Genomic DNA, 67715 nt, shown 5'->3' on the forward strand with positions numbered 1-67715 from the left:
CAAGGGTGGCGGGTTCAAACCCGGCCCCGGCTGAACTGCAACCAAAAAATAGCTGGGCGTTGTGGCGGGCACCTGTAGTCCAAGCTGCTCGGGAGGCTGAGGCAAGAGAATCACTTAAGCCCAGGAGTTGGAGGTTGCTGTGAGCTGTGTGATGCCATGGCACTCTACCAAGGGCCATAAAGTGAAACTCTGTCTCTACAAAAAAGAAAAAAAGAAATCTCACACATAATTATACATTTCAGAATAGATTTCTACCAGTGCAGAAGATTATTGTGACAATGAATCAAGGCAGAAGAATTGGCCCCTTCAGGAAATTATTAAAAACCTCTGAAATCTGAATGCCTTACTAGACTCCATATAAAGTACATGCCCAAAGACAGTTTTATGGTAATTAAATAAAGAACAAGATTCTGTGTTTTCACTCAATTCTTCACATTGGACCAGTGCTATAAGCCCCGAGGATGACTGCATTGTTGGCTTAACAAATATTACCTCTCTAACATATAAATCCCAGAGAATTTTGTTTGTTGTTATAAAGGCAAAGGGAACACCCCAAGCAAAGCATTCTAGGAGATATCAAGTTGGAGAAGGTCTGATGAATATGGCTTCTCAAGTTTCCCCAGTGTCTCCCAAATATGTACTGAAGTTGGTGTGATAGTGTTCTGCCCAGCAGGAAGAGTTCCTGGTAGTCTGTAGGAAACCCTGAGTAGAGATTTACTGGGCCTCTTATGTCCACAAACTTTGCATCCTAGAACTCCAGCATAATACCTAGGTTCTAGGGACAATCTAGACCACAAGTTAGATGATAATAACCAGGGAGCTAGCTGGGTGATACTTCTTCCCCTCCCTGCCTAACTTTCCCACCTGTATTTCCTGCACCTCCAAACAAACAATTTGCAAGTGAGTCCTGTCTCAGCCATTTCCTCGGAAAGAATCCAGTCTGAGGCGCCGTCTTAATTATGACACCCACACTTAAATTATCAAAGCCTAAAATTAATCAATATTTTCACCCTCTCTCTGAACAATACAAGGACCCTAGAAAACTTTTAACTATTTACTCCAGTCCCAACTTAAATTCTATTGTTATTTTAAGATTCTTCTATTTTCAAGATCCATAAGGAATTGTTATTATTGCTTGAAATTATTTATTATCTAGTATTTACTAGATTTACCCAAATGTTTACCTCTTTCTGTTCGTCCATTTTTGTTTTCCTTTTTTTTTTGAGACAGAGTCTCAAGCTGTCACCCTGGGTAGAGTGCCGTGGCATCACACCTCACAGCAACCTCCAACTCTTGGGCTCAAGTGATTCTCCTGCCTCCACCTCCCAAGTAGCTGGGACTACAGATGCCTGCCACAACGCCCGGCTATTCTTTTTTGCAGTTTCTGGCCGGGGCTGGGTTTGAACCCGCTACCTCCGGCATATGGGGCCAGCGCCTTACCCCTTTGAGCCACAGGTGCCGCCCGCCTGGCTATTTTTTGGTTGCAGCCATCATTGTTGTTGGGGGGCTCAGGCTGGATTCAAACCCGCCAACTCAGGGGTATGTGGCTGGCGACTTAGCCGCTTGAGCCACAGGCGCCGAGCCGGTTTTTTTTTTTTTTTTACTTTAAAAATTGCTATTTGTGGGCGGCGCCTGTGGCTCAGTCAGTAGGGCGCCGGCCCCATGTACCAAGGGTGGCGGGTTCGAGCCCGGCCCCGGCCAAACTGCAACCAAGAAATAGCCGGGCGCTGTGGCGGGCGCCTGTGGTCCCAGCTACTTGGGAGGCTGAGGCAGGAGAATCGCTTAAGCCCAGGAGTTGGAGGTTGCTGTGAGCTGTGTGAGGCCATGGCACTCTACCAAGGGCCATAAAGTGAGACTCTGTCTCTACAAAAAAAAAAAAAATAAATAAAATAAAATAAAAATTGCTATTTGTGGCGGCGCCTGTGGCTCAACGGAGTAAGGCGCCAGCCCCATATGCCGGAGGTGGCGGGTTCAAACCCAGCCCTGGCCAAAAACAAAAAAAAAGAAAGAAATAAACGTTAATAAAAATTGCTATTTGTGGGGCAGCGCCTGTGGCTCAAGGAGCCAACCCCCACCCCCCCCAAAAGTTGCTATTTTAGGCTCAGTGCCTGTAACTCAGTGGTTAGGTACCAGACACATACATTAAGGCTGGCGGGTTTGAACCCAGCCCAGGCCTGCTAAACAATAATGACAACTACAACAAAAAAATAGGCAGGCGTTGTGGTGGGCGCCTGTAAGTCCCAGCTACTTGGGAGGCTGAGGCAAGAGAATTGCTTAAGCCCAAGAGTTGGAGGTTACTGTGAGCTGTGACACCACTGCTCTCTACCAAGGGCAACATAGTGAGACTTTGTCTCAAAAAATAAATAGATAAATAAATAATTTTTTTTTTTTTTACTTAGAAATGAAATCATTTATCTCAAAGTCATGTTGCTTACCATGGGAGTATGTGTGTTGGGAGCTGGTGAGTGTGGGCTCCTAGGACAGGCAGGGGATGAGGGAAAACTCCACAGAAAAGGGGTGCCTTCTCCAGGAAAAGCTGGGTGGGCACTGGGGTGGGATGGGAATCACCGCCGCTCCAGCACTGACACAAACTTGCGGATGTCCTGGGCAAGCAGCTCTGGCTCCTCAAAGGCCGCGAAGTGGCCCCCACAGGCCATGAAGGAATAGGAGATGAGTTTCGGGTACTTGAACTTCAGCCACCTTTTTTTTTTTTTTTGTAGAGACAGAGTCTCACTGTACCGCCCTTGGGTAGAGTGCCGTGGCGTCACACGGCTCATAGCAACCTCCAACTCTCGGGCCCACGCAATTCTCTTGCCCCAGCCTCCCGAGCAGCTGGGACTACAGGCGCGCGCCACAATGCCCGGCTATTTTTCTGTTGCAGTTTGGCCGGGGCTGGGTCCGAACCCGCCACCCTTGGCATATGGGGCCGGCGCCCTACTCACTGAGCCACAGGCGCCGCCCGAACTTCAGCTACTTTTTAGGCACATGCACTAACTCAGAAGGGAAGGCAGCAAAGCCAGTGGGCACGTGGACTTTCATGCGCTCATGCTTTTGGGCCATCAAGCCCTGTCCCATGTTCTCCTTGTAGAAGCGCTGGGAGGAGACGATGGTACCTGTTGTCCAGTAGAGCATGACATTGGTCATCAGATCTTCCAGGGAGTACTTCCTTTCCAGGCCTCCATCCTCCAGGTTCTGGAATTCCGAATTGGTCCAGGTGGAAAACTTCTCTAGAATATAGGCAGCCAGCCCCACGGGAGAGTCATTCAGAGCACAGCCCACAGTGTCCGGCTTAGTGCTCTGGATATGCAGGTAGCCGCTCTCCCTCATTATGTTGTACAAAAACTTCTCCTTGAAGGGGTACATCAGCTCCATGTCCCTCTTGGAGTAGCCAAAAAGTCCCCCAAAACGCCGTCCCAGGAGAATAGTCAGGGTGAAGAAATTTCTTAAGATCAAAGCCATGTTCAAGTGCAGGCCTTTCACGTGTCTGGGAACCAGCTGGGCCATGTTGGTGCAGATCAGGGAGCCCCAGTCACCACCTTGGATATAGAATTCCTGGAAGCCCAGCCGCAGCATCAGCTTATAAAAGATACTGGCAGTGGCCACTGAATCAAACCCCTTCTTGGAGGATGCCTCTGAGAAGCTGTAGCCAGGAATGGAAGGGCAGATGACTTCACAAATGTGCTCATCACTCAGGCCGTGGTTCTTGGGGTCAGTCAGGAATGGGATAATCTTATAGAACTCGTAGAAAGAGCCAGGCCAACCATGCACCATCAGCAAGGGCTTCAGGCTGCAGCTGGAGGGCAGCTGGGGGGGCTTCACAAGGATGAAGTGGATGTCTAGCCCTTCAATCTTAGTCTTGAAGTGGGGGTATCTGTTGAGAATATCCACCTGCTTCTTCCAGTCAAATTCATTCCGCCAGTAGGAGATGATCTTCTTCAGATAGTTGGTGTTGAAACCGTACTGGAAGTGGCTGTCCTCCAAAGGTGGAGTTAGACGGAACTTACCAATTCTCTGGTGTAAGTCAATGATCTCCTCATCCGATGTTTCTACCTTGAAAGGGCGGATGCTCTCATCTTCCCTGGCTGTGGGTTTCGTACCCGGCCCCCACCACCCATCTTCAAGGGGCAAAGTTTCTTCCTTGTCCTGGGAGATGAACCAGTAGATGACAAAGCCCAGCACTGAGGAGAGGAAAATTTCCAGCCACATGGCTCGGTCTCGGCTCACAGCTCCGGAGGCCCTGGCCGTTCCAGCGGGCGTGGATGCAGCTGGGAGAGTCCTGCTGCGGGCGCCTCCTTGGCTGTCTGCGGCCGCCGGGACGCTGTCCCCGCCATAAATAAAAATTTAAAAAAATAAAAATTGCTATTTGACAAAAGCCTTTTAAGTTTAATAAAGAAATGGCAATGATATATACAAAAGGCACCAAAAAATGTATACACAATTTAAGAAAGGCAAAAGCTATATTAAAATTGTAATACTCAATATATACTGATGTTTGTTATCTTGTATATTGTCTTGTATCTTTTAACTGCAGAAGTAAAACACGGCTTTTTGTGTCTGAGCTTCACTGAGCTTCTTAATTATATATATTTCTTTCATCAGTTTAGGAATCTTACAGCCATCATCTCTTCAAAATATTGCCTCTGCTCTATTCCACCTCTTCTTCTGGCACTCCAATTACACTCATGCTAGATCTTCTTTTTCTTTTTGTATTTATTTTTATTTTATTACCCTCAGTAGAGTGCCATGGTGTCACACTGCTCACAGCAACCTCCAACTCCTGGGCCTAGGCGATTCTCTTGCCTCAGCCTCCAGAGTAGATGGGACTATAGGCGCCCGCCCATAATGCCTGGCTATCTTTTTGTTGCAGTTTGGCTGGGGCCGGGTTTGAACCTGCCACCCTTGGTATATGGGGCTGGCGCCCTATCCACTGAGTTACAGGCGCTGCCCTGGACCTTCTTTTTCTATCTAGCCTCCTGCCACTTAAACTTTCCATACCTATGTCTTTCCAGGTATTTTATATACTTTTTTCACGTTTACCTTTTAGTTCACTAGTTCTGTCTTCAGCTGTTTATAATCTCCTGTTAAATCTGTGTGGATTTTTGAACGTAGTTGAAATTAAAATTCAATTAAAATGGCAACTGAATTAAAACTTTCCTTATGGCTCGACGCCTGTGGCTCAAGCAGCTAAGGCTTCGGCCACATCCACCTGAGCTGGTGGGTTCAAATCCCGCCCGGGCCCACCAAACAACAATGACGGCTGCAACCAAAAAACAGCCAGGTGTTGTAGCGGGCGCCTGTAGTCCCAGCTACTTGGGAGGCGGAGGCAGGAGAATCGCTTAAGCCAGCAGTTCTCAACCTGTGGGTTGCGACCCATAGGTTGAGAACCACTGGTTAAGCCCAACAGTTGGAGGTTGCTGTGAGCTGTGACACCACAGCACTCTACCCAGGGCGACAGCTTGAGACTCTATTTAAAAAAAAAAAAAATTAAACTGCTTGATTATTCTTTACACTTTCTTTGTTTCTGCACATTTGCACATTTTTTTCTTGAGACACTCTGCCACCCTTGGTAGAGTCATAGCTCACAGCAACCTCAAACTCTGGGGCTCTAGTGATCCTCTTGCCTCACCCTCCCAACTAGTTGGGACTACAGGCGCCTGCCACAGTGCCCAACTATTTTTAGAGACAGGGGCTGGTCTGGACCTCCTGAGCTCTGGCAATCCACTGACCTCAGCTTCCCAGAGTACTAGGATTACAGATGTAAGCCACTGCACCCAGCCTCTGCACATATTTTCAACTTTATCTTTTATTACCCTAACCATATTAAACATAGGTATTTTATAATCTGTCTGATAATTTCATTATCTGAAATGTATTATGGTGGTCACTGCTGGCTTGCTCTCATGATACCTCATGATTTTGCTTAACTGCTTTTTAAAAAATTTTTACCCTCCCCTCCCCACTTAACTGCCTTTTATTTTATTTTTTTTTTTTTTGTGGTTTTTGGCCGGGGCTGGGTTTGAACCCACCACCTCCGGCATATGGTACTGGCGCCCTACTCCTTGAGCCACAGGCACCGCCCTTAACTGCTGTTTTTAATCAAAGAGTGTCTTCTTACCCTTGGGATTGCATTTATGGGAAACTACAAGGCCTGGGAAGAAGGCGGGCACTTGCAGAGAGAAAAGGGTGGGTATTTTAGTTCCTTCAGGTTGCTATAGCAAAATGCTTTTTTTTTTTTTTTTTTTTTCTTGAGACAAGGTCTTACTCTATGGCCTGGGCTAGAGAGAGCGGTGGCATCATTATAGCTCACTGCAACCTCATGGGCTCAAGTGATTCTCCTGCCTCAGCCTCCCAAGAAGTAAAGACTACAGGTATGCACCATTACCCCTGGCTAATTTTTCTATTTTTTTTTTTTGTAGGAAAAAAACAGAAAAATTTGTTTTACTCTTGCTCATGCTGGTCTGAAACCGCTGAGCTCAATGATCTCCCACCACAACCTCCCAGAGTGCTAGGGTTGCAGGTGTGAACTGCCACACCTGGCCCAAAATACTCTTAGACTGGGTAATTTATAAACAATAGAAATTTACTGCTCGGGCGGCGCCTGTGGCTCAGTCGGTAAGGCGCCGGCCCCATATACCGAGGGTGGCAGGTTCAAACCCAGCCCCGGCTGAACTGCAACCAAAAAATAGCTGGGCGTTGTGGTGGGCGCCTATAGTCCCAGCTACTCAGGAGGCTGAGGCAAGAGAATCGCTTAAGCCCAGGAGTTGGAGGTTGCTGTGAGCTGTTTGATGCCATGGCACTCTACCGAGGGCCATAAAGTGAGACTCTGTCTCTACAAAAAAAAAAAAAAAAGAAATTTACTGCTCACATTTCTAGAGGCTGGAAAGTCCAAGACCAAGATGCCAGCAGATTTAGTGTCTGGTGAGGGTCTCTTCCTCATAGATGGAACCTTCCTGCTGTGTCATCACATGTCTGAAGGGGCAAACAGGTGCCCTTTTATTGGGGCACTAATCTCCTTCACAAGGGCAGAGCTCTCATAACCTAATCACTTCCTAAAGGCCCCAACTCTGTTGGTTCTCAACAAGTGAATTTTGAGGAGACATCAACCTTCAGACTATAGCAGTGGGTACCTTGAGAATTTGTGTTTGCTTCTAGCAGGCACCTGAGGGAGTTACCCATTGAACTGGGTAACATCCTATACTGAAGGTTTCTTGGCCCACTCTGTGAATTTCAGCTCCAGTGAAAGCAGTTTCTTATTCTAAGTTTTCAGCATCTATCCCTCACACAATCTTAATTTAGCCTCCAAATTTGAAACTGTTGGTTTTCTTTGCAGTCTCTAAAAAACAGTTAATTGGCCAGGCGCGGTGACTCATGCCTGTAATCCCAGCACCCTGGGAGACCAGGGCAGATGGACTGCCTGACTCAAGAGTTCAAGACCAGCCTGAGCCAGAGTGAGAACCCATCTCTAAAAAACAGCTGGGCCAACGTTGTGGTGGGAGTCTGTCATCCCAGCTACTTGGGAGGCTGAGGCAAGAGAATCGCTTGAGCCCAAGAGTTTGAGGTTGCTGTGAGCTATGAGGCCACAGCAGTCTACCGAGGGTGACAAAGTGAGACTCTGTCTCAAAAAAAAAAAAAAAATTCCCCCCCATTAGTATTCTATACTTCTTCAAGTATTCTGGCAAAAGAATCAAATCATATCCAAGGGAGAAAGGCTGGACTCAGAACTTTTCAACTGCAATATTCAAGGACTAGGACCCAATGGAGCAACAAGTTGAAAGCTGTGAAAGAGTTAGTGTCTGTGGTAGGGTGAAAAAATGGTCCCCAAAATATACCCATATCCTCACCCCTGAACCCACGTTACCTTATTCAGAAAAAGGATCTTTGCTGAGGTGATTAGAGATCTTGAGATGAGATTATCTTGGACTACCTACCCAGGTAAACCACAAATGCAACACAAGTTCCTTATGAGAGAGGCAGAGGGGATAATGCAGACAGAAAAGAGAAGTTACTTTTGAGCAATGCATCCACAAACTAAGGAATGCCTGCAGCTACCAGAGCTGGAAGACACAAGGAATGGATTCTCCCTTACAGCCTCCAGAGTAAGTCCTGCCAACACTTAGATTTCAGCCTAGTCACAGTGAGTTTAAAATTCTGCCCTCCAGAACTATGAAAGAATAAAGTTCTGTTATTTTAAGTCACTATGTTTGTGGTAATTTATTTACAGCAGCAATAGAAAACTAATACAATAATCTGAGAATATCATACCTAATCGAGTGACTATTTAATCACAATCATATGTTAATTGAAGTCATGGGCATAAATTAGACCAATTAGAGTTCACGACGTAAGAGTGTGCTACTCAAGTCATTGCACTGGGTAACAGCACATTGGTTTCACCAGGACTTCACGAGAAATGTAAAGAATGCCTGGCTTATTGTACCCTCAATGAATCCCCAATAAAAAACAACAACAACAACAACAACAAAAAGATCAAAACGTTCACTTAATACAGATGTATTTTATTGTTTGTATTAATGGATTATAACTCAATAAAACTTATTGGTACTAAGAAATAAAAACAAAAAAAAAATAAAACAAAAAAAAAGAATGCCTCTCAGTATTGGCCAACTATTTACCCACTGATTCTAGTCTTTGGTCACTAAGGTTGCCCCCAGACCAAGACTGTGCTGGTATATAGGCTGAGTGGGTTCCTATGGTGTCAGAGAAGGCCTGGGTAGAAAGTGCAAAGACACACAGCAGGTGCCTGAGATGCAGCTCTTTAAGTATGCTGTAGGTAAAGATGGGCTGAGAGAATCAGTTAAGACACCAACTCCTGCACCCCTCAGATCTATTCAGGCAACACATGGAGTCTACTCTGTCAAGATTCTTCAAGGTGAAGGCTGGTTATGACTTCCACAAAAGCCTCAACACAGGCAGCGCCTGTGGCTCAAAGGAATAGGGCCCCGGCCCCATATACCAGAGGTGAGGGGTTCAAACCCAGTCCCGGCCAAAAACTGCAAAAAAAAAAAAAAGCTTCAACACAAGGTTAGTAGAACAAAGATGGTTCTGACTGCTGCACTTGTCCCACAGTTCCAACAGGTATTCATCATTGTCCCTCCTCCACAGCCTCACCCTCAGCCAGGATTCCAGCAGGCCTACACGGCATGCCATCCCTTCATCTCTGGGGGCTCAGAGCCCTTAGCTGCCTCACCCTTAGCGGGCTGTGGCTGCTGAAAATGTGTTTTTGCTGTTATTACATGGCATGGAAGCACCCAGACTGACAAAAGTGAATCCTCTAGGTGGTCCTCTAAGACCAACTCCTGTTTGCCCCACTGGCCAGCAGCAACCCTACTTTCTTATGATAATCGGGCTCAATTTTACCTTCCTTTTTTGCCTATTATTGGTCCACCAGTATGTGCTCAGAGTGACTTGGTGGTGTTTGCAGATTCAGGTTCAGTGGAGGTGTCCTTCCCTGCACCAGTGGAAGTCCCCTCATGGAAGTGTTCTCCACCTGGGACCAGGCTTTAATTCAGCAGATTCTAAGGTTGTGGAAACAGAATATACAAATTCTACATGTGAGTCGTGGGAATGATGTGTGAGAAGTGACAAATCCCAACCCTTAGGTTCCCAACACCATACGTTGGGTTTTGATTCAGTGTGCATATCCCAACTACTCAGGATACTGTCCTAGAGTGAGGGTCTTAGCTAAGCCTTTAAGACAGCAGTTCTCAACCCATGGTCATTCCCTTTGTAACAATGAAAATACATCGCAGTATTAGGAAGGTTGAGAACCACTGCTTTAAGAGGTCATTCTATCTTTCTGTTTGAAGGCTGTTTGTGGATAATGCAAGATACTAGAAAAGCAGTGGTTCCCATTACAATCCATGCACTGCCATATCTCCTTTACAGTGCCTTGACACAATTTTATACATGACCCCATGTTGGTAAACTGAGATTCTTTTTTTTTTTTCTCGAGACAGAGCCTCAAGCTGTCACCCTGGTAGAGTGCAGTGGCGTCACAGCTCACAGCAACCTCCAACTCCTGGGCTCAAGCGATTCTCCTGCCTCCGCCTCCCAAGTAGCTGGGACTACAGGCGCCTGCCACAACGCCTGGCTATTTTTTACTTGCAGCCGTCATTGCTGTTTGGCGGGCCTGGGCTGGATTCAAACCTGCCAGCTCAGGTGTATGTGGCTGGCGCCTTAGCCGCTTGAGCTACAGGTGCTGAGCAGTAAACTGAGATTCTTGAAGCTCCTGGATTATAATGCTAGCCTGAGACACTGTGGATAAAGAGGGAAAACCCATATCCAGAGCAGGTGTCAATTTCAGTGAGGATGAATCAATGCCCTCTCCTGGGTAGAAAAGATCAGCTATAATCAAGTTGCCACTAAGTGACTAGTCTGTGTCCTTTTTGGATGGTACCATAGCAGGGGCTCAGCTGCAGACAGCAGCAGTAACAATTAAATAGGCCTTGATAAGAGAGGGTCGGTGTACTGGTGGACATAACCTGCACTGTGGCTACCATGTTTCCTCCACTCATGGGCCCACTATCCAAGTTCAGTGGCAGCCAAGGACAGATCTGGCTGCAAACATCCTGTCCACCTGTCTTTTTATTCAGTGATTCCTCTGCATTGTTTTTTTTTTTTTTTTTTTTTTTTGTAGAGACAGAGTTTCACTTCATGGCCCTAGGTAGAGTGCCATGGCATCACACAGCTCACAGAACCTCCAACTCCTGGGCTTAAGTGATTCTCCTGCCTCAGCCTCCCAAGTAGCTGGGACTACAGGCGCCTGCCACAACACCGGCTATTTTTTTTTTTTTTTGTAGAGACAGAGTCTCACTTTATGGCCGGTGGTAGAGTGCCATGGCATCATACAGCTCACAGCAACCTCCAGCTCCTGGGCTTAAGCGATTCTCTTGCCTCAGCCTCCCGAGTAGCTGGGACTACAGGCGCCCGTCACAACGCCCGGCTATTTTTTTGTTGCAGTTTGGCTGGGGGGGTTTGAACCCGCCACCCTCGGCATATGGGGCCGGCGCCCTACTCACTGAGCCACAGGCGCCGCCCAACACCGGCTATTTTTTTGTTGTTGTTGCAGTTTGGCCGGGGCCAGGTTTGAACCTGCCACCCTCGGTACATGGGGCCGGCACCTTACCGACTGAGCCACAGGTGCCGCCCTGCATTCAGTTTTAACAAAAAGCACAAACACACATTTTGTAACCACTCCCATAGATATCTTCTTCCTCAGACGTCCTTGCCTCTAATCTTCCCCCTTTGCTCTTTACAGGTCCCTGACCAACCATCAGGACATCTATCACATCCTAGAAGTATATATGCATTTCTGCCTTAAGCCACTGCTTCATCCCCTCCCTCCATACAAAGTGAATGTCCAAGTGTGTTGTTTGAAGCTCTGCCTTATGGAGAAGTTCCCCCTCACTGCTGTCTATTAGAGCCACCCTGAGTGGGACTATAGCACAGCAGCAGATCATTTTCAGCACATATCAACATATCTGACCCATCTGTGAACCAGACCTGTATTTTTTTTCCTGTCTTCTAAGAGATCACGGTACAAAAAGGTAGAAGTTGGCCATAGCCAACTCATCCTGTAAATGACTGTGGCCCTCTAGAAAAGTTTGGGTCCATCTTGGAGAATACCTTTTTCATAGCACAATGACTTGCTACTGACTTTTGACTGATTCACTTGGTGGTTGTGATAATAGCCAGCACAGGACAGACAGATTCTGTCACATAATCACATACACAGTCTTCTTGGGTCTGGTGCCAAAGACTGTTTTCACTTGGTGAGTTCTCTGCTACAGAAGGGATGGTCATCTTGCCCCAGCTGCAACTTTCCTGTTGGGGTTTGCCAGAGGTGCCACACAGGGTCCTTATGTACCAGAAATAAACCCACCCCTCATCCACTGGTTCTGCTAAGTGGCAGGATAGGCTGTCCTTCAATCCAGATCTTCAGCAGAGCCCTTTTTCCTCTGAGCCCCACTCAAAACTGGCAGTTCTCTAAGTTACTCAATAAATGGGTCAGAACAGTATTCCCAAATGTAGTACATACTGATTCCAAAACCCAGAAGTGCTTCAGGTGCTATGCCTCCTTCTTTGTTAGGGATGCAGGATCCAATAGTTGGTCCTCACTTTAGAGATGATGTCTTGGCTTGCCCTAGAATAGTCCATCCCTAAAAATGTCACAGATATGGCAGGCTCCAGAACTTCTGAGGGTTTATCTCTCATCATCCTTGCCATGCATTGTCTTACCACTGGGTGCCCCATAAACTTCTTGGTCCTCTTTTTGATGATCTTGGGCTTCACAAGCAGTTTGAGGGTGGCCATGATGCTGAATAGTAGATGGTGCCACCTCAGGCAGCCCTGAGGAAGAGAACTGTAGGATTCTTCTTGAAAGCAACCAAGCCTATCAACAGGCTGAGTCTCAGAACCCGCTCTGTGTAAATACAGAGTGAGAGATCATGATCTTCCACTGCAGGAACTGACATTAACCTGATGATTACCAATTAATTCTTGATGTATTTCTCATTATCCAGATAAAACATTCTGATGCCCCTCTATTTACCCCCCAAAATACAATAGTTTGACAGGTACTGTCACAGACTCCTGTGGGTCAAGTCTTCCTGGCTGCCATGTCAGGCGGGAGCAGAAGCAGATATGCAGCAGCTGAGTGCACTCTGGCCAGGAGACACTGATGTAGCCCTGGGAGGTGTCTGCTTCAAGATTTGAGCCTTCACGTGCTCCTGGGATTGAGTCTGTAATAGGTTCTAGGTCTGGAGGCAAGGAGGGGTAGCAGAGGAGGGCATAAAGACCTTAATTTCCTGAAGGGCAACAAAACCTTCAACATTCAGAGGTGCACTTCTACTGGCAGTCTCGGCGGTGACTGGGGGGTTAGCGCGCCTGGAGTCATCGGAATTGTCCCAAGGGCGCCCCGCACCCCCACCCTCTGTGTCTCTCATACACACTCTCTCCTCGGGGCCGCCCCCTCAGGATAGCCCCACGCGCCGGGTGCTGCCCGCCCGCTAGACCACCCCGGGGGCAGGGAAGGGAGGGAAGGAGCACTTTCGTCGGACCTGCTGCAGCCGCCGCCCGCGCTGCTCCCACCGCTCCCCGACCACGTCGAAGGTCGGTCTTCTCTCACCTGCGCCTTCCCACGCCACTTGCCCTGGAGCGCTAGCTCACTCCACTACCGCTGTCTGCCAACTAGCGCCGCGGAAGAAGGCCGCCTGGTCCACGTGATACGCCATTCTGATGCACGCCCGCCGCTCACGACGCTTCTGATTGGTCCATCCATGTTCTTGATTCCGGGCCACCGTCTAAATAGCGGCTAATCTTTCGAGCGGCCCCGCCCAAAGGGAGCATCAGAGCCCGCTACAAAGAGGCAGGCCACTGGCTGTAGCCCCGAACAGGGGCTGGACGCGACGGAGACCCGCTGGATTCGGCCTTCCGAAAGAGCCCCGGAAACAGGGTCACGGACAGAGCCGAGCACTGCCGGGAAGAGCCGATTAGAGCCGGAGAGACCCGAGTATAACCGGAGAAGCGAAGACCGGCCGGAAGGAGAGCCGAGTGCGGCCGGAAGGAGCCGAGCCTGTCCGAAGGAGGCGGAGCGCGGCTGGGCGTTGGGCCTACCGAGCCCGCGCCATGGCGGCGGAGGGGACTGATGTGGCCGGAGGCGGGGCTGTTGGTGGCCGCCTGGCCAAGGACCTCTTGCGGCAATCTAACAGCCTAGACGCGGTCCCGAACCGGCGGCGCTTCTCGTCGCTGTCGCGTGACGCCGAGCACCGAGCCTACCAGTGGTGCCGAGAGTACTTGGGCGGGGCCTGGCGCCGACTGCACCCGGAGGAGCTGAGGGTTTACCCCGTGAGGTGGGAGGTCAGGGGTCAGCCTCTCTGGTGCGTGGGTTGAGGTCAGGGGTCGCGGTCATCCCCGGGGCCCTCCAGACACTCCAAATTTTTGCAAACCCCAAGTGCCCGCTCCTGGGGCAGGGCAGGGGCGGTTCTGAGGCTGGCCTAGCCGGGAGGGGACCCGGAGCCGACCCGGGCTGAGTACACCTGCTGTGCGTCTGCAGCGGAGGCCTCAGTAACCTGCTCTTCCGCTGCTCGCTCCCGGACCACCTGCCTAGCGTTGGCGAGGAGCCCCGGGAGGTCCTGCTACGGCTGTATGGGGCCATCCTGCAGGTGAGGAGGGAGGGAAGCCTCAGCGGCCAGTGGCTTTAAGACCTGTCACTTAAGTAGTATTGTCCCTAATGCGCATTTGAAAACACTGAAGCTCATGATCTGAGTAACCCCGAAGCCTCTAGGCAATAGAACCAGAGTCCTAGCTATGGTGGGAGGAGAAAGTAGATCCTCTTCTGTGTGCTAGTGCCACTTTGCCTTGGGCCCCTCCTGATTGGGCCCCTTTGCTGGCCATCTTCCTTCAGGGCGTGGACTCTCTGGTCCTCGAAAGCGTGATGTTTGCCATCCTTGCAGAGCGGTCACTGGGGCCCCAGCTCTACGGAGTTTTTCCGGAGGGCCGGCTAGAACAGTACATCCCAGTACGAGCCAAGCCCTGCCCGCTCCTCCCCAAGGCACCTGCCCCCAGCCCCTCCCTACCCCCAGTGTCCGCCTTCACATCCCTCACCCCAGGTAGGGAATTCTCCCCTAAACCCTGACCTCCCCCACTCCGCCACTCCCCCTCCTGCCCCAGCCCCCTCACCACTCTGATAGGTTCCTGGGTGCAGAGCCGGCCATTGAAAACTCAAGAGCTTCGAGAGCCGATGTTGTCAGCAGCTATTGCTACGAAGATGGCCCAGTTCCATGGCATGGAGATGCCTTTCACCAAGGAGCCCCACTGGTTGTTTGGGACCATGGAGCGGTGAGTCAGGGGCCTCCTCAGGGCTCCTGCACATTTGAGCTGAACCCTTGTTCTAGCAGTTACCACATTGGTCTGTAACTGGACATGTCTGTGGCTCTGTCTAGTTCTTCAGTTGAATATATTAGGTATCCCAGTAACTGTCATGGGCTCTCATAAAGCAAACTTTGAAACACTTGCCAGAAGAGTCATACAGTGACAGAAAAATGGGTGATATAGTCTGGTCTGAGGGGTAGATAAGTGAGGGGAAAGACAGCAGAGTGAGCACATCCTATTCTTTGGGCTTCAGGTACCTACAGCAGATACAGGACCTGCCCCCAACTGGTCCTCCCCAGATGAATCTACTGGAGGTGTACAGCCTGAAGGAGGAGATGGGCAACCTCAGGTGAGGGCAGGCAGGATAACAGTGAGGGGGGGGGCAGAATAGTGCAGGAGGTGGCACCAGGTACCTAGCAGTCTCCCACCTGATATTTGTTAAGGGCTGGGTCAGGGCCTGGCCTGCCAGGGTAGCTCTGACACTCCTCTAGTCACTCTTACTCAGGATCACATTCCTCCAAACCTCTGCAGGAAGTTACTGGACTCTACTCCATCACCAGTGGTGTTCTGCCACAATGACATCCAGGAAGGTAGGAGAAGGCATCTGAGACTCCCAGCCCAAGGTGGAGGTGCCAGAGAGCCCAGGAGTGACCACAACCCCACCCCCTTCTCCCAGGGAACATCTTGCTGCTCTCAGAGCCAGAAAGTGCTGACAGCCTCATGCTGGTGGACTTTGAGTACAGCAGTTACAACTATAGGTGAGGGTGGGAAGATGGCTTCCCATAGATATGTTCCTATAGGGCCATTGGAAAACAGACCAAGCCTTCATCTCTGTGTCTCAGCTGCCCAGGGTAGTTGGGGACTAAATGCCCACCTTGTTCCTGTAGGGGCTTTGACATTGGAAACCATTTTTGTGAGTGGGTTTATGATTATACACATGAGGAATGGCCTTTCTATAAAGCCAGGCCCGAAGACTACCCCACACAAGGACAGCAGGTATGTGAGCCAGAGGCTGGGGAGGAGGACCTATCCTGTGAGGGGGGAGGAGGTGAAATATGGAAGTGATGGCTTAAAAGAGTGTTAACTGGAAAATGCTCCATAGTTTTCCCAGTTCCTGACTCTTGTCCACTGATCTTAGCTTCATTTTATTCGCCATTACCTGGCAGAGGTAAAGAAAGGTGAGACTCTCCTCTCCCAAGATGAGCAGAGAAGACTAGAAGAGGATTTGCTAGCAGAGGTCAATCGGTGAGGAAGGAGGGGCAAGGTGGAGGTATGGCAGGGCACAGAGGAAAAGGGGATTAAGGGGGCGGTGCCTGTGGCTCAGCGGGTAGGGCACCGGTCCCATATGCCGGAGGTGGCGGGTTCAAACCCAGCTCTGGCCAAATTAAAAAAAAAAAAAGAAAAGGGGATTAAGGAAAAGGTAATCATGGCTGGGTGTGGTGGTTTAGGCCTATAATCCTAGGGCTCTGGGGGGCCAAGGCGGGTAGATGCCTGAGTTCAGAGGTTCAAGACCAGCCTGAGCCAGAGTGAGACCCCATCTCTACCAAAAAAAAGTCAGGCGTTGTGGCAGGCACCTGTAGTCCCAGCTACTTGGGAGGCTAAGGGAAAAAGAATCGCTGAAGGAAGAAAAGAAAAAAAAAGAAAAAAACTTCAAACTAAGACAATTGAAAGCCAGTTGAAAGCAAAATTCAAAAAAAAAACGAAAAAGTAATCAGACTTTGCCAGCTGCAGGTAAGGATCCAGCACAGAGAGGGACAGAGGTGAAGATGAGGTCTGGGGCTGGCAGAGAGAAACAGTCTGAGAGCAGGAGGGGTCAGGGTGATGTAGGGGTTAAGACAGTGGGAAGCAGTTACAGCTTTGGGGATTGACCAGCCTAAATGAGGGGAGCCAAGCAGTGCCAAATGTATTTTTGAATGCCTCTACTTTTCCTGCCCCACCCCCAGATACGCTCTGGCATCCCATTTCTTCTGGGGTCTGTGGTCTGTCCTCCAGGCATCCATGTCCACTATAGAATTTGGTTACATGGTAAGTAACTCAGGGGTGAGTGCTAGCTGGGACATGGGGAGCAGTGGGGCCACATGTCTTCCAGGAAATGTAGATAGTACCAGATGACTGTGGCTATTGGATGCTGGTCTCAAGACTTTTCACCACTGTGCAATGTGGATTTCCTTCCCCAGGAGTATGCCCAGTCTCGGTTCCAGTTCTACTTCCAACAGAAGGGACAGCTGACCAGCTTCCACCACCCCTCATCCTGACTTTCCACCTCCCAGTCCTTGGACTTCTCCCAGAGTCTCCAGGGCAGGACCTTGGAGAGAGAGGCAAAGAGCTGAAGGCCCTGGGCACCTGGGCTGAGGCCCCCAGTGAGACTGGGTTGAGGAGGCTGACCTCTCGCAGAGTTTGAGCAGGTCCTGTGGCAGGCAGACAGCCCCCTGTACTGTGTATCTCAGCACAATAAACATGCTTCTTCCTTCACACCCTTCTCCTGGCCCTGCTCAGAAGCAGCAGAAAGTACCAAATGAGGAGTGCACAGACGAGTGACCAGTGCCATGTTGAGTACTCTGGACTTGAAGTGGTTGAGGGTACATGCTGCATGCTAGCTGCATGCAGCTGTCTGTCTCCTCTCTCCTGACTCCAGCTTATAAGTAGTAAATTCTAGGAGGACTTGAGGAGGATTGCAGAGAGGTGAGGGCACCAAGAGGGCCCTGGAGTGGGGCTGCCAGCTGGGAGCATCAGAGATCTGGGAAAAACTGACATTGGTGACCTTTCCCCTACTTTCAGCTATTTTTAGCTCTAATGCCACCACCCTCACGTGAGTTCCTTTGTGGCCGCCCCCAGGCTCCCAAGCCTTTGAGCAGCCTTCAGTGTGCAAAAACCTCACGGCTCCCCATTCCCGCTGTGAGGGGCGGTTCTGGTTCCCGCCCCACATCTGTTTTCTCAACCCCAATTTGGGAGTGGGTGTCAGGTTCCGAGTGAGGGCGGAGCGGGGGGTGGCCAGGCCTGAAGGACGTGAGGACACAGGCCAGAGTGGCCGGCCCCACACAGACAGGAGCGAACCTAGGCTGTGAGTAGGGGCCAGCGAAGGGGTGGCCTGAGGCCGTGGCCCGCGAGCGGATGACGGCGCCGGGGTACCTCGTGGTTGGGCTGGGGATCGCCCGAACCCCGCCTCTGTCCAGGCAGATTCTGCTACCGGGCGTCTCTTCCCCGCCCGCTCCCTCGCTGACGCCCCCGCCCCGAGGCTGCCCTTGGGGCTCCCGGGACTGTCTAGGCCGGCCGGGGCCTACAGCGCGAGGATTCGGACGCGTTTGGCGGCGGTTGGCGTAGCGGGTCGTGGGTCCGCGGGGTGGGTCCGGGGCGGCGGGGCGGGGCCGGCTGAGCGCGCCCCGCGCACCCTCCTGCCCCCCAGGTGCCGACCAACCCCCAGGATGGCGGAAGCGCACCAGGCCGTGGCCTTCCAGTTCACTGTGACCCCGGAGGGGGTCGACTTCCGGCTCAGTCGGGAGGCCCTGAAACACATCTACCTATCCGGGATCAACTCCTGGAAGAAACGTCTGATTCGCATCAAGGTGCGCGCAGGTGGTTCTTCCGGTCGCTCTCTCCCAGCAGGTGCAGAACAGAGTTCTTAGAGCCATGGCAGAGCCCAGGTGTCAGCTGTTACCCTACTGTTAGGGTCCTTCACCGCCGCCTCGGTTGGCAGCTCTGCACAGCACAAACACTAGCACTGCAGACGCCAGAGGGTTCTCAGGGCGAGCTGGGCCACAGCGAACTGCAGATGTGAAGGTGTGGGAAAGTAAGAGGGGCACAGAAGGCGGATGAAGGAGAAAACCTTCAAGCAACGACAGGAAACCTTCCCCAGGACTTCCCAGGTGTCTGCTTATCTCACACCTTCCTCCTCCATAAGGGTACCTGTTTCTGCCCACAGAATGGCATCCTTAGGGGTGTGTACCCCGGCAGCCCCACCAGCTGGCTGGTCGTCGTCATGACAACAGTGGGGTCCTCCTACTGCAGCATGGACATCTCCTTGGGGCTAGTTGGTTGCATCCAGAGATGCCTCCCTCGGGGGTAAGAAGTGGCTGGAAGGGCACAGGTGTCATGAGGGAGGGCTGGACCCAGCTCCCAAGGCCAAGGTTCCTGAGCTGGGCAGATACAGAAAAGTAGCCTTACTCACAAGGGCAGCCCTCTAGGACCCCCGTGGTGGTCTCAGACCCTGTGTCCAGGGAGTTTCTTCCCTTTGGTGCCTCTGCTGAGAGTTCACAGGCATCAACTATGGAGTCAGAATTCCCCCAAAGCTGGCCTCGAGACAACCCTCTGCAGCTCTCTCCCCTTCTTCAATAGGTGTGGCCCCTACCAGACCCTCCAGACCCGAGCACTTCTCAGCATGGTCATCTTCTCCACGGGGGTTTGGGTGACAGGCATCTTCTTCTTTCGCCAAACCCTGAAGCTACTGCTTTCCTACCACGGGTGGATGTTTGAGATGCATGGCCAGACCAGCCACTTCACCAAGATCTGGGTTGTGAGCAGAAGCCAGTGGAGGATTTGGGCATCTGCTTTGAGATCCTAGGGGCCTTCTTTGGAGTTCTGAGCTGGGGTGGGGAGAGGTAGACAGGGCACTGGTGCCCGGCATGTGGGTTTGTCCAATAGGGGCCAAAGCAGTTCTGAAGGTCTTGAGTATTTGCTTGTTTCCATTGTTTCTACTGGCTTCTACCCCAGCACTCTGCTCTGTACCTCCAGATCTGTGTCCGCCTTCTATGCAGCCGACGACCCATGCTCTACAGTTTTCAGACATCTCTGCCCAAGCTTCCCTTGCCCAGTGTGGCAGCCACAATTCGTCGGGTGAGAGCTTGGTTCGAGCATTGCAGTATACAGGGGAGCCTGGATTTTTTCCACACATAGGGATTGTGCCATGTAAAGAGTGGGTTTGAGAGTAACGGGACTTTGTGGGGAGGGAAAGTTGAGAAGAAGATTAAGACAGAAGTAGCCATTGCTTTCTGATCCCCATGATGACAATAACTTGGCTGGACAGTACTTAGAATCTGTGCGGCCTTTGTTGGATGATGAGGAATACTATCGCATGGAGATACTGGCCAAAGAATTCCAGGACAAGACTGCCCCCCGGCTGCAGAAATACCTGATACTCAAGTCATGGTGGGCAACTAACTATGTAAGTTTGCCCTCCTTAGCTCATTGTCACCACCTGCGTCCTGGCTGCCCCTTCCCAGCTCTGATCTCCTACCCACCCGTAGGTGAGTGACTGGTGGGAAGAGTACATCTACCTTCGAGGCAGAAGCCCTCTCATGGTGAACAGCAACTATTATGTCATGGTGAGAACTAGAGCCCCACAGGGCCCCCCTGTGTGTGTGTAGCTCTGCCCAGCTCCAGTGCAAAGGAGCTAGAGAACAGGCCAGAGCCTGGTGGCAGTTTCCATGGGCCAGTGGGCATTGTGGAGCGAGGCCTGAAGCAGAGGGAAGAGTGAGGGGAACTCCTGGAAGAGCAGTTCAGAAGCAGCTTAGAGGAAATGGGGATCCTGAGGATGAGGAAAATTATAGAGATCCCACAGCCTGTCACCACCTCTCTGAATACAGGCTATGTCACCTCCATCCTTGGTTTCCTTCCTGGCCTCTTGGCCACAGGTTCTAGCTGTCCTGACACCATTACTAGGGAACGTTCTATTTTTTTTTTTTTTTTTTGTAGAGACAGAGTCTCACTTTATCGCCCTCAGTAGAGTTCCATCACAGCAACCTCCAACTCCTAGGCTTAGGTGATTCTCTTGCCTCAGCCTCCTGAGTAGCTGGGACCACAGGCGCCTACCACAACGCCTGGCTATTTTTTTGTTGTTGTTGCAGTTTGGCTGGGGCTGGGTTCAAACCCGCCACCCTCGGTATAAGGGGCTGGTGCCCTACCCACTGAGCCACAGGCGCCGCCCACTAGTAAAATTTTATAAAACATACCTTTGTGGAGCCAGACCACAGGGTGAAAGCCAGCCTCTTCCCTGAGAATTCACAAAGCCACTTACTGCCTCTTCCCCATGGGGTTTGCCTCCCCATTTCTCTGAGCCTCCACCACCCAATCTTCTACTTGCACAACATGTCCCTTCTTCTCATTGTCCAGGTGTGCTGGCAGGAATGTTCCCACAAGCTGTTCTTCCAGAAACTTGTACACAACTTGCCCATACCAGAAGTTTTATTATTTATTTCTTTACTTATTTATTTATTTTTGAGACAGAATCTGAACTCTGTTGCTCTGTGTAGAGTGCTATGGCATCGTCATAGCTCATAGCAACCTCAAACTCTTGGGCTCAATTGATCCTCTTGCCTGAGATTTTCTATTTTTAGTAGAGACAGGGTCTCATTCTTATTTATGCTGGTCTCAAACTCCTGAGTTAAAGCAATCCACCTGCCTTGGCCGCCCAGAATGCTAGGATTACAGGAATTAGCCACTGTGCCCAGCCCATACCAGAGGTTTTAAATGATCTATTAGTGGTACAACTCCTTTCTCAAAGCAAAATAAGTAAAACTTGAACAAGTAGGATACAGAAGGTTCGAAGCCCGTAGTTCAGTGGTTAGGGAGCCGGCCACATATACCAGGGCTAGCTGGTTTGAACCTGGCCCGGGCCTGCTAAATAACAATACAACTACAACAAAAAAACAGCTGGGCATTGTGGTGGGCACCTGTAGTCACAGCTACTTGAGAGGCTGAGGCAAGAGAATTGCTTAAGCCCAAGAGTCTGAGGTTGCTGTGATCTGTGACGCCACGGCACTCTACCAATAGTAACATAGTGAGACTCTGTCTCAAAAAAAAGTTATAGAAAAGCAGCTCAGTCCAAAGTTGGAGCAGAGTATTAATGCAATCAGTTGTGCATTTCTGGAAGTTTGCCCTGACAGTGTATGCAGGATATACTGGAGAAGGAGACAAGACACCCAGGTTCCTGGATAAGTTGGTCATCGGGCCGGAAAAACCTAGGTGACCCCCTCACCACCACCACCAGAGGCACCCGTTCTGCAGGCTCCGCTTTTTCTGTAGGACCTGGTGCTGGTCAGGAACACAGATGTGCAGGCAGCCCGCCTGGGAAACATTGTCCACGCCATGATCATGTATCGCCGCAAACTGGACCGTGAAGAGATCAAGCCAGTGAGTCGCGTCAGGGTTGAGGGTGGGACAGGAGAGACTGGGTCTGAGCTATGCTGGGCCTTCCTGCAGGTTATGGCGCTAGGCATTGTGCCCATGTGCTCCTACCAGATGGAGAGGATGTTCAATACCACGCGGATCCCAGGCAAGGAGACAGGTACCCGGCCACAGCCAGGCACCCAAGACCAAGCCCCTTCTTCTCCGCCATGGCCCACAGTGGCTAGGTGGCCCACTGCCTGCCCAGCTTCTCAGGGTGGTAAAACTATGAAAAGTAGTCCATTAGCCAAGTGTAGTGCCTTACAGCTGTAATCCTACCACTCTGGGAGGTCGAGGCGGGTTCAAGACCAGCCTGAGCAAATGGGAGACCCTGTCTCTAAAAAATAGCTGGGCATTGTGGTGGGCATCTATAGTTCCAGCTACTCAGGAGTCTGAGAAAGAGAATTGCTTAAGCCCAAGAGTTTGAAGTTGCTGTGAGCTATGACACAATGGCACTCTACCAAGGGCAACAAAATGAGACTCTGTCTCAAAAGAAAAGAAAAAAGGCTGGGCACGGTGGCTCATGCCTGTAATCCTAGCACTCTGGGAGGCCAAGCTGGGCAGATTGCCTGAGCTCACAAGTTGGAGACCAGCCTGAGCAAGAACGAGACCCCTGCCTCTAAAAATAACTGGGCATCCTGGTGGGCGCCTGTAACCCCAGCTTCTCGGGAGGCAGAGGTAAGAGAATCATTTGAGTCTAGGAGTCTGAGGTTGCTGTGAGCTGTGATGCCACAGCACTCTACCAGGCACAATAAAGTGAGACTCTTTCTCAAAATAAATAAATAAATAAATAAAAATAAAAGTAGTCTATCTATGACAGATACTAGACATCTGTTACCTGTAAGCCTAATGGTGGTACAGGGACTCCAAGTGGCCCAGAACAGAGCCTCTCCCCTGGAGGGGCTTACTGTGCCAGGAGAAAGGTTGTCCTGTGAGTATAGAGCAGCAGGAGGGGTCCTGCATGTATCTGAGGAGGACCATGGACCCCATCCATGGAGCCTGCAGAACAAGAGGGGAGTTCACCCTGGGCAGCAGAGGCAGCGTCTTCCCTGTTTCCAGCTCTGTGTCCTTAGGTAGTTTGCATGACAACCTGGTGCCATGGTCTCTTCTCATGTGAAATTCCTTCTAGGATTGTTGTTGGAAGCCCCAGCACAGGGCCTGGTTTTTTAGATGTGTGGATCCTGTCCCCAGGGAAGGAGCCTAGGGCTCAGCAGGCTTGGTAGGGGCCACCTAGGGTCCAGTATGAGGGGGGTGGGTCCTTCAAGAGCATAGTTTGGAGCACAGAGCACTCCCCACATCCCTGCTTCAGCTGATGGTGATCTCTGTTGCAGATGTTTTGCAACACCTCTCTGACAGCAGGCACGTAGCTGTCTATCACAAGGGGCGCTTCTTCAAGGTGTGGCTATACGAGGGATCCCGCCTGCTCAAGCCTCGAGACCTGGAGATGCAGTTCCAGAGGATCCTGGATGACCCTTCCCTGCCTCAGCCTGGGGAGGAGAAGCTGGCAGCGCTCACTGCAGGGGGAAGGTATTAGCTTGTGGGAAGGGCTGTCCTGATCAAGGTTCAGGGGCCATTTAGGAGAAAAGCCCACCCTTGCCTGCCACACCGCAACTGGAGCTGGAGGTACAGCTGTGGGAGGGGCATTTAGGACCTGCAGTAGTTTGGAGCGCCAGTGGTAATGGCAGAGGGACAGCAGTTACAGCACCTACAACAGGTAGGAGTGCAAGGAGGGACAGCTGGCACCCCACCTCCATCTTCAAGCCTAGTTGGGTCTTGGAATGTGCCTTCACTCCAAGTCCTTATGCTGCAGGGTGGAGTGGGCACAGGCACGCCAGGCCTTCTTCAGCTCTGGCAAGAACAAGGCTGCCCTAGAGGCCATTGAACGTGCTGCTTTCTTTGTGGCTCTGGATGAGGAGTCCTATAGCTACAACCCTGAAGATGAGGCCAGCCTCAGCCTCTATGGCAAGGCCCTCCTACATGGCAACTGCTACAACAGGTATGGCACCCCCAGTTCCAGGTTAGAGGGTAGGGGTTAAAGTTAGAGGTTGCAGTTAGAGGGTCAGGATTAGAAGATTAAGATTAGAAGTTAGGTTTATAATTAGTAGTGAGACAGAATTAGCAGTTAAGGTTAAGGTTGGAAGTTAGAGGTTGGACTAGAGGCTAGAGGTTAAGGTTAGTGTTAGGGGTAGAGGTCACTTTTAGGGTTAGTGGTTACGGTTAGAGATAGCCATATAGAGTTAGGGTTAGGATCAGGGTCAAGGTTAGACTTAGCAAGTTAGGGGTAGGGTTCTAGCTTAGGGTCATGTGGACATCACCAGCCTTGGATCATCATTGTGTCTACTCCTGCAGGTGGTTTGACAAGTCCTTTACTCTTATTTCCTTCAAGAATGGGCAATTGGGCCTCAACGCGGAACATGCATGGGCAGATGCCCCCATCATTGGGCACCTCTGGGAGGTAACACCCCTCGAGAGGGGACCTGCAGGACAGGCTTGGGGGGATGAGGCTGGCCTCTCAGTCTAGCCCTCCTCCTATAGTTTGTCCTGGGCACAGACAGCTTCCATCTGGGATACACGGAGACTGGGCACTGCCTAGGGAAACCAAACCCTGAGCTGGCACCTCCTCTGCGGCTGCAGTGGGACATCCCTAAGCAGGTAGAGCAGGGGCACCTGAGTCACTCTACTCCCTTTCCCTTCCTCATCCTCTCACCCTATCCAGCCTTCAGGGGAAGGAAGAGGAACTTCTCAGGGTACTGAGTAGGGTCCACACTGGCCTCCAGGAGAACAGAGACCCTCAGGGCCATCTGTGGATAGAGAAAAATGTATGATACAAAGCTCACATCTGTGAAGCACTTGTTAGTATCTCCTCCTTCCCCACAAAGCTCAGCCTGGCCCTTTGTGGCCAGTCCCCCCCCCCCCCCAGCTTGTCCTGCCTGTGTCCCCTCCTCCTGAAGATGTTGGGGCCAGCGTTGTCTTTTATCACCTGAACTTCATGCTTCCTACATATGACCTAGAGTCCTGCTTGGAGAGCTCTACCCTAAGCTGACCCTTTCCATGTCTCCGGCAGTGCCAGGCAGTTGTCGAGACTTCTTACCAGGTGGCCAAGGCGCTGGCAGACGATGTAGAGTTGTACTGCTTCCAGTTCCTGCCCTTTGGCAAAGGCCTCATCAAGAAGTGTCGGACCAGCCCTGATGCCTTTGTGCAGATTGCCCTGCAGCTGGCTCACTTCCGGGTAGGAGCCTCCCTGGGCTCCTAAGTGGGCAGGGTGGCACCAGCACCCACCTGCCAGATTTACCCTTCTGTGTACCCTAGGATAGGGGTAAGTTCTGCCTGACATATGAGGCCTCGATGACCAGAATGTTCCGGGAGGGACGGACTGAGACTGTGCGTTCCTGTACTAGCGAATCCTCAGCCTTCGTACAGGCCATGATGGAGGGGTCCCACATGGTGAGTTCTCCCAGGTAGGGGGTCTTGGTCACATGGTGAGGTGCCTCCTCTACCACTTCAAGGTTCAGGGCTACTCTTTACTTCTCGACTTCTGCCCCCACAGAAAGCAGACCTCCAAGATCTCTTCCGGAAAGCCGCTAAGAAGCATCAGAACATGTACCGCCTGGCCATGACAGGGGCAGGGATCGATAGGCACCTCTTCTGCCTATATGTAGTCTCCAAATACCTGGGGGTCAGCTCCCCTTTCCTGGCTGAGGTCAGTGTTGAGGATGAGTGTGTCCTCTGTCCCTCTGCCTCCTTAGGCCCAGGGGCTTAGCCTGTTTTCTGTCTGGAGAATCCCCTGGAGTTTCCCTGCAGGGCTGGGCCAGCTTTCCTGCCTGAGGTCCTAGGACCAAACAGGAACAGTTCCTCCTCCCTGAGTAGGCATTCTTGGCTGTGATCTGTCAGGTGCTAATAGCGTCAAGCTAAGGGGGAGGGATGGGCAGGTCACACAGGCCTTGTGAAGCACGATGTGGGGGGCCCAGGGCAGTGATGAGGGAGTGCCCACACTCATCCTCATTCCTGCATTCTCAGCAAGGCAGTGCCTGGCCCCATTGGACAGGTATGTACTGAGCTTATCTGACTGGCTGCAGCCTCCCTGTTACAGGTGCTCTCAGAACCGTGGTGCCTCTCCACCAGCCAGATCCCTCAATCCCAGATCCGTATGTTCGACCCTGACCAGTATCCCAATCACCTGGGCGCTGGAGGTGGCTTTGGGCCTGTGAGTGCCCCTGAAGAGCAGTGGGTGGGCAGCTCTGGGACCCAGGGGTTCAGTGTTGAGCACAGGGCCTTCAGTTCAGACCAGAGGCAGGTATACCTTGCTTAGAGGAAAGCATAATGGGACTTGGGTGGAAGGAGGATGGTAGCTATGGACCTAGGCAGACAGGGACCTGGGACCTCATGACCTATCCCAGCTTCCCTGCTGAAGCGTGACTGTACCCAGGGCCGGTTTCCAGGGAACTGGGTATCACATTGGGTGCTTCTGAAATATGCTTACCTAAGAGTCCAGCGCTTTCCCATTAGGACCTTCCTATGAGCTAGTTTGTCAGAGGCTAGAAACCCCCAGGGAGAGAGGGAGTGATCTGGAGTATGAGCCTCCTAAAGGAAACTGGGAGGTCTAGAATCTTGGGTGGGTCCAGAACCGCAAGGGTCAGCATTCTTTGGTTTCTACACTGTTTCCTGGGGATAGTAGTCAGGGAAAATTCAGTGTCTCAAGGTAGCAGACCCTACAAACCCTATGGTAGAAGCAAGTACAACATCAGTTTGGCTTTCAGATCTAGGTGTGATTTCACCCCTTGTTTTGCCCTTAGGTGGCAGATGATGGTTATGGGGTCTCCTATATGATCGCAGGCGAGAACATGATTTTCTTCCATGTCTCCAGCAAGTTCTCAAGCTCAAAGACAGTGAGTCTCTCCGCCTCCAGCTCAGGCCTGAGGAAAGGCTTCCACCTGGCTGGGGAGCAGTCATTGCTTGTGGGGTCAGGGGTGGTGGCACACCTAAAGGTGCAGCTGAACTCTTGGCTCCCACAGAATGCCCAGCGCTTTGGGAACCACATCCACCAAGCCCTGTTGGACATCGCTGATCTTTTCCAAGTTCCCAAGTCTGACAGCTGAGGGCTGGAGAAATGCCAGCTGCCCTTTCACCCCAAAGTTGTGGACGAAAGGGCCTGTGGCCAGCTCCCAGGCATGAGAAGTAGCCATGCACAGATGCCCAGGCTCCCAGGACAGCTCTGGCAGAAAGTGCTCCTGTGAAGATACTGCTCCCTGAAAACCCTGGAGGTGGGATTGAAGCAGGAGGGAATTTTGATTTTTTTTTCTTGGTAGATAACTAATAAAAATAAGGCTATGTAATTATCTCTCAGCCCTTAGATACCTGTGTTTTGTTTGGGACTAGAAGGCCCTCTTCCTATCCCATCTCAGTCCAGAGAGGTAGCAAGGGAATGGCTGGGACTGGGCAACTATTCATGTGGAATTTGTAACCTGCTTTGAAATGTGTGTCTCTGCTGAATGATGGAGGCTCTGAAATTACTATTCACACTCAAATGTGTGTTGGGAATAATTTTGGGGGGAGGGGAAATAATTTTTCTTTTTTCACACAGGGTCTCATTCTATTGCTTGAGCTAGAGTGCAATGGCATCATCATAGCTCACTGCAATTTCAAACTCTTGGGCTCAGATGATCCTCCTGTCCTACTCCTCCCAAGTAGCTAGGGCTGCAGCTAGCTAAATATTTTTTTTTTTTTTTTTTTTTTTTGTAGAGACAGAGTCTCACTTTATGGCCCTCGGGGTAGAGTGCCGTGGCCTCACACAGCTCACAGCAACCTCCAACTCCTGGGCTTAAGCGATTCTCTTGCCTCAGCCTCCCGAGTAGCTGGGACTACAGGCGCCTGCCACAACGCCCGGCTATTTTTTGGTTGCAGTTTGGCCGGGGCCGGGTTTGAACCCGCCACCCTCGGTATATGGGGTCGGCGCCTTACCGACTGAGCCACAGGCGCCGCCCCCGCTAGCTAAATATTTTTTTAGCTACACCACACCCAGCTAAATATTTTTTATTTTTGTAGAGACCCCTGGGGTCTCTTTATTGCCCATGCTGATTTTGAACTTCTGGCCTCAAGTGATCCTCCTTCCTTGGCTCCCAAAGTGCTAGGATTACAAGTATGAGCTTATAATTCTTGTAATTCCCAGCCTAAATTCTGATAGAGCCATCACTAAAAAAAATGAATATTTAGGAAAAGTACAAGTAGGCACTCAATTACTATTTCTGCCTGCTTGAATGAATTTAGATCTCAGCACTCTTTAGTTCTGGGCTTTCACTTAGGAACTACTGTTTTTTAAGAACCCACCATAGCCACATACACCAGAGCTGAAGGATTCAAATCCAGCTCAGGTCAGCCAAACAACAATGACAGCTGCAACCAAAAAATAGCTAGGCGTTGTGGCGGGCGCCTGTAGTCCCAGCTATTTGGGAGACTGAGGCAAGAGAATTGCATAAGCCCAAGAGTTGGAGGTTGCTGTGAGCATGCCACGGCACTCTACCCAAGGCAACAACTTGAGACTCTGTCTCCAAAAAAAAAAGAACCCACCACAGACTTGGCCTGTGTTGGGGATTCAGTGTTAAACATGGCACTATTTCTGCCCACATGGAATTCACTACTAGGTGAGGCATGATCAGGAAGCTTTTGGAATAATTCATTTAGCCAGTACAGTCATGCATCACTTAATGACAGGGATATATTCTGAGAAATTCATCAGTAGGTGATTTAGTTGTATGAATATCATAGAGTATATTTACGCAAACCTAGATAGTTAGCCTGCTACACACTTAGGCTTGGCTATGAGCCTGCACAGCATGTGGCTATACTGGATACCATAGGCAATTGTTACACAGTGGTATTTGTATATCTAAATTTATCTAAACATAGAAAAAATACAGTAAAAATATGGTATAAAAGATAAAAAAAAATGTGTAACCTGTATTGGGCATTTACCATTACTGTGAATGGAGCTTGGGGTTGCTCTGGGTTAATCAGTGAATAAGCATTAAGTGAATGTGAAGGCCCAAGACATTACTGTATGCTATGTACACTTCATAAACACTGTATACTTAGGCAACACTAAATTTTTTTCTTTCATTAATAATAAATTAACCTAGCTTACTGTAACTTTTTTACTTTATAAACTTGTTAATTTTTTAAACAAGTAATAGTGTTTTGTAATAACACTTAGCTTAACACATTGTACAGCTATACAAAAATTTCTCTATGTCCTTATTCTGTAAGTTTTTTCTATTTTTAAATCCTTTTTTCAGGGTAGCGCCTATAGCTCAAGGAGTAGGGCTCCAGTGGTGGCAGGTTCAAACCTGGCCCCGGCCAAAAATTGCAAATAAATAAATCAATTCTTTTATTTTTTCTACTTTTTAAGCCTTTCTTAAAAACGAAGACACAAACATGCACGTAGTCTTACACAGGATCAACATCACCGATACTATCCTACTGTAGGAAGGTTTTCAGCGGCAATGACAGGCATGGAGCTGTCATCTTCTATGACAGCAGTGCCTTCTTCTGGAATATCTACTGAAGGACCTGCCTGAGGCTGTTTTACAGTTAACTTTTTTTTTTTACACAACTAGAAAGTACTCTAAAATAATGAATGATAAAAAGTATAGTATAGTAAGATCAGGTACAGTGGCTCATGCCTGTAATCCTAGCACTCTGGGAGGCTAAGGCCAGTGGATTGCTTGAGCTCAGGAGTTTGAGATGAGCTAGAGCAACAGCAAGACCCTGAAAAACTAGCCAGGCATTGTGGCAGGTGCCTGTAGTCCCAGCTACTGGGGAGGCTGAGGCAAGAGGATTGCTTGCAGCCAGGAGTTTGAGGTTACTGTGAGCTGTGACACTACAGCACTCTATCCTGGGTGATATATATCCTCAAAATATATATATATAGTAAATACATAAACCAGTAACATAGTCATTTATTGTCATTATGAAGTATTATGTACCATGCTTAATGGTACGTGCAGTGCAGTACTTTTGTATGGCTGCCAGTGCAGTAGGTTTGTTTATACCAACATCAACACAAACATGTGAGTAATGTATTGTTCTATGATGTTATAACAGCTACCACATCACTAGGCAATAGGAATTTTTCATCTCTGTTATAATCTTATGGTACCACCATCATATATGCAATCCATCCTAGATAGGAATGTTGTTATACCATATATGACTGCATTTACTGAGTGCCTACGATGTGAAAGGCACTGGGATACAACATTAAACAAAACTGGCAAAGACAATCCTGTCTTGTGGGATTTAGAGTCCAGTAAGGGAGATTGATAAGAAGAACGTGGTATAAATTTTACATAGTGAGATGGTGATAAGTTCTAAGGAGAAAAGTAAGCAAGGGGATAGACAAATGGAGGAGTGGGTGGCAAATTCAGATAGTAGCAAAGGCTGGCCTTCCTGAGAGGGGTGTTTAACTATAGACCCAGAGGAGATGAGGGAGCAAACCACATACCACATGCCCCATACCTGAGGACAAAATTTTCCTGCCAGAGGGGATAACAAGAGCCAAAGCCTATGGTTGGTATGGAGTCAGAGAGAAGAGCAAGAGAGGGTAGATAAAACAGGGTGGTCTAAGCCTTGTAGACCAGCCTTTGGCTTCTCTGAATTATAGGAGAAGCCACTGGGATTTGAGCAGAGGGTAACATAATTTCTCCTAATTTTAAGAGGATCACTACGCTTAACCAGGATATTAGAATAAAATAGGTTGCAATAAAGGTAGAAACAAAGAGACCTATCATGGGGTGGTGCTTGTGGTGGTGGAGGAATCGAGTGAAGTGAAGGGCTTAGACTAAGGCAGTGCCTTACGATGCTGAGAATGTTAAAGGTAGAACTGGAAAACCTGATACGGAAGCATCAAAGATAATTCACATTTTCTTTCTTTCTTTTTTTTTTTTTGAGACAGATTCTCACGTTGTCGACCTTGGTAGAGTGCTATGGCGTCATAGCTCACAGCAACCTCAAATTCTTGGGCTCAAGTGATTCTCTTTGTCTCAGCCTCCCATTTTCACATTTTCTATTTTAAGTGATTGGGTGATTAAATGAGATTTTAAAATATTGAATTTGATTTGTCTATAAGAAATATCTGTGAAGGCCAGGCACAGTGGCTCAGACCTGTATTCCCAGCACTTTAGGAGGCTGAGGCAAAAGGATCACAAAAGGTGAGCCATGATTACACCACTGAACTCTACCCTGGATGACAGAGCAAGATCCTGCCAAGAAAAAAAAGAAAGAAAGGGAAGTCGGCCGGGCGAGGTGGCTCACGCCTATAATCCTAGCACTCTGGGAAGCCAAGGCACGTGGATTGCCTGAGCTTAGGAGTTCAAGACCAGCCTGAGCTAGACTGAGATGCCATCTCTACTAAAAATGGAAAACTACCTGAGCATTGTGTTTAGTGCCTATAGTCCTAGGTACTTGGGAGTCTGAGGCAAGAGGATTGCTTGAGCCTGACAGTTTGAGGTTGCTCTAAGCTATGATGCCACAGAACTCTACCCAGGGTGACAGAGTGAGACTCTGTCTCAAAAATTAAAAAAAAAAGAAAAGAAAAGAAAAGAATGGCTCAATGCCTGTAGCTCAAAAGGCTAGGGCACCAGCCACATATACCAGAGCTGAAGGGTTCAAATCCAGCCCAGGCCCACCAAACAACAATGACAACTACAACCAAAAAATAGCTGGAAAAAAAAAAATTGCCGGGCATTGTGGTGAGTGCCTGTAAGCATGGGGATAGAAAGTAAGCAAGGGGATAGACAAATGGAGGAGTGGGTGGTACTTGGGAGGCTGAGGCAAGAGAATCACTTATGCCCAAGAGTTGGAGGTTGCTGTGAGCTGTGACGCCACAGCACTCTACCCAGGGCAACAGCTTGAGGCTCTGTCTCAAAAAAAAGAAAAAGAAAGGGGGGGGGGGCGGTGCCTGTAGCTCAATGGTTAGGGCACTGACCACATGCTCTGGGGCTGGTGAGTTTGAATCAGGCCCAGGGCTTGCTAAACAAAAAAGAAAAAATAGCTGGGTGTTGTAGCGGTCACCTGTAGTCCCAGCTACTAGGGAGGTTAAGGCAAGAGCATTGCTTGAGCCCAAGAGTTTGAGGTTGCTATGAGCTATGATGCCACAGCACTCTATGGAAGGTGACAAAGTGAGACTCTGTTTCAATAAAAAAAAGTGGGGGGGCACCTGTGGCTCAGACAGTAGGGCACTGGCCCCATAACACTGAGGATGGTGGGTTCAAACCTGGCCTCTGGCCAGCTAAAAATAGCAATGACAACTGCACAAAAAAAGCCAGATGTTGTGGTGGGCACCTGTAATCCCAGCTACTCGGGAGGCTGAGGCAAGAGAATCACTTAAGCCCAAGAGTTGAAAGTTGCTGTGCGCTGTGACACCATGGCATTCTGCCAAGAGCAACAAAGTGAGACTTTGTCTCAAAAAAAAAAAAGGGCGGCGCCTGTGGCTCAGTCGGTAAGGCTCAAGGCGCCGGCCACATATACTGAGGGTGGCGGGTTCAAACCCGGCCCCGGCCAAACTGCAACCAAAAAATAGCCAGGTGTTGTGGCGGACACCTGTAGTCCCAGCTGCTCTGGAGGCTGAGGCAAGAGAATCGCTTAAGCCCAGGAGTTGGAGGTTGCTGCGAGCTGTGTGAGGCCACGGCACTCTACCGAGGGCCATAAAGTGAGACTCTGTCTCTACAAAAAAAAAAAAGAAGAAGAAGAAAAGAAGGAAGGAAAAAGGGACAGAAAGAAAGAAAAGAAAGAAAAAGGAAAGAAGGAAGGAAGAGAAAAAGAAAAGAAAGAACTGTAAAAATGTCTCCTAGACTTTTTGTTTGTTCTGTTGTTTTGTTTTGTTTTGTTTTTTGAGGTAGAGTGTCACTCTGTTGCCCTCGGTAGAGTGCCGTAGCATCACAGCTCACAGCAACCTCAAACTCTTGGGCTCAAGCGATTCTCTTGCCTCAGCTTCCCAAGCAGCTGGGACTACAGGCACCTGCCACAATGCCCAACTGGTTTTTTTTTTTTGTTTGTTTGTTTGTTTGTTTTTTAGAGATGGGCTCTTGCTTAGGCTGGTCTGGAACCAATGAGCTCAGCTCAGGCAATCTACCCACCAGAGTGCTAGGAATACAGACATGAGGCACCGCGCCCAGTCATTAGATTCTTGAAAATACTATAAATTAAAAACCAAGATTTAGTCTCTTTGTTATAGTCCTGAAGGTAGTTAAGACCTTGCAAGCAAATATGAGGATTACCAGGGCAGAGGCTCCTAACCTCTTTTGAGCTTATAAAAGTATACCTATGTGGGCAGTGCCTGTGGCTCAAGAAATAGGGCCGTGGCCCCATACACTGAGGGTGGCAGATTCAAAGGTCCCGGCCAAAATTGCAACAACAACAAAAAAGTATACTTATGCTCACAAAATGTTACATTCCATAGCAGAGGTTTCTTGGGCTTCCAAAAGTATTTTCACAGACTTCTGCTTCTTAGGGTGCCTGTGTATCCTCCGTTGTGAAAGTGTCTGGGGTTTGGTAACCTTCTGGAGACATCAGCTCAGTCAGTTTTGGGACATCAGTGAACAGAAGTTCCAATAAGCTAGTTTATAATTAATGTTGAAATTCAGTCATTAAAGTTTCTCTGTTTTTTTTTTTTTTTCTTTTTATAGAGACAGAGTCTCACTGTACCGCCCTCGGTAGAGTGCCGTGGCGTCACACGGCTCACAGCAACCTCTAACTCTTGGGCTTACCCGATTCTCTTGCCTCAGCCTCCCGAGCAGCTGGGACTACAGGCGCCCGCCACAACACCCGGCTATTTTTTGGTTGCAGTTTGGCCGGGGCTGGGTCCGAAGCCGCCACCCTCGGCATAAGGGGCCGGCGCCCTACTCAGTGAGCCACAGGCGCCGCCCCAAGTTTCTCTTTTTTTTATTGTTTTGTTCTTGGTTAAAGTGAGATGAGGAAGCATAGTGCTAAACTAGGGTATAAAGCTCAGGTGCAACCGAAATAAGCTTCCCTGTGTCTGCAGATCTGCATTAAGGCTAGCAGCCATAACAGATAAATCCCAGAATCTCAATGGCTTTAAGCTTTAGCCCAATAGAAGTTAAATTTTTGCTCAAGTCAATCCAGTTGGCTAAGATGGGGGCTCTACATCATTGCCTTCAGCAGACGGCTCCCACGCTGTCTTGGGCATCCACACCACAAGTACATGGGGGGTCTGTAGGGGACAGAGAGAGAGAGGGAATCTTAGGGAAGGCTTTGTCGGTCCTGTCCTGAAAATGGTACAAAGCGCTTCTATCCACACCCGCTACCCGGGCTCAAATTGCAAGGGAGCTTGGGAAATGTAGTCTGGGTGTGTGTCTAGGATGTAAAGGAAACATTTGGTGACAGCTGGTGTCAAGACACACAAGAGCATGAACAGACCAGCCTGACGGGCTTCCTGAGAACCTATGCTTTGTGGCCTGGTAGTTGTGAAACTGGAAATATTTGGCCATTCAGCTGCTCACTCAACAAATGTTTGCCACCTTTTGTGACAAGTGCTGTCTTGCACACTGAGGACAGGGCCCTACGTGCATGTCCTTAAGATCTGTTAGGAGTCAAGAGGGTCACATAACCGTCAGGCACCAAGCGTCCGTGGCCGGATCTGTAGCAGCCCGGTACCCGCTGCCCTCTGCACCGTTCTCCTTCAGTCTCCGGCACTGGTCAATCGGAGCCCGCCCCTTCCGCTCCACAGACCAACCAATGAAGGCGAGAGGCCATTTCCGGGGGTGGATCTGGTAACGGAACGGGGCGGGGCTTCGTTGCCGAGGAGCCGCCTCCTGCCTCTAGCGAACGCTGGGAGCAACAGAGCGGGACTCCAGAGCTGGCTGAGCAGGAGGTGAGCTCTTACGTCCGCCCACCTCGGGCCAGACCCTCCGGCGAGCCCCGACCCGCAGGCTCCGCCTGGACCCTGTCATAGTGTCCCCACGCACCCAACCCCTCACAGCAGGCCCTGCAGCTCTCACCCCTCTCCCCTCCTCAACCTCCTCATCCCTCATCCCTCACTCTACCCTGCTCACCCTCACCCCACATTCCTCACCCCTCACTTTAGCCTCCTCACCATCAACCCTCTCACCCTAGCCTCCTCACGCCTCACCTCAGCCTCCTCGCACCACACATTCTAATCCTGAACTCGATAGCCTTAGACTTCTCACCCCATACACCTGCACCTCTCACCCTAACGCACGACACCTGTGTTACCCGGGCATCACACACCACCTCATGCTCCAGGCTCCTGCAAACTACCTCACATTCTCTTTTTTTTTTTTTTGTAGAGACAGAGTCTCACTTTATGGCCCTCGGTAGAGTGCTGTGGCCTCACACAGCTCACAGCAACCTCCAACTCCTGGGCTTAAGCGATTCTCTTGCCTCAGCCTCCCGAGTAGCTGGGACTACAGGCGCCCGCCACAACGCCCGGCTATTTTTTGGTTGCAGTTTGGCCGGGGCTGGGTTTGAACCCGCCACCCTCGGCATATGGGGCCGGCGCCTTACTGACTGAGCCACAGGCGCCGCCCCTCACATTCTCTTATATCTACATACCAGGGCAGGGCCCAGATCCTTCATATCACTCTAACTCCAGGACTTCCCTGTCCATACATTGCATATACATTCTACACTGCTCCACTCTCCAGACCCTCATCCTTCACAAAAGAGTGAATTTCTGAGCCAGGTGCCCCTAGTGCCCACCTTTCCCATTCCAAGAGGAGTCTCACACTCAAACTCTTTGTACTGGGAAAGACCCGCAGATCATAAACAGGACCTTAAGCCCTTCTATTCTGCATGTCTCTGTATTCCTCAATCCCTAGCACCTCCATTTGATCAAGCCCTTCATACCCAAAGTGATACCTAATCCAGACCTTTCCCACCCCCGCACTCCCTCTGCTCACCCTAACTCCCATTTTGTTGGGCTGGCTCAGGCCTCTTTCTCCATCCCACTTACACCAGTATCCTAGGCAACCTCATGAGGAAGACATGCCATGAACTGTAATCCTATAGCCTTCTTCCTCCACATCAGCTCTCACACCTCCCTGGATCCACTTTCCAGATTCATCCTTCCTCTGAGATCTAACCACTCTGGCTATAGCCTCCATCCTTCTAGGTGTTTCACACATGTTGTATCCTCATCCCCACCCATCCTCTTGCCCACTCCTTAAACTACTCTCTTACTTGTGCCCTCAATGTCCTTACCTTGTCCACTCACTGCATATACGTTTCACATTCCCAAGCTTCTTCTACACTTAATCTCTGTGACATCCTAAGGTTCTGAGGATACTGCACGGCCATCAAACCTCAGCCACTATACTTAAGGCCTCTTTGCTTCTCTGCTGCATGCCTAAGGGCTCTAGGCATGCAGCAGAGAAATTTATTCAACTAAAATTCAAACTAAGAAATTTATTCTTAGGAGAAAAATATTTTCATTGCCATTTATGAAGCAGTGAGAGATCATCAGGCCTGAATTTTCCCCTTGCTGTCCTACCTTGAAATCTCCTTATTTTACTCCATCCCTACCTCTTTACCTTCCTCCCTTACCTTCATAGGATAAGGTGAACCTTTACCAGTCTGAGAAGTTCCTGTACCATCAATTACCCTGTCTCTTGATTTGTTAGCCTTTTTTGTTCAACCAGCTCTTTCCACACAGTCTGGAAATATAAATAATGCAAAAAAAAAAAAAAAAACCTTCACTCTGTATCACCTTCTAGTTAATCTTCTGTTTTTCCTACCCTCTTCATCTAAATCTGCACAGTTTTTTGTTTTTTTTTTTTCGAGACAGCCTCAAGCTGTCACCCTGGGTAGAGTGCTGTGGCATCACAGCTCATAGCATACTCCCAACTCCTGGGCTCAAGCGATTCTCCTGCCTCCACCTTCCAAGTAGCTGGGACTACAGTGCCCGCCACAATGCCCAGCTATTTTTTGGCTGTCGTTGTTTGGCAGGCCCGGGTTGGATTCCAACCCACCAGCTCAGGTGTATGTGGCTGGCGCCTTAGCCACTTGAGGCACAAACGCCGAGCCTAAATCTGCACAGTGTTTTGGCTAATGATCTACTAATTATTTAATTCATAATCTTTTTTTTTTTTTTTTCCGAGACAGAGCCTCAAGCTGTCGCCCTGGGTAGAATGCTGTGGCATCACAGCTTATAGCAACCTCCAACTCCTTAAGCGATTCTCTTGCCTCAGCCTCCCAAGTAGCTGGGACTACAGGCGCCCACCACAACACCCGGCTATTTTTTGGTTATAGTTGTCGTTGTTGTTTGGCAGGCCCAGGCTGGATTCGAACCCACCAGCTTTGGTGTATGTGGTTGGCGCCTTAGCTGCTTGAGCTACAGGCGCCGAGCCTAATTCATGGAAATCTTATTTTTTTTTGGAGACAGAGTTTCACTATGTCTCCCTTGGTAGAGTGCTGTGGCATCACATCTCACAGCAAGCTCAAACACTTGGGGCTTAAGCGATTCTCTTGCCTCAGCCTCCGGAGTAGCTAGTACTACAGGCACCCAACACAACACCTGGCTATTTGTTGATTGCAGTTGTCATTGTTATTTAGCTGGCCCAGGCCAGGTTCTAACCCTCCAGCCTTGGTGTATGTGGCCAGTGCCCTACTCACTCAGCTATGGGTGCCGCCAAATTCATGGAAATCTTGTTGCTACTTTTACTGTTTCCCTCAAACAGTTCTCACTGAGATGACCAGTAACGCCCATGATTGCCGTGAGCTGTGACGGCACTCTACCAAGGGTGACATAATGAGACTGTTTCAAAAAAATCTAGTGAATTTACTGAGCCCTTTTGTAATATTTGGATACTGGCATAATATCTTTCAACTTAAAAACACCTGTGACTCTACATTACATTCCAGGTACTGGCACATTTCTCTTCTCTTTGAAGCAAAACTCACAAATTTCTACTTTTTTTTTTTTTTCTTTTTTTTGAGACAGAGTATCACTCTGTCTCCCTGGTAAAGTGCTATGGCATCATAGCTCACAACAATCTCAGACGCTTGGGCTTAAGAAATTCTCTTGCCTCAACCTCCCGGTGTTGCTGGGACTTCAGGTACCTGCCACAACACCCAGGTATTTTTATTTTTATTTTATTTTTATTTTTTTGAGACAGTCTCAAGCTATCACCCTTAGTAGAGTGCGTGGTGTCACAGCTCACAGCAACCTCAAACTCTTGGGCATGGTGTCACAGCTCACAGCAACCTCAAACTCTTGGGCTTAAGCAATTCTCTTGCCTCAGACTCCCAAGTAGCTGGGAGTACAAGCACCCGCCACAATCCCCCAGCTTTTTTTTTTTTTTTTTTTTTTTTTTGCAGTTTTTGGCCAGGGCTGGGCTTGAACCCGCCACCTCCAGCATATGGGGCTGGTGCCCTACTCCTTTGAGCCACAGGCGCCGCCCGCCCCCAGCTATTTTTTTTTGTTGTTGTAGTTGTCATTGTTGTTTTAGCAGGCCCAGGCTGGATACGAACCACCAGCCTCGGTGCATGTGGCTGGCACCCTACCTACTGAGCTACGGGCACCACCCAACCCAGTTATTTTTAGAAACAGGGTGTCACTGTAGCTCAGGCTGGTCTTGAACTTGTGAGTTTAGGCGATCCACCCGCCTCCCAGAGTGCTGGGATAACAGGTGTGAGCCACCACATCCGGCCTCCTCTCCCTTCTCTTTTTTTTTTTTTTTAGAGATAGAGTCACTTGGTCACCCTTGGTAGAGTGCTGTGGCGTTGCAGCTCACAGCAACCTCCATCTCTTGGGCTTAGGCAATTCTCTTGCCTCAGCCTCCTGAGTAGCTGGGACTACAGCTGCCCGCCACAACGCCCAGCTATTTTTTTTTTTTTTGTAGAGACAGAGTCTCACTTTATGGCCCTCGGTAGAGTGCCGTGGCCTCACACAGCTCACAGCAACCTCCAACTCCTGGGCTTAAGCGATTCTCTTGCCTCAGCCTCCCGAGTAGCTGGGACTACAGGCGCCCGCCACAACACCCGGCTATTTTTTTTTTTTGGTTACAGTTTGGCCGGGGCCGGGTTTGAACCCGCCACCCTCGGCATATGGGGCCGGCACCTTACCGACTGAGCCACAGGCGCCGCCCCGCCCAGCTATTTTTTGTTGCAGTTTGGCCAGGGCTGGGTTTGAACCCGCCACCGTCGGCATAAGGAGCCGGCGCCCTACTCACTGAGCCATAGGCGCTGTCCCCCAATGGTCACTTTTTAATCCTAAATACTTCTTGATATGGGATACAATTGATTAGTTTTTGCTTACCTTTTTCCCTTGGTTTCCAAGATACCAGTCTTTCCTGGTTTAGCTGCTACCTCACTGTCTGCTTTTCAATCTCCTTTGGTGGTTCCTCTTCATCTTACCAGATTCTAAGCACTGGAGACCTCAGACCTCTCCTCCATCTACTCTCACTTCCTAGGTGATCCCAAATAGTGCCATAGCTTTATTTTTTTTCTTTTTATTTTATTTATTTATTTATTTATTTTTTAAGAGACAATATCTCACTGTATTGCCCAGGCTGGAGTGCAATGACTATTCACTTACTGATCAGCATAAGATTTTTTTTGTTTTTGTTTTTGAGACACAGTCTCATTATGTTGCCCTCAGTAGAGTACTGTGGCATCACAGCTCACAGAAACCTCAAACTGTTGGGTTTGAGCAATTCTCTTGCCTTGGCCTCCCAAGTAGCTGGGACTACAGGCACCTGCCACAATGCCCAACTATTTTTTGTTGCAGTTGTCATTGTCATTGCTGGCCCAGGCCAGGTTCAAACCCGCCAGCCTGGGTGTACCGCTGGTACTGTAACCACTGTGCTATGGACGCCAAGCCGGCATGGAAGTTTTGACTGTTCCATTTCTGATGTGGGGCCAGTTCACCCCTTCTTAGGCAAACTGTTGGTTCTCCACTCCAGGGAGGTCATCATATTGATGCCAAGCGTAGGTTGGACACCCAATTACACTACAGACCAGAACTCATGGTTTCAAGCAATCTTCTTGCCTGAGCCTCCTAAGTAACTGGGACTAAGGCATGTGCCACTGTGCCAAATCCCATGGCTTTAAGTGTCATTTGTACTTTAATAATACCCAAATATAGATGTTTAACCAGGCTTTTAACTATATTCCAGATTCAAATTTCCATTTGGATGTCAGCGAATACTGTTGGCTCTATTTTCATAACATATCCAGAATCTAATCACTTGTCATTATCTCCACTAAAATTCTGGTCCAAACTCTATCCATCATCCCTAACCTAGAGTTTTGCAGTAGCCTTCTACCTGGTCTCCCTGCTCCATCATCTTCATCCCCAATCTATTCTTTTTTTTTTTTTTTTTGCTGTTTTTGGCTGGGGCTGGGTTTGAACCCGCCACTTCCGGCATATGGGGCCAGCGCCCTACTCCTTTGAGCCACAGGTGCCGCCCCCAGTCTGTTCTTAACATATCATTCAGAGTGATCTTTTAAAATCATTATCCATATCCCTGTCAAATTCCTTCAATGTCTCATATCACTCAGAATAAAAGCCAAAGTCCCACATAAACTGCAACATCTCTAAACTCTCTGCTTCATCTCTGAATGTCCTGCCCCTCCTTTTTTTTTTTTTTTTGCAGTTTTTGGCCAGGGCTGGGTTTGAACCCGCCACCTCCGGCATATGGGGCTGGCGCCCACTCCTCTGAGCCAGAGGCGCCACCTAGTTAGGCTTCTTATTCCTTGGCCACACCAACCATGCTTAGTCTCAAGGCCTTTCTTTCGGCAGTTCACTGTCTCTAGACCTCTTCCCCCAAGATATCCGTAGGGCTTATGTGCTCACTTTCTTTGGGTCTATTGCAAGATTCACCCTTTCAGAGGGGACTTCCTCATCCACAATATGTGGAGTGGCTCTCCCTGCATTCCATTACTCCCTAGCCCTCTTATCCTGCTTTTGTTTTCTCCTTAGCATTTATCACTACAGACTTTTTTTTTTTTTTTTTGAGACAGAGCTTCAAGCTGTCGCCCTGGGTAGAGTGCTGTGGCATCACAGCTCACAGCAACCTCCAACTCCTGGGCTCAAGCGATTCTCCTGCCTCTGCCTCCCACGTAGCTGGGACTGCAGGTGCCCGCCACAATGCCTGGCTATTTTTTTTGGTTGCAGCTGTCATTGTTTTTTTTTTTTTTTTTGCAGTTTTTGGCCAGGGCTGGGTTTGAACCCACCACCTCCGGCATATGGGGCCGGCACCCTACCCTTTGAGCCACAGGCACCACCCGCCGTCATTGTTGTTTGGCAGGCCCAGGCTGGATTCGAACCCGCCAGCTCAAGTGTATGTGGCTGGCACCTTAACTGCTTGAGCCACAGGCACTGAGCCATAACATTTTGTATATTTATGTTCCCCTGACTAAAATGTAAACTCTGCAAGGGCAAGGATTATTAGATTATTGTTTTTTGTTTGTTTGTTTGTTTTCTTTTTTTTTTTTTTACTGTTGGGGATTCATTGAGGGTATAATAAGCTGGGTTACACTGATTGCATTTGTTAGGTAAAGTCTTGCAATCGTGTATGGCCCCCAAAAGGTGTGGCACACACCAAGGCCCCACCCCACTCCACCCCTCCTTCCCTCTCTCTGCGATTATTGGTGTTTCTTTTGTTCACTGATATAGTCTAGCCTCACCTAAAATAGTGCTTAGCCTTCAATAAATATTTGTTGACTCATTTGTCATTCACTCCTCTCCTCCATTGGCTTTCAATACATGCACCCTGGTTTCTTACATTTCTTACTGTTTATCAGAGCATTTTATGGACTTGTTTTTTTCTTCTCTTTAAATGCTTTTCCTTTTCAGGGTTCCTTCCTAGTCCATCTTCTCTTCTCCCTTGAGACACTCATTGAGAATGATTTCATCTCTCCCCATAATTTAAGTCACAATCAAATCTTTATTTTCAGCCTAGCCTCTCTGTAGGGCTCTAATTCTGTACCTCAACTGCTTGTTGGATATTGCTTTGCCTGGTTACCCCATAAACACCACACACTCAAGCTGCCGCATAATAATTGAACTCATTAGCTGACTGGTCCTATCCTCACTCTCATCCTTTCTCCTTCTTTGCTCCATCTATCCTGATGGACTCAAAACCACTGAATTTAGAGTCAATTGTGAGTAAATGTGGTGCTGAGGAGCTACAGTTATAAAACCAGATAGGTCTGGATTTTTAATCCAGCTCTGTCATTATTTAGCTATGTGATCTAGTTACGTGATCTTCATTAGAGTGCTTGATCCCTGGCCAGCGCCTGTGGCTCAGTGAGCAGGGCACCGGCCCCATATACCGAGAGTGGTGGGTTCAAACCCGGCCCCGGCCAAACTGCAACAAAAAAATAGCCGGGCGTTGTGGCAGGCGCCTGTAATCCCAGCTACTTGGGAGGCCTAGGCAGGAGAATCGCCTAGGCCCAGGAGTTGGAGGTTGCTGTGAGCTGTGTGACGCCACGGTTCTCTACCAAGGGCGATAAAGTGAAACTCTGTCTCTACAAAAAAATAAATAAATAAATAAATAAATAGAGTGCTTGATCCCTATAATCCTGGGTTTCCTTATCTGTACAATGGAAAGAATAATAGCACTTACTTTGTAATGTTAAGAAGATTAAATCATGGGGGCGGCGCCTGTGGCTCAGCGGGTAGGGCGCTGGCCCCATATGCCGAGGGTGGCGGGTTCAAACCCAGCCCCGGCCAAACTGCAACAAAAAAAAAATAGCCGGGCGTTGTGGTGGGCGCCTGTAGTCCCAGCTACTCGGGAGGCTGAGGCAAGAGAATTGCCTAAGCCCAAGGATTTGGAGGTTGCTGTGAGCTGTGTGATGCCATGGCACTCTACCGAGCGCGATAAGGTGAGACTCTGTCTCTACAAAAAAAAAAAAAAAAAAGAAGATTAAATCATTCAGTGCTTTCTGAAAATGTACATAGTTCTTTTACATTATTAACTCATTTTTCACTTTCTAATTATAGTAAAATATTTTCTGAGCAACTACTCTCTGTACCTTTCATGTGTAGTCATGCTAACTATTTAATTTGCTAGATTTAGGTATCTAGTATATGCCAGGCCATGCAGAGCTTCACAACAACCTGTAAAGGAGTTACCATTCCACAAAAGGGGAAACTGAGGCATAAAGCCATTGGATAACTTTCTAGGGTATCAGTAAATGGCACAACTGGGATTCTATTCTGAGCTTTCTGAGTTCATAGAACCTTTCTCCAGGTGCTTACTATCTTTTGTCAGTTCCACTCATGTATTCATTAAGAATTTATAGAGGGCTGGGCACCTGTAGCTCAGTGGTTAGGGTGCTGGCCACATGCTCTGGGGCTGTTGGGTTCAAACCCAACCCTGGCCTGCTAAACAGAAAAAAATAGTCCATCATATGGCAGTGCCTATAGTCCCAGCTACTAGGGAGGCTGAGGCAAGAGGATTGCATGAGCCCAAGAGCTTGAGGTTGCTGTGAGCTATGACATCACAGCACTCTACCAAGGGTGACAAAGTAAGACTCTGTCTCAATTAAAAAAAAAAGAATTTTTTGAGTATGGCCAGGTACAATGGCTCACACCTGTAATTATAGCACTCTGGGAGGCCAAGGCAAGTGGATTACCAGAGCTCAGGAGTCAAGACCGAGATGTTGTCTCTACTAAAAATAGAAAAACTAGCCAGGCATTATGCCGGGTGCTTGTAGTCCCAGCTACTCAGGAAGCTGAGGCAGGAAGATTACTTGAGCACAGAGTTTGAGGTTGCTGTGAGCTATTACACTCTACTCAGAGCAACATAGTGAGACTTTGTCTCACAAAAAAAAAAAAAAAAAAAATTACTGAACACCAATAGTATAGTGTGTGAGAGCACAGACTGAAGCAAGATTTCCAGGACCCAATTCTGTATGCATTTGTTGTCTGACCTTAGACAACTTAGTTAACTTCCCTGAGCCTAGTTTTTTTCCTCATCTGTAATTTGGGATGGTCATAGTACTTGGCCTTATAGGATTATTATAAAAATTAAAATACTGGGGCGGCGCCTGTGGCTCAAGGAGTAGGGCGCCGGTCCCATATGCCGGAGGTGGCGGGTTTAAACCTAGCCCCAGCCAATAACCAAAAAAAAAAAAATTGTCATAAAAATTAAAATACTTAAAACAGTATCTGTCTGGAAGTAGGTACAGAAGCTATGGGAATGTAAAAGAGGTATGCAGACTGACCTTCAGAGTAAGCTGATGGGAAATATGAAGAAAGACTTCTAGAAAAAGTGATCCTCCAGCTAACTCTTTAAAAAGAAAGAGGGAAAAAGAAAGAAAAAAAGAAAGAGGACTACTCTAGAGGCTGAGGTAGGAGGATTGCTTGAGCCCAGGAGTTTGAGGTTGCTGTAAGGTAGGCTGAGACCACGGCACTCTATCAGGGCAACAGAGTGACTCTGTCTCAAAACAACAACAATAATAGTAAGAGAAGAACATTTCAGGCACTTGAGTAATGGTACTTATAAAGCCAAGGAGGCAAGAGAGAAAGTAGTATTTTTAGAGTTTTCAAATGATGTAGCTATAAGGACCATTTTACAAGAGAAGGGTTTGGTTTGAAACTGAGCAAGGACATTTGGATCTGAGCAACTGTTTTCAAAGACTCTTGCTTTACAACAAGTTTTCATAAAACTTTTACCAGACTGATTTTCTTGATGGGAAAGACTATGCGCTTACTTGCTTTTTAATCCCAAGCTTCTGTAATACTATGTGGTATATAGTGGGTACCCAAATTTACTAAATTAAATAGTTGGTATGATTGAAGGTAGGATATGTGGAGGACATGGTTAGATATTGATAAATACCAGTTTTTATGCCTTCAAAGGTGTTTTTTTTGTTTTTGTTTTTTTTAGGCAGAGAAAAGACTATTTGAATGTTTACTTTGGTTTCAAAAATTATTATTTATTATACTGGGCCAGGTGTGGGTGGTAGGTCAGGCCTGTGGCCCTAGCATTCTGGGAGGCTGAGGTGGGAGTATCTGACTCTCAGGTCTGCTAGAAGGCCCTCTGCTCCTCCCTCAGAATTCCTATCCTCCAGGGAAGATGGGAGGAGGTGAGACCATGACCTTCTCTCAGAATTAGAGCTTTACAGGTCATTCCTTCCTTCCTTTATTTAGCCAACATTATTGACCACTTGCTGCTTTCCTACCCCAGAGATAAACACTAGGAATAACACCTTGAAAAGACAGCGCCTACTCCCCAGAACTTCATAATCTAGTTGGTGAGGGGGAGGAGTCCACAATCATGACACCATTTGATATGCACCATGGTGAGGGAAGCCCAGGGAGCCACAGGAAGACTGCATGGAGGCCTCTAACCCTCAGCAAAGGCCAAGCAGGCTTTCTCCACATGTGCAGTGAGAACAATAACATAGTGTCTGTGACCCATCCCTCCCTGTTTTATGGTCATCTGGCTCATTCCTTCACCTTCATAAGACTGTAAGTTCCCTGACAACTCATATAGCCTTGTAATCTACTTCTCTCCCATCTTTCCTAGCCTAGTGCCTTGTACATAAATCAGTGAGCATCAGATGTTAATGGAATGAATTAATGTATATTAATAAAGATCAGGGAAGGACCTAGAATGATTTCAATATTTTAAATAATGATTTACTGAACAGTATATAATTTATATCTTTTAATCGTTACAAAACCCTATAAGATATAGGTACTATTAATAATTTCCTTTTAAAAATTATAAAGCTTTTACAAATTATAAAAACATTTTTTCAGGAAGATAAGTGAGTTGCCAAAGATAAAATAGCTACTATGTTGTGGAGCCAAGATTTGAATCCTGGCAGTTCTACTCTAGAACCAGGACTGTCTGTATGGGATACTACCTCTAATGCCCAAGAGAGTCCTTCTGGAACATTAAGTTGATCTATAATTCCTTTTTTTTTTTTTTGAGACAGAGTCCCATTATGTCGCCCTCGGTAGAGTGCTGTGACGTCACAGCTAACAGCAACCTCAAACTCTTGGGCTCAAGAGATTCTCTTGCCTCAGCCTCCCAAGTAGCTGGGACTACAGGTACCCACCACAATGTCCGGCTATTTTCTTGTTGCAGTTGTCATTGTTGTTTAGCTGGCCCGGGCCAGGCTCAAACCCGCCAGCCTCAATGCATGTGGCTGGTGCCTTAACCACTGTGCTACAGGTGCCAAGCTTCTATAATTTTTTTTTATCTGAAAATTTGTGTAAATGATTTTATATTTTAGAATTAAACTTACCTTCTTCCAGGCTCCCATAATTTCATATCTATATTTGTTACATTAACTGCTGTTTAGGTATCTACTTTGGCATCTGTTGTATTCTGGTTTGTCATATGGTACAGGCAGAATGAGAACCCAAGACCCCATTCTTGGCAAGGGAAAACACCCCCAGAAAAGGGGGAAAATAAAAAAGTAAACAGAGTGAGATAGAACAAAGGAAAGTCAGCTAGTTAACTTTAAACCAGCCACTGCTAAATTTCTTATCTGAGCAAGTTTCCTCTGTTCCTGGAAACTGGCCTGTAGGGGGATACAGTTTACCAAATGTGCTGGGTCTGTGAACACTCTGAAGGAATAATGGCCACAGAGGAAGCTGTGTGCAATGCCTAGTAAGAATCATTAACTAGGTCTAGATAACAGTCAAAGTAAATACCCATTGTGGAGATTTGTATTTTGCTGGGGCAGAGATCAAGGGAACAGCTCGAGACCTGAAATATGGGTAGGAGGGCTTATATGCCTTATTGAATAGGAAGACCCTCTGTGGTGGTGATGAGAGGAAAATTCCTCTTTCCCACGATTCTTCAGAGATTGACCCCAGTGGCATTTTACTCTGCAGTGAACTAGCAGAGACTAACACCTCCCTAGGAATCTCTTTGTGTATGACCACAGGCAGGAGGCCACCCACACAAGGCTCAGGTTCCCGATTTCTCAAGGCTGTTCAGACCCTTAAGGTTAATGATTATAGAAACAATAGGAGCTGATATGCTCACTCAGAAAAACAGCTGGCATCTTTGTTCCCTTCCTCAGCTTACCCACTGGGCTAATGAGCAAATAGCCTTCAATGAAAGCTGAGTGGAATTGACACTTGGGGCCACTTGCCAGGGATCCCACAAAAGGGCGGTGGTCCCCTGTGTTCCCACCTTTGAAAATTCTGTGTGTCTTGTCTCTTTCTTTCTCCTCATTTCTTTTCTTTTTCTTTTTTTTTTTTAGAGACAGAGTCTTACTTTATCACCCTCAGTAGAGCGTGGTGGCATCACAGCTCACAGCAACCTCCAACTCCTGGGTTTAGGCGATTCTTTTGCCTCAGCCTCCAGAGTAGCTGGGACTACAGGCACTTGCCACAACACTGGCTATTTTTGTTGTTGTTGTTATTGGAGTCTGGCCAGGGTCAGGTTTGAACCCACCATCCTTGGTATATGGGGCTGGCGCCCTACCCACAGAGCCACGGAAGACACCCTCTTTCTTGTCATTTCTAACTTTCTATTTCTTCAGTCGGTCACCACAAGATCCACAGGTCTTAACGGACCCTGCCCCGGGGGCAAGGGTCACCTGCCATATGATATCTGTATGGTAGGTCACGTACACCTGCCATATGATATCTGTATGACTTATTCCTAGTATTGCACTAGAAATTCCTTAGGGCAGGGATTATATCTGCATAACTACATCAGCACAACAGCTTACCTTTTAGTGGGTACTCAATATAGTTTTGCCAAAATAAATTCCACTATTTGTCACCATCATGGCCAAGACCTTTTTTGCTTATGACAATGAAAATGTCTTCTACTTTAACTATTCCAGCCCCCAGCTATGTTTGAAGAACTGTTTGTATGGCAAGGATCGAAGAAAGGGAAAGGATGACTAAAATGTACCAAATGCTATGTGGGGCCCTTTATGCACACTCTCATTTACTTTTACAACAGCCCTGTGGGGCAAATTACATCAGAATCTAAGACGAGAATTCTTTGGATTAATCACCCAGATGTTAGCATTGGAGCTGGAATTAAAACATAGGTCTGTCTCACAACAGCTTTTTTCTGTGTACCACCTAGATGGCTGATTCTGACTCTGGGGAAAGAAGCTATGACAACATGCTGAAAATGCTATCAGACCTGAATAAGGACTTGGAAAAGCTGTTGGAAGAAATGGAGAAAATCTCAGGTAGGATGTCTCCCCAGGAAGGGTGCCTTCTTATTCTTTCTAATAGCCCAAATTTTTCCTAAATGTCTGAGCTCTCCTCAAGTGCCTTCTTTTAATGAGGGCTTCTCTGACTACCTCTCAACTTTTCTAGCATATATGAGGTAACAACTGTACCACAGAATTTAACACTTATCCACTGAGTGTTGCCTTGAATTGTGTTGTGATTAGTTTATATCTGTTTGCATCTTATTTCTGCAACTGGACCATTATCTTCTTGGAGGCAGAAATAGTGACTAGTGACCTGTTTTGTAATCGGCACAGTACTAGATGCAAGCCTACGTGCTCAGTAAATGACAAACACAGGTGAATATGACATCTGTGAACAGAGTTGGAACACTCTTTCTGTGAATTGTTTAAATAAAAAGGATTCAAAGTAACAGTGCTTCAGACAGTAAGGTGCTGAAATAGGAGATAAATCTCAGTGGAATAAAGCAGCAATGGGGTTGACAAATTTATTTTTGGAAAGGAATGTTAGTTTGTTGCTTCATTCGCCATATTCCCACTCAGCAGTGGTAATAACACCATTAAAATTTCTTTTATGTTATCTGCTAATTCAGAATGTCGGTAATGCTTGTAATTTTTTTTTTTTTTTTTTTTTTGAGCAGAGCCTCAAGCTATCACCCTGGGTAGAGTGCTGTGGCATCACAGCTCACAGCAACCTTCAACGCCTGGGCTCAAGCGATTCTCCTGCCTCTGCCTCCCAAATGGCTAGGACTACAGGCGCCCACCACAACGCCCGGCTATTTTTTGGTTGCAGCCTTCATTGTTGTTTGGCGGGCTGGGCTGGATTCCAACCCACCAGTTCAGGTGTATGTGGCTTGTGCCTTAGCTGATTGAGCCACAGGCATCGAGCCATAATGCTTGTAATTTGTGAACCTAAGTTTTGCTAGTGAAAATAATAATGTAAAACACGCTTTAGAAATCATGTATATGCTACTCAAATGAACACAAATTATTTTTGGGGATGTTATTTGCAAATAATTTTCATTCATTATAGCAGGCTTCAGAAAATTTCTACTTAGAAACCTGAAATGTTTGCAGGTTTTTGGCTATGTATTTGAAAGTTTATTTATTGAGACAGGGTGTCATTCTGTTGCCTAAGCTAGAGTACAGTGGCATCATCTTAGCTCATTGTAACCTCCAACTCATAATCTCAAGCAATCCTCCTGCCTCAGCCTCCTGAGTAGCTAGGAATATAGTGACACTACCATGCCTGGCTAATTTTTCTTTCTTTTTTTTTTTTTCTGAGTCTCACTATGTCACCTTCAATAGAGTGCTGTAGCATAACAGCTCACAGGGACCTCCAACTCTTGGGCTTAAGCAATTCTCTTGCCTCAGCCTCCCAAGTAGCTGGGACTATAGGCGCCTACCATAACACCCAGCTATTTTTTTGTTGTAATTGTCATTGTTGTTTGGTAGGCCCGGGTTGGGTTTGAATCTGCCAGCTCCAGTGTATATGGCTGGTGCCCTAGCTGCTGAGCTATCGGTGTCAAGCCTAATTTTTCTTTCTGGGTTTTTTTTTTTGAAACAGAGCCTCAGGCTGTCACCCTGGGTAGAGTGCTGTGCATCACAGCTCACAGTAACCTCTAACTCCTGGGTTCAAGTGATTCTTCTGTCTCCGCCTCCCAAGTAGCTGGGACTATAGGCGCCGGCCACAACATCCAGCTATTTTTTTTTCGGGGGGGGGAGGGGTTGCTGCCATCATTGTTGTTTGGCAGGCCTGGGCTGGATTTGAACCCGCCAGCTCAAGTGTATGTGGCTGGCGCCTTAGCCACTTGAGCCATAGGTGCTGAGCCTAATTTTTCTATTTTTTTTAATTTATTTTTTTTAAGATTTTTTTTTTTTAATTAATTAATTTTTTTTGTTGCAGTTTTGGCCAGGGTCAGGTTCGAACCTGCCACCCTTGGTATATGGGACTGGTGCCCTACTCCCTGAGCCACAGGCACCACCCAATTTTTCTATTTTTTATAGAGACAGGATCTCATTGGCCTCCCAAAGTGTTAGGATTACAGTTGTGAGCCACTGAGCCAGCCATTATGTATTTTATATATTTAAATATATATATAAATATATAAAATATATAATTTTCCACTATAGGCTATATAATTCCTTCAATTAATTACATATTCATTTATGTAATAACATTTACTGAGTTTCTTCTGTGTGCCATTCTAGGAATACAGAATTGAATAGAAAGACTCACTTTCATTAGAAGTGGGCCAGAAACAGACACCAAGATGACTAATCATAATTTAAATACATAAATTAAAATTAAAGCACATCTTAATTTTATATTAAAATTATAATCTGGGCGGCGCCTGTGGCTCAGTGAGTAGGGCGCTGGCCCCATATGCCGAGGGTGGTGGGTTCAAACCCAGCCCTGGCCAAAAAACTGCAACAAAAAAAATAGCTGGGCATTGTGGCGGGCGCCTGTAGTCCCAGCTGCTCGGGAGGCTGAGGCAAGAGAATCGCGTAAGCCCAAGAGTTAGAGGTTGCTGTGAGCCGTGTGACGCCACGGCACTCTACCTGAGGGCGGTACAGTGAGACTCTGTCTCTACAAAAAAAAAAAAAAAAAAATTATAATCTGGCAAATGCTAGTAGTAGTGTACACTGAGTACTGGGGAGGGGGTGGAGGAGGAAGAGTGGCTGTCTGGGGAGGCCAGCAAGGATTTGAGCAGAGCATTTGGGAAGGAGTGAGGGTTGGATAGGTGTGCTATGGTGCTGGGGCTTTAGGGCAGAGACAGAGGGCACTCCAGCAGAATAAAGCCTAAAATAGTCAAGGAGACAGATTAGCACATGGAGTTCACAAGTGGCAAGCCAAAAAAAAGAAGAGGCTGGAAAGGTGAGAAGAAAGGCTTTCAGTGCCAAGCTAAGAAATTTTACCTTTCTTATCTGTGTGATAGAGAGCCATTTACGGTTGCAGAGAAGACACTTGTGTTTTAGAAAAATAACTAATGGGGCGGCGCCTGTGGCTCAAGGAGTAGGGTGCCGGTCCCATATGCCGGAGGTGGCGGGTTCAAACCCAGCCCCGGCCAAAAAAAAGAAAAATAACTAATGACAGGGTGAGGGATGGTTTGGAGAAGGAGGACTGGAGGCAGGAGGATTTTGTAGAACTAAATGCTAAAAAGGAAATAGCCTTAACTCAGGTTTGGCATTGAAAACATGAAAGGAATAGATGATTTCTTTGATATAATCTCTTATTGATTTGTATGAACTCTTTATGTGTTAAGACTATAAAGTCTTTATCAATTCGTTCTTTTCCTTTTAATTTTGTATATGAGGATTTGGTGAACAGAAGTCTTATGTAAAAAAAAAATTATCAATATTTTCCTTTCTGATTTATTCATATTACTTTGACACCTAGAACATCTTTCCCTAATCCAAGATCAGTGAAATATTTACTTGTATTTTCTCCTACTTTTCTCTATGTTCCTTTTTAACATTTAATTCTAATCTATCTGGTGTGCCAAAGGACCTAGGTTGCATATTACATTTTTATATAAATTCACTAGAGACTCTTTTTGGCAAATATTCCCACAATAATTAAGGCAATAGTTAAGTGAGTTATTCAGTAAAAGGCGAAAGATTTACGTGATTTGAAGAGAAACCAGAGTATTGTGAGTTATTAAGTAATAAGAAAGTTAATATTTCTTTTTTTTTTTTTTTTTGTAGAGACAGAGTCTCACTTTATGGCCCTCGGTAGAGTGCCGTGGCCTCACCCAGCTCACAGCAACCTCCAACTCCTGGGCTCAAGCGATTCTCTTGCCTCAGCCTCCCAAGTAGCTGGGACTACAGGCGCCCGCCACAGTGCCCGGCTATTTTTTGGTTGCAGTTTGGCCGGGGCTGGGTTTGAACCCGCCACCCTCGGTATATGGGGCCGGCGCCCCACCGACTGAGCCACAGGCGCTGCCCACGAAAGTTAATATTTCTGAATTAATAGTATTAAAAAACATTCTCTTACCTCAGAGACAAAATTGACAAGTATTTATAATGAAACAAGTCACATAAAAGATAGCTTTGACAATTCTTGAAATTATTTTTTTAAATTTTCTAAGTAAGTGGCCAGGTGCAGTGGCTCACACCTATAATCCCCACACTCTGGGAGGCCAAAGCAGATGGATCATTTGAGCTCAGAAGTTCGTGACCAGCTTGAGCAAGATTGAGACCCCATCTCTACCTAAAATAGAAAAAAACTAGCTAGGTGAATTGGCACACACCTATAGTCCCAGCTACTTGGGAGCCTGAGGCAAGTGAATCACTTGAGCCCACAAGTTTAAGATTGCTGTGAACTACAATGTGACAGTACTTGACAGAGTAAGACTCTGTGTAGTAAAAAAAAGAAAAGACTCTCCCACCCCCCCATCTTTACTAAAAATAGAAAAATTAGCTGGGCATTGTGGCAGGTATCTGTAGTCTTAGTGACTCAGGAGACTGAGGCAGGAAGATCTCTTAAACGTAGGCGTTTGAGGTTGCTATGAGGTATGACACCATGGCACTCTACCCAGGGCAATAGAATGAGACTTTGTCTCAGAAAAACAAAGAAATAAAAAATATGAAAAGAAATTTGTAATACAGACCAAAAAGTTCTGACATGTGTCTAATTGGGATCTCAGGAAAAGAGATATTAGAGAGAATGGAATAATGATAATATTTAATGATATAATGGCTGTGAATTTTCTAGAACTGATGAAAACTTGAGTCACAGATCCAAGAAACAAAATATATCTCAAGCAAAATAAAATGAAATTCACACCTAGACACAAAATACTGAAACTTCAGAAGATCAAAGACAAAGAGAAAAAAGAAGCCAGATGGAGCGGGGTCATACAAAGGAATGACAATTGGAATGAATTTTCAACAACAATCATGAAAACCAGGACTTAGTGAAATAACATCTAAATGACATGAAAACATTATGTACCCAGATGTTCTGCTGTGGACAGGTTTATGCAAACCTACCTCCAGAGTCCAAGGAAGCTGCAAGATTGAAGAAAGAGACTGACATATCCAATTTCTCAGAAACATTTAACAGACTTACAAACAGAAACCATGTCTGGGCAGCAGTGAGATGAGACAAGATGGTAGATCCCCAAACCATTACCTGCCAGACCTAGAGCTTATATACCAGTGGGAAGAAATGTTTAGAATAATTGACTTCTCAGGGAAAGGCAAGAATGTGTGTGAATCTGCCTAAGCATTGTTCTGGTCAGTGTTGTTCTGATCTAAGGGCAGGATTCACAGTAACAGTAGATAAAGTAGAAATCTTAGAGGCAGTCCCAGAACAGGGTTTAATTAGTAGTTAACTTGGTAGGTTCACACCAAAGATGGAGTTGCTTTAGCCTCCACACCAGAATTATGCATCCAGAAAAAACTGTGTATCTGGGCCAGGCAAGGTGGCTAACACCTGTAATCCTAGCACTCTGGTAGGCCAAGGCAGGTGGACTGCCTGAGCTCAGGGGTTCTAGACCAGCCTGAGCAAGAACAAGATCCTGTCTCTATTAACAATAGAGGCTCGAGTGTGGTGCCTGTGGCTCAAAGGAGTAGGGCACTGGCCCCATATGCCGGAGGTGGTAGGTTCAAACCCAGTCCCACCCAAAAACTGCAAAAAAAACAAACAAAAAAAATAGAGGCTCGAATCCATCCCAGTCCACCATACAACAATGACGACTGCAACCAAAAAATAGCTGGACATTGTGGGGGGTGCCTGTAGTCCCAGCTACTTGGGAGGCTGAGGCAGGAGAATCACTTGAGTCCAAGAGTTGGAGGTTGCTGTGAGCTGTGATGCCACAGCACTCTACCCAGGGTGACAGCTTGAGACTCTGTCTCAAAAAAAAAAAAAAAAAAAAAAATAGAGGCTCAGGCACCCTGTGGCTCAAGCAGCTAAGACGCCAGCCACATACGCCTGAGCTGGCGGGTTTGAATCCAGCCCGGGCCCACCAAACAACAATGATGGCTGCAACAAAAAAATAGCCGGGCATTGTGGTGGGCACCTGTAGTCCTAGCTACTTGGGAAGCAGAGGCAAGAGACTCGCTTGAACCCAGGAGTTGGAGGTTGCTATGAGCTGTGATGCCACCGCACTCTACCCAGGGCGACAGCTTTAAGGCTCTGTCTCAAAAAAAAAAGAAAGAAAAATTTGCTAGGAGTTGTGGTAGGTGCCTGTAGTCCCAACTATTTGGGAGGCTGAGGCAAGCGGATCACTTGAGGGCCAGGTAGCTGGGAGTGGTTCTGAATACAGTTCTCATGAATTGTAGTCACACCATGGCTTCAGTTTCCAAACACTTGTCTGGGAGCAGAAGATTCTGCTACCAAGCTCAAGTAGCTATTGTCAGGGTACTTTCTCTGTGGCCTCTTTATGGTGCTGGTCACAACTTAATTTCCCTCAGAGAAATCTCAGAAGTGGCATATCATTACTTCTGCCATATTCTACTGGTCACATGGATTGACCCTGCACTTATGAGAGAGGACTACCAGAAGGCAGGAACTCCTGAGGACCAACTTGGAGGCTGGCTCCCCGTCTAAGTAGAACATCTAAAATGCAAATGACTGAAAATAACAAAGTTTAGCAAGGTAGCTGGATAAAAGATCAATATACAAAAATTAATTGCAACTACTTCTTTGCTGCTGGTATTTTGCCACTAGAGAGTCCAGGTGATAGGAGGGAAGTCTAAGGGGTAACATTAGACTAAGGGAAGTCTTTGGGGTAACATTTAGCTACTCAGAACTTAGAAGAAAAGCAATAAGTACAATGACAGATATTAGCAGGCATGGTTGTTGAACTCGTCCTAGGTACTGTGCTGAGCCCTGACACACTTTATTCAGTTTTTCCCTCACAGTGACCTAGTGACAGATATGCTTTTATGGACCCTTTTTACGGATGTAGAAATGGAACCTGAGTGGCATGAAACCTGGGGTTCCAGGTGGCGGGCATCAGGGCCAGGACACACAGTCTAGCTCCGGTGCTCTTAACTAGAGCCCCTGAGTTAAAGAAAAATAATTGCCAAAAAATTAAAACCCCAGACAAGTGTCCCCATTAGAATAGATAACTAATGGAAGCATCCTATTCAGTATGATCAATTAATTGCAAAGCAGAATTTTGGGGCAGAGTTATAATTAATATACCAGCAGCAAAGAAGTAGAACTAACATTTTTTAAAGGCACCATTTACACTAACAATAACAGTAACACACACACACAAATCTATAGACTGCCTCAGAAAACATTTAACAAGAAATGTCCAAAGCATTCTCAATTTTATAGAGAAAATTAAGAAAATGTTCTCAATTTTATAGAGAAGATTACTAAACTTGACTAAAAGATATTAAAGGTAAAAATAAATGAAGCCACTACATTCATGAACAGGAAGGCTTAATGTAATAAATGTATCAGTTCTTCCCATATTCCATCCAAGGGTAAAAAGTAGCTCTAATCAAAATCCTATTAGGGTTTTTTATGAAACTTGACAGGTTGATTCTAAAACATTTGCAAGAGACCCAAGAGTCAAAAATAGCTAAGATACTTATGAGGAATACAAATAAAGACAGGGAATTTACCCAGTAATTAGCAAGATTTATTATAAAGCTATATAATTAAGCTCCATAGTTATATAAAATTATATAGTTAAGCTATATAATTAAGGTAATGTTATGTTGACTTAGCAATAGACAAGTTGAGATGTAGAATATATCAGGAGTCCCAGAAACAGATACACACACACACACATTTTTATCCTTTCACCCCATTTCTCTGTTACAACATATATTGCTTATTTCCTTCCCAGCACCTTTCACAATCAATAATGTGTGTCTTTATTATCTGTCTCCTCCCACTGCAACTGGATGAACATTTCATGAGGGCAGAGTGTGCCTATCATGTATAACTGCTGTACCACCAGGGCTGCCGTACAAAATGCCAGCACAAGGTGATGTCTAACAAGCATTCAATGAATGAATGAAAAAGTCAAAAGAAATATGTGCATGTCTGGAGGATTTTCTGATGATCATGATTCCCTCTTATCCTATGTATTCTAATTATTTTTTCTTTAATCAAATAACAAGAGGGCCATGCAATTGCCTTTCTGAACTGTGCTTTGGTGCTATGTTACCAGCAATCACAACTACAGACATAGAAGAACCACTTTCCATTTTCTTTTTTTTTTTTTTTTTTTTTTTTGTAGAGACAGAGTCTCACTTTATCACCCTTGGTAGAGTGCCGTGGCGTCACACAGCTCACAGCAACCTCCAACTCCTAGGCTTAGGTGATTCTCTTGCCTCAGCCTCCCAAGTAGCTGGGATTACAGGCGCCCGCCACAACGCCCAGCTATTTTTTTGTTGCAGTTTGGCCGGGGCCGGGTTTGAACCCACCACCCTCGGCATGTGGGGCCGGCGCCCTACCCGCTGAGCCACAGGCGCCGCCCCACTTTCCATTTTCAATTCATACATCCCTGTCATAAAGAAGACCCATAGAAAAGTTTTCTTTTAGGAAAAAGGTGTTTTCAACAATGGATTTGTTTTCTTTTTATGATCACTGAATTTTCTAACTGAGCATACTTTTTCTCTGCTTTGGCCTAGGAAACTCAGAATTCCAGCTTCTATGTAGGACTACATGAGATTCATTTCTGTGAACTGTTTCTTTTTCCCCTGAATTTTAATTTCTTACCCACTCTAACTTTGCCCTGAGCACCTCAATTATTTATTTTATAAGATTTCCTTTTTTTGCACAAATATTCAATTTAATTGTTCACATAATTCTACCTTCTCCAAAACACTGAGACATGAAAGTAATTCAGCCAAGTTTTTTGCTACTTTGTAACAGGAATCACTTTTTCTTCAGTTTCCAAAAGGATGTTCCTCATTTCTGTCTGAGACTATATCAGAATGGCCTTTGTGACCTATATATATGTGTATATGTATATAGATTTTTTTTTTTTTTTTGAGACAGAGTCTCACTTTGTTGCCCTTGATAGAGTGCTATGACATCACAGCTCATAGCAAACTCAAACTCCTGAGCTCAAGCCATTCTCTTGCCTCAGCCGTCAAAGTTGCTGGGACTACAGGTGTCCACCACAATACCTGGCTATTTTTGGAAATGGGGTCTTGCTCTGGCTCAGGCTGGTGTCAAACCTGTGAGCTCAGGCAATCCACCCGCCTCCGCCTCCCAAGTGCTGGGATTACAGGCATAAGGCACTGTGCCCAGCCGATGATCTGTATTTTTACCAACATTCTATTCATGATTCTCTGTATGTTCTCTAAGTAGATGGAGGCTTCTCTCCAAATCTCTTGTCTTTCTGAGTCCTCAGAAGAATCACCTTTAAAACTGCCTCTGTGGCAGTATCAGCTTCTAGTATGCACTTCAAAACTCTTCTAGCCTCTATCATCGCCTGATTCCAAAGCCACTTCCACACTTTTAGATGTTTTTTACAGCAACACCCCACTTCTTGGGATCATACAACAAATTACCATAGACTGAGTGGCTTAAAAAGTAAACACTGGGCTTGGTGTTTGGCAAACACCAACCAGTGCCAAACAGGGACTGTTTGGGCTGATCTTGGCAGTCCTGGCAGTGAGGAGGCAGCAGCTTGGCAGCCAGGCTTTGTGAAGGCTCTTGGCTCCACACCCACAGGGCACTCAGCAGGTACCTCTCCCCACTGCTAAGATGCTAAAGAGGAAGGTCAGCTCTGCTAAAAGTGCTATGAGAGAAGAGCCTAAAGACAAGATCAGCACGGTTGTCAGCTAAACCTGCACCTGGAAAAGGGGAAACAAAGCCAAAAAAGGCAGCAGCAAAGGATAAATCTTTAGACGAAAAAAGTGCAACCAAAAGGAGAAAGGGGAACAAAGGGAAAATAGGACAAAGTGGCTAACCAAGAAACTAAAGAAGATTCACCTGTAGGAAATGGAGAAACTAAAACTGGGGGGAGTCCAGCCGCTGATGAAGCAGGAGAGAAGCCGCCAAGTCTAATTAGTATCATCCACCACATCTCATCAGTAGTCCCTGTCTTCCTTCTTGTACAATCCAGAGGAATATTTTTATCAACTGTTTTGTAAGTGCAAGTTTTAGAAACATTTTTAAGGAGGGAATCCCACTTCATCCCATTTTTTACATGTAAATCCTTTTTTTTTTAAAGAGGTAAAATCGTTTTCTAGTTGTCTATTTTTGATACAACCAGAAATTACAATGGGAGGTTGAATTATGGGAGGCTTTGACTGTCTTGCATATCAGCTTAACATTCCATAGATGGGGATTAGTTCTTATATCCTATCATACAAAGCATACTAAATGGCAATATGGAATCCCAGTCCTGAATTTCATGTCTTGAATATTTTTAACTACTTCTATTCCCATGTTGTTTTTTACTAGAATTTTTTCCTAAAGAAAGCCGTTCCCTTGATAATAACTCTCCCTGTCAGAATTGTGTACATTCTGTAACATCTTTGATTGTGGTTAGTCCTGTTTTTCTAATAATTTAATTTGCTGTGAAAAATTGAAAAGTTGAGTATGTAGTATATTGATAATAAATTGTGAATTGGTACCCAGCTACTTGGGAGGCTGAGGCAAAAGAATCACCTAAGCCCAGGAGTTGGAGGTTGCAGCTATGCGACACCACGGCACTCTACCAAAAGCGATAAAGTGAGACTCTATCTATAAAAAAAAAAAAAAAATTGTGAATTGTTGGGACTAATGTAGCAGTTTATTAACATTGGAAGATACTGGTACTTGATATCCTCTTGAGGAAAATTTGCCTCCAAACTTTAAGGTGGAAAGTCACTGGACTATTTAAAAAAGAATTGTAATAAATGGCTTTTTAGATTTTGGGTATGTATGTTAAAAAATTTTTTTTGTTTCTCACAGTTCTGGAGGCTGGGAAGTCCAAGATCAAGGTGTTAGCAGATCTGGTGTCTCTTCCTGGTTTGTAGACAGCCACCCTCTGTATCCTCACATAGCACCTCACATACCCTTACAAACAGAAAGTAAACTCTCATGTCTCTTCTTATAAGGGCACTAATCCCATTCATGAGGTCTGCACCCTCAGGACCTAACCATCTCCCAAATACCCTATCCCCCAATACCATCACATTGCAGCTTAGGATTTCAACATATAAATTTGGTGGCTAGTGGAGGAGACACATATCAGGGCCCAGGACTGGCTGGGTCTCCAGCCCCCTGCTTATCTAGCTGGACTCAAAACAGCTGTGCTGTTATCTTGCTCAGGAACAATTGCTTTTAGGTGCCTGAGGGCTATTTGCTTTAGCAGAAGGGAGAGAGAGATAGTCTTTGAGCGTGATGTAGTCTTAGAAGAATAGAGCTTTAGCAGTCTATAGCAGAGCTTGGTAATAGAGAATAGAGTCTTCAGCAGAGAGGCACCGGGCTGGTGTTCTGCAAGCAGGAGAAGCGAACTTGAGTCACAGTAAGTGGGTCTGTGATAGAATGTGCATGCTCCCGACTGCCTTCTCCAGCCTAATATAGAGCTCATCTCATGACTCTTTTTTTTTTTTTTTTTTCATCTCATGACTCTTAACACCACAGGTGTAGAGACTGCCAATTCACTAATGCTCTCATCTCACGAGCTCTCATGCTTGTTAAGAGAGCTAAATCCCTCCCCATGACATTTTCACCAAGGTGTTCCATTATCAAGCTATACAGGTGTAACTTATAACGCTCATTCCTCCTAGCCATAGGCTATATGGGCTGCTACAGACACAAATATTCAATCCATAACATGTGTGCTAGGCAGTTTATATACATTACCCATCTAATCCTCATAGCAAGCTATAAGATTGGCATCTAATGTATATTTTATAGACAAGGAGACTTAGGTTAGTAAGTTTGAGCCACTTGTTCAAGTCACATAGTAAGTGGAGATCTAGAAAGAAAACTCTGGGCTGGCTTCCAGGTCCCTGCTTTGCCTGCTATCCAAGTGGCCTAAAAGGTGGTGTACAGACTCCCTACACCAGAATGATTCAGGATTCTTGTTAAGAGGCAGGTTTGGGGCCAGCCACAGTGGCTCACACCTGTAATCCCAGGACTTTAGGAGGCCAAAGCAAGAGGATCACTTGAGGCTAGGTGTTCAAAACCAGCCTGGGCAACATAATAAGTCCCTTTCTCTGCAAAAAATAAAAGTGTGTGGGTGGTGGTACATGGGTAAGGCAAAGAATTGCTTAAGCCCAGAAGTTTGAGCTTGCAGTGAACTATGATCCAACCATTACACTCTAGCCTGGGCAATACAGCAAGACTTTGTTTCAAAAAAAAAAAAAAAAAAAAAAATGGGAGGGCCAGGCGCCAGGCGCTGTGACTCACACCTCTAGCACTTGGGAGGCCAAGGTGGGTGGATTGCCTGAGCTCACAGGTTCAAGACCAACCTGAGCCAAAGTGAGACCTCATCTCTAAAAATAGCCAGGCATTGTGGTGGGTGCTTATAGTCCCAGCTACTTGGGTGCCTGAAGCAAGAGAATCGCTTGAGCCCAAGAGTTGGAGGTTGCTATGAGTTATGACACCATGGCACTCTACCGAGGGGTAACAAAGTAAAACTCTGTCTCAAAAAAAAAAGAAGGCCAAAGTAGGAGGATTGCCTGAGGTCAGGAGTTTGAGATCAGCCTGAGCCAGAGCAAGAACCTGTCTCTAAAAATAGCTGGGCATTGTGGCAGGTGCCTGTAGTCCCAGCTACTCGGGAAGCTGAGGCAAGAGGATTGCTTGAGTCCAAGAGTTTGAGGTTGCTGTGAGCTATGACATGACAACACTCTACCGAGGGTAACAAAGTGAGACTGTATCTTAAAAAATAAATAAATAAAGACAAAGTAACCAGGTGTTATGGCACATAGCTGTTATCCCAGCTACTTGGGAGGTTGAGGCAGGAGGATGGCTTGAGCCCAGCAGTTTGAGTTTGTAGTGAGCTATGATCATACCACTGCGCAGAGCTAGACCCTATCTTGAAAAAAAGCAGGTTCTCACCTCCAAGACACCTCTATGAGTTGTGGGAAGGAGCAGTAGTCAACATTTTCAGAAGTACCCTAAGTGACACTCATGCTTCCTAATGTTCAGGAGTCCCTGTATTGGCTACACAGTCGTATGAGTGCTATCTATTGAGACACTGCACATACCTTTTCTAAGATTTTTTCCCTAACCCAACGGATATTGCTATGTGTAAAACTTCAGGTCTGCTATGATGCTGACTTTGGTTTTGTATAGATCCACAGTGTGAATTTATGTGTTTAATTATTATTTTTTTTAGAGACAGGATTTCCTTCTGTCACCCAGGCTGAAGTGCAGTGACAGGATCACAGCTCACTATAACTTCTAGGCTTAGGTGATCCTCCTTCTTCAGCCTCCCAAGTTGCTGGGACTACAGGCATGCACCACCATGGCCAGTGATTTGCAAAATTTTTTGTATGGGATCTCACTATGTTGTCCAGGCTAGTCTTAAGCAGCTAGCCTGAAGCAATCCTCCTACCTTGGCTGCTCAAAGTACTGGGATTACAGGCATGAGCCATCATACCCAGCCTGACCTGTGCATTTATTATTAGTCATTCTGCCTATATCCTCTTTGGTTAATTTCTTTGAGGACATAGTTTCCTAAAGTACTTTTTTAGCCCAACAAAGAGGAGTTTTAAGAGGTTGTATTTACTATGGTCAGCTGTCGCACAGAGAAGAGATGACCTTTGCTATGTATAGTTGAGGGTAGAGCCACACCAATGGGAAGAGTGGGGTGGGATTTCTGGACACTTCCATTGAATTCATACAAGAAGCGCATGCAGGGCGGCGCCTGTGACTCAGTGAGTAGGGCACCAGCCCCATATACCGAGGGTAGCGGGTTCAAACCCAGCCCCAGCCAAACTGCAATAAAAAAAATAGCCAGGCGTTGTGGCGGGTGCCTGTAGTCCCAGCTACTCTGGAGACTGAGGCAAGACAGTCACCTAAACCCAAGAGCTGGAGGTTGCTGTGAGCTGTGACATCACAGCACTCTACTGAGGGTGACAAAGTGAGACTTTGTTTGTTAAAAAAAAAAAAGAAGGGCGGCGCCTGTGGCTCAGTTGGTAAGGCACCGGCCCCATATACCGAGGGTGGCGGGTTCAAACCCGGCCCCGGCCAAACTGCAACCAAAAAATAGCCGGGCGTTGTGGCAGGTGCCTGTAGTCCCAGCTACTCGGGAGGCTGAGGCAAGAGAATCGCTTAAGCCCAGGAGTTGGAGGTTGCTGTGAGCTGTGTGAGGCCACGGCACTCTACCGAGGGCCATAAAGTGAAACTCTGTCTCTACAAAAAAAAAAAAAAAAAGAAGTACATGCCCACCTATAGGCCCAGGAAGTGCTGCCCTCAGATTGCACTGAGAGGGAAAGAACAAGAAAGTCCATCTGTAGAGTGTTAAAAGTTCAAGGACATCTTCCAAAGGAGGAGCCCCTGGCCTGGGCTTTAATGAAAGCACAGAGGTGCCCCAGGTGGAGGAGGGCAGGCATCAAGGCCACTGAACATGAGGTAACATGAGACTCAGGTCTTTCAGGACTGGGAGTGGTCAGCCCCACTTGAACGTGTGAGCTTGAGTGGTTGTTATGGCTCCTTGTGGGTCACACCTCCTAGCTGTGAACTGCATGTGGGTAAGGACCTGTACTTCCTCTGTCTTTGCTCACATTTCAGTCTGATTTCATGTCAGACTGGCCTCCAGCCTTCTAATGTATTGGTCTGGTGTATCCAGAAATTGACTTGCCTGACAGTAAGAAATGTCATGATTGCTGTTTGTAGGCAGTATTTTTATGGGCCCTCTCAGGGATCTGGCCCCCTGGGAGCTGATGACAGTAGAGGCATCTGGCCCTCCACAGGTGCACCAGAGCTGCAGCTCCACCCTGTGGCCTGACTGGGCCTGTCTGGTTGTTGCAGTGCAGGCGACCTGGATGGCCTACGACATGGTGGTGATACGCACTAACCCCATGCTGGCCGAGTCCATGCGCCGGCTGGAGGATGCCTTTCTCAACTGCAAGGAGGAGATGGAAAAGAACTGGCAGGAGCTGCTCAATGAGACCAAGCGCAAGCAGTAGGCCCTGCTGCCCACCCCAGGCCGCTCATCCCAGCTGCCATGCCACCATCTCCCTGTGTAGAGAAGCCACCGGGGGGTGGAGCTGGTGCCCAAATATACAGCTGTATGCACTGTACTTGTTTCTCAATAAACTTATTTTCAAGCACAACCCTTTCTGTCTTATGCTGTGATCTACCCAGCCTATACCAAACCCGTGAATAAAATATGACAAGTGTAAGATACAGATGCTTTCGGTGAATTAAACATGTATCTGGTGCCATTTGTGCTGAGCATAGAATAAAAAGCAAAAACAGGCCAGACATTCAGACCTCAGGTTGGGATAGGCAGCAGTGTCCAATCAGACAATCAGATTTATTCACCTCCTTAAAGTGAGTTTCAAAGTGGGTAAGGAGAGGACATGCATTATTGATTGTGCTGTTGTGTCCCAGGCACCATGCAAGGTGCTCACATTTGTGTTCTTATCCCCCACAACTCTCATGAGTGATAGATGTCCATTAACCAAATTTTATAGAAGAGGAAAAAAGGAAGTTAAATGTCTCGTCCAAGTCCACACAGCTAAAAAGCAGCAGAACTAGGGTGAAACCTGGGTGTCATTTAGAGGTTGGCTGGTGGGAAGTGGGGTGGGATTCTGGAGGGGCTGAAAGAGGCCCCACAAAGCTGCAGAGAATCATGAGCCCAAGTGGTCATGGATGGTCAGTACTAGGCCTGTGGTCAGGGGCTATAGACAGCAAAGCAGTGCCTACCCAACCCAAGTTCACAGACAAGCGCCCCAGGCCCTCAAAGATTCACAGCACCAATCAAACTTAGAAGGGATACAGGGTTGGTACCTAGGTAGAGCTTAGCTAGGCTCCCAGAAATCTTAAGGGCGGACAGAAAGTCCCAGAGGGGAGGGTGTTACCTGGGGACTTTCTCGCTCCCTCTTCACCCATGAAAGAACATAAGAAGTGTGGGCCAGGTGCAGTGGCTCATGCCTGTAATCCTAGCATTCTGGGAGGCCCAAACAGGTGGATTGCTTGAGTTCACGAGTTTGAGACCAGCCTAAGGAAAAGTGAGAGCCTACCTCTACTAAAAATGAAAAACTGAGGCAAAAGGATCGCTTGAGCCCAAGAGTTTGAAGTTGCTGTGAGCTGTGACTTCATGGCACTCTACCTAGGGTGACAAAGTGAGACACTGCCAAAAAAAAAAAAAAGAACATAGGAAATGTGAATGATTTCCAGCCATCTCCTCTCTTGGTTCAGCTCTTGGAACAAGGAGAGTCCTACAGAGGAGGGTGGGGGTTGAACCAGCCAAGATATAGAGTAAGCAAGTAAGTAACTAGGGCAGCAAACAGCCTGGGTGTGGTGAGGGGGCCAAAAAGGAGGCTGAGGGAGCCTGGGCTGGGGGTGGGGGAGTTACACTCCAGATAAAACTGACAACCTTTAAAACAGTAGACTCATTGTAACAGAAAAGGAATGTTGTTCCAGAAACAACAGCCCCCTCCTGTGCCCCACATCCCCTCAAGTCTCCCCACACAATGGCCTACTTCTCTACTGGCCACTCATAGGGAGGTCTGCAGCCAGCCCTCATGGGGCAGAGTCAGGATGAATGGACAAAGGATGCCCTTACTCCCCAGAGGGAAGGGCTGCAGCTCCCTAGCCTGGAATTGGGCTGTCCCCTCAGATACTGTGAAGGTGGCAGTGACCTGGGGGTTAAGGCAGTAGATGGTGTTGCCCAACACAGTGCAGCGGAGAGGGGTGGGGGCTGGCAAGGGCAGGGAAGCAGCCCGGCTCCAGGAGCCCGTCACCGTGTTGTAGCGCATCACTGCAGCACCGACACCCCGCAGAAGGTCAAAGCGGTACAGGAAGCCTCCCAGTGCCACAATGTCACTGGAGCGCCGGTGGCTGGCGCTGTAGGGGCACTCATCCCAAGCATCCTTCATGGGGCTGTACCTGAGCAGGCGGTAGAAGAGGTGACCCCCTGTGACATAGATGTCCCCCCGACAGGCCACAGCTTCATGGGCCACAGGGAAGGTGCCTGCAGGGAGGGGCGCACGCAAGGTCCAGGAGTCTGTGCGGGGGTCGTAACACTCCATGCTGTACAGGCACTCGCCCCCGATGGCATACAGCAGCCCGTCCAAAGCCACCAGCTTGAGCTGGGCTCGGGCCTGCTGCATGGGCCGCACCTGGCTCCAGATATTGGTCAGAGGGTTATAGCAGAAGACCTCGTTAGAGCAGACAGCCTTGGCACCAGAGCCACGGATGCCCCCAGCCAGGAACAAATAGTTGTGCATGGTGCAGAGACCACAGCCCCTGAGCGGGGCCTCCTCGGGCACCTGGGTCAGGGGCCGCCATGTGTTCTCTTGGGGGTTGAACACGTGTAGGTGCATGCGAGGAGACAGGGGTGCAGGCCCTGCCACAGGAGCCTCCTCTGCATGAGCGCCCCTTGTGAGCCCTGAGTGGCTCACCTGGTAAAGGCTGGGTAGCACAAGGACCCCCAGTACCGGCTGGCCCTGGCCTGTGCGCAGACTCAGGATGCGCTCCCGGTCAGCCCCACTCAGCTGCCGGTACAGGTGAGGGTCTCCCAGCACACGCAGCAGGTTGTTGCTCATCAGAGCGTAGGTCTCCTGGGCCAGGCTGGGTTCCCTGTGCTTCTGGGCAAAGGCCAGCACATCCAGGCAGCTGCCCAGGTCAAGCCGCTGCCGCAGAGCCACTGCAGTGGCAGGCTCCAGGGCCTGTGAACTGAGCTGCCGGGGCCCCTCCACTACCCCCCAGGTCCTGGGCTTCTGCAGAAAAACCATGAGTTTTTGAGCTTCTTTCTGCTTCTCTGTGAGCAGCCCAGAGCTCCCTACAGCACTGACCCCCTTTCCTGGTGCCTCCCCCTGGTGCCATGGGACTGCCTGGCCAACCTCCTGCTCAGAGCTCTGGTCTATTTCACACAGGCTGTGTTTCCATGGCTGTGGCTGGGGAACAGGCTGTGAGTCCCCCCTCACAGCAGGGAATGGTGTGGAGCCAGATTGCATCTGCACAGGGGGCTGGGAGTGGGGACTCAGCATTAGAGCACCAGACAGTGAGTCTAGACTTTTCTCCTGGGTCTCCTGTCCTCTTGGGCCTGGGGGAGAGCCTGGCTTGGGAGCCCTATTGGTCTTGGAGCTTCTTGGCTGTGGCTGACATCCAGCCTCAACCAGGCCCTCTATGCCTGCCCCTGTGACCTTCCCTGCTGAAGAGCTGTGCCTCTCCTTGAGACTGGGGATGGCCCCTTCAGAGGGAGAATCAGACTGTCTATCCTCAGAGCACATGCAAGTGCGAATATCTGTAGGTCTTCCAGGAACTCCCTTTGGGGAACTCTCTTGGGACCTCTCTTGCCTGGGGAAGGGGTGGCTTCTAAGAACCATTGCAATAAGGTTTCCCCAGCTAGTTACGATTTGTCCTTCCTGGTAGCCCTTGGAGAGAGCCTGAGGCACAGGCTTTGACCCACTAGCTGGAGCAGGGACTGAGGAAGGGGGAGTGGTTGAGAATGGGGATGGGGCTGGAGCTGGGTTTGGGTTTAGGGTTGGGGCTAGGGCTGAGGATGGGGTTGGGGGTGAAGTTGGGGCTGGGGTTTGGGTTGAGGCTGAAGCTAAGGATGTGGCTGATGCTGGGGTTGGGGCTGAAATTGGGACTAGCTCCACTCTGAGATTTTTACTTTTGCCCTGGCTAACTCCCAGGGCCAAAGAGTCTGAAGAAAAGGGGTTCAGAGGAGTCAAGGATTCAGGTAGGAGACCCAGGGCCTGAGCAGCCCCCTGAGAAGCAGAGGGTGGGCCAGACTTACGGCCCAGAGGCAGGGGTATGGTTGAACAGCTCAGGGTGTGGGCAGGGCTGCAACTGGATGTGGCTGGCTTCCCTCTGTCCACAGACCTCATGCATCCCAAATCAGTGACCTGAACATCCTCTTGCCAGGAACCCTTCCCTTCTTTGACACTGTGGCCCCCCTGCATCTTTGTCCAACCTGGCCCTGAGCCAAGGAAGGGGTGGCCACCTGGGGAGCTATTAGCCCTGACTTCAACTGCATCACACACCCCTGTGGCCCCCAGCCCTTGGAACAAGAGTGGGCACCCCCTAGGAGGCCCCTCTGGCCACTGACCAGTAGAGCCTGGAACCTGGCTGAAGCTCTGGGTGACCAAGACCTCCCTCCTGGCCCAGGGCCAGCTGGCCTTGGGAGCCAAGACCCCCTGAACCTCTCTGGGGGTGGGAGCCCCAGTCTTCAGGGTGGGGGCCTCAGGCAGTACTTGGGGAGCAGGCTCCTGAGCCCTGGGTGGTAACTGAGAGCCTGCGCAGAGGCCACTGGCATGGGCGTCCAGGCTGGCAGCAGCATCCACAACATCCCACACACTCACCACACTGTCCAGCTTGGGGGGGCAGCAGGTTCTGTCCTGCCGACTGCCCCCACCTCTCCCCAGTGAGCCAGAGGGCTCCACACCTGACTGCCGGGAACTGG

General features: G+C 47.8%; 6 protein-coding genes across 15 annotated transcripts in view; 3 read left to right on the plus strand and 3 right to left on the minus strand.

Moving 5' to 3' along the window:
• Positions 1 to 2429: 2429 nt before the first annotated feature.
• On the minus strand, positions 2430 to 13287 carry LOC128581375 (epoxide hydrolase 1-like). Of its 4 annotated transcripts, XM_053584102.1 has the most exons (3): positions 13148 to 13254; positions 2975 to 4318; positions 2430 to 2700 (listed from the first exon to the last, which is right to left on the minus strand). In XM_053584102.1, the coding sequence occupies exons 2-3, from the start codon at positions 4204 to 4206 to the stop codon at positions 2565 to 2567; spliced, it is 1368 nt and encodes a 455-aa protein (XP_053440077.1). In that variant the 5' UTR covers positions 4207 to 4318; positions 13148 to 13254; the 3' UTR covers positions 2430 to 2564. The 4 variants fall into 4 exon arrangements, 1 of the variants encoding a protein (XP_053440077.1); XR_008378816.1 differs by lacking the exons at positions 2430 to 2700; positions 2975 to 4318 and adding an exon at positions 6455 to 12779 and having other exon boundaries at positions 13148 to 13287; XR_008378815.1 differs by lacking the exons at positions 2430 to 2700; positions 2975 to 4318 and adding an exon at positions 6455 to 12779 and having other exon boundaries at positions 13080 to 13206.
• A 354-nt stretch (positions 13288 to 13641) lies between these two features.
• Positions 13642 to 17364, plus strand: CHKB (choline kinase beta). Of its 4 annotated transcripts, none has more exons than XM_053584105.1 (11): positions 13642 to 13871; positions 14075 to 14183; positions 14426 to 14630; positions 14712 to 14859; positions 15146 to 15241; positions 15424 to 15482; positions 15569 to 15650; positions 15780 to 15888; positions 16031 to 16137; positions 16836 to 16917; positions 17070 to 17364. In XM_053584105.1, exons 1-11 carry the CDS (start codon positions 13648 to 13650, stop codon positions 17145 to 17147), a joined length of 1299 nt encoding a protein of 432 aa, XP_053440080.1. In that variant the 5' UTR covers positions 13642 to 13647; the 3' UTR covers positions 17148 to 17364. The 4 variants fall into 4 exon arrangements, 2 of the variants coding, with proteins under 2 accessions (XP_053440080.1, XP_053440081.1); XM_053584106.1 differs by having other exon boundaries at positions 14426 to 14539; positions 14726 to 14859; XR_008378818.1 differs by lacking the exon at positions 17070 to 17364 and having other exon boundaries at positions 16059 to 16137; positions 16836 to 16890.
• Positions 17365 to 17488: 124 nt separating this feature from the next.
• Positions 17489 to 27393, plus strand: CPT1B (carnitine palmitoyltransferase 1B). Of its 3 annotated transcripts, XM_053584095.1 has the most exons (19): positions 17489 to 17953; positions 18296 to 18455; positions 18812 to 18951; positions 19225 to 19402; positions 19621 to 19722; positions 19913 to 20050; positions 20133 to 20210; positions 21910 to 22017; positions 22087 to 22171; positions 23382 to 23577; positions 23861 to 24046; positions 24400 to 24505; positions 24586 to 24702; positions 25115 to 25279; positions 25360 to 25494; positions 25598 to 25750; positions 26141 to 26254; positions 26844 to 26936; positions 27063 to 27393. In XM_053584095.1, the coding sequence occupies exons 2-19, from the start codon at positions 18315 to 18317 to the stop codon at positions 27144 to 27146; spliced, it is 2319 nt and encodes a 772-aa protein (XP_053440070.1). In that variant the 5' UTR covers positions 17489 to 17953; positions 18296 to 18314; the 3' UTR covers positions 27147 to 27393. The 3 variants fall into 3 exon arrangements, with proteins under 3 accessions (XP_053440070.1, XP_053440071.1, XP_053440069.1); XM_053584096.1 differs by lacking the exon at positions 17489 to 17953 and having other exon boundaries at positions 17985 to 18455; XM_053584094.1 differs by lacking the exon at positions 17489 to 17953 and having other exon boundaries at positions 22087 to 22159.
• Positions 27394 to 34803: 7410 nt separating this feature from the next.
• Positions 34804 to 63411, plus strand: SYCE3 (synaptonemal complex central element protein 3). Of its 2 annotated transcripts, XM_053584108.1 has the most exons (4): positions 34804 to 34933; positions 48099 to 48207; positions 59093 to 59149; positions 63107 to 63411. In XM_053584108.1, exons 2-4 carry the CDS (start codon positions 48099 to 48101, stop codon positions 63262 to 63264), a joined length of 324 nt encoding a protein of 107 aa, XP_053440083.1. In that variant the 5' UTR covers positions 34804 to 34933; the 3' UTR covers positions 63265 to 63411. The 2 variants fall into 2 exon arrangements, with proteins under 2 accessions (XP_053440083.1, XP_053440084.1); XM_053584109.1 differs by lacking the exon at positions 59093 to 59149.
• Positions 63412 to 64791: 1380 nt separating this feature from the next.
• On the minus strand, positions 64792 to 66774 carry KLHDC7B (kelch domain containing 7B). The gene is made up of 2 exons (XM_053584104.1): positions 66518 to 66774; positions 64792 to 66484 (listed from the first exon to the last, which is right to left on the minus strand). Exons 1-2 carry the CDS (start codon positions 66631 to 66633, stop codon positions 64801 to 64803), a joined length of 1800 nt encoding a protein of 599 aa, XP_053440079.1. The 5' UTR covers positions 66634 to 66774; the 3' UTR covers positions 64792 to 64800.
• A 214-nt stretch (positions 66775 to 66988) lies between these two features.
• The window catches only part of LOC128582552 (katanin p60 ATPase-containing subunit A1-like), a 5208-nt gene continuing 4481 nt past the window's right edge, over positions 66989 to 67715 (minus strand). Inside the window, exons 3-4 of the mRNA XM_053586540.1 lie at positions 67362 to 67715; positions 66989 to 67020 (exon numbers count right to left, since the gene is read on the minus strand). The exon at positions 67362 to 67715 is cut by the window's right edge and continues 584 nt beyond it. Of these exons, the coding sequence (XP_053442515.1) occupies positions 66989 to 67020; positions 67362 to 67715 (386 nt within the window). The remainder of the gene's footprint in view (positions 67021 to 67361) is intronic.

Source organism: Nycticebus coucang, chromosome 3 (genome assembly GCF_027406575.1).
Source record: "Nycticebus coucang isolate mNycCou1 chromosome 3, mNycCou1.pri, whole genome shotgun sequence".
Classification (NCBI taxonomy): Eukaryota; Metazoa; Chordata; class Mammalia; order Primates; family Lorisidae; genus Nycticebus; species Nycticebus coucang.

Excerpts from the sequence above, each read along its gene's own strand:
- CPT1B (XM_053584095.1), top strand. The coding sequence starts at position 18,315 with ATGGCGGAAGCGCACCAGGCCGTGGCCTTCCAGTTCACTGTGACCCCG. Across the intron at positions 19,723-19,912 it reads TGGCAGCCACAATTCGTCGG|TACTTAGAATCTGTGCGGCC; the intron begins GTGAGAGCTTGG and ends TTGGCTGGACAG. Across the intron at positions 25,280-25,359 it reads TGCAGCTGGCTCACTTCCGG|GATAGGGGTAAGTTCTGCCT; the intron begins GTAGGAGCCTCC and ends TGTGTACCCTAG.
- LOC128581375 (XM_053584102.1), bottom strand. The coding sequence starts at position 4,206 with ATGTGGCTGGAAATTTTCCTCTCCTCAGTGCTGGGCTTTGTCATCTAC. Across the intron at positions 2,701-2,974 it reads TTAGTGCATGTGCCTAAAAA|GTGGCTGAAGTTCAAGTACC; the intron begins GTAGCTGAAGTT and ends AAAAAAAAAAAG.
- CHKB (XM_053584105.1), top strand. The coding sequence starts at position 13,648 with ATGGCGGCGGAGGGGACTGATGTGGCCGGAGGCGGGGCTGTTGGTGGC. Across the intron at positions 14,184-14,425 it reads TGTATGGGGCCATCCTGCAG|GGCGTGGACTCTCTGGTCCT; the intron begins GTGAGGAGGGAG and ends ATCTTCCTTCAG. Across the intron at positions 15,242-15,423 it reads GAGGAGATGGGCAACCTCAG|GAAGTTACTGGACTCTACTC; the intron begins GTGAGGGCAGGC and ends AAACCTCTGCAG.
- SYCE3 (XM_053584108.1), top strand. The coding sequence starts at position 48,099 with ATGGCTGATTCTGACTCTGGGGAAAGAAGCTATGACAACATGCTGAAA. Across the intron at positions 48,208-59,092 it reads AGAAATGGAGAAAATCTCAG|TTCTGGAGGCTGGGAAGTCC; the intron begins GTAGGATGTCTC and ends TGTTTCTCACAG. Across the intron at positions 59,150-63,106 it reads AGATCTGGTGTCTCTTCCTG|TGCAGGCGACCTGGATGGCC; the intron begins GTTTGTAGACAG and ends TGGTTGTTGCAG.
- KLHDC7B (XM_053584104.1), bottom strand. The coding sequence starts at position 66,633 with ATGGTTCTTAGAAGCCACCCCTTCCCCAGGCAAGAGAGGTCCCAAGAG. Across the intron at positions 66,485-66,517 it reads ATGTGCTCTGAGGATAGACA|TCTCAAGGAGAGGCACAGCT; the intron begins GTCTGATTCTCC and ends GGCCATCCCCAG.